We start from the raw sequence: 66635 nt of genomic DNA on the forward strand, positions 1-66635 counted from the left end.
GGGAGACCTTTCTTTTTTTGATGACTTTTGGTTTGAAAATCAATTTTGTTCGATATTAGACAAGCTGCTCAGCTTGATTCTTCAGACTATTTGCCTTTGAAGCTGTTTCAATATTTACTCCCTGAGAGATAATTACCTGTGTTTGTCTCTAAGGTGTGTTTCTGTGACAACAAAATGGGGATCTCATTACGTTTCAGTTTGTTAACCTGTGTCTTTTTTATTGGGAATTGATTCCATTGATGTTGAGAATGTGGGATAAGTGGTTGTTGCTTTCTGTTACCTTCTTGTTTGGAGGTAAGATTATGTTTTATTGATTGTCTTCTCTCTTTATTTTTGTTTGCCAAAATGATTTACTTTCTTACTTTTTCTAGGGTGTAGCTTGCTCCTTATTGTGTTGACTTTACCATTTATTATCCTTTGTAGGGCTGGTTGTGAAGATATTGTGTAAATTTGGTTTTGTAATAGAATATCTTGGTTTCTCCATCTATATTAATTGAGAGTTTTGCTGGCTACAGTATCTGGGCTGTATTTTGTGTTCTCTGTAGAGGTCTATATGGCAATCTGTCCCAGGGTGTTCTGGCTATCACAGTCTCTGGTGAGAAGTCTGGTGTAATTCTGATAGGTGTGCCTTTATATGTTGCCAATGACCTCCCTTAATGCTTTTAATATTCTTTATTTTGTGCATTTGGTGTTTTAACTATTATGTGACAGGAGGAGTTTCTTTTCTGGTCCAATCTATTTGGAGTTCTGTAGGCTTCTTGTATGTTTATGGGCATCTCTTTCTTTAGGTTAGGGAAGTTTTCTTCTGTGATTTTGTTGAAGATATTCCTGGTCCTTTGAGTCTGTGAGTCTTACCTCCTCTTCTTTCTATACCTATTATCCTCAGTTTGATCTTTCCTATTGTGTCCTGGATTTTCCTGTGTGTTTTGGGCCAGTAGCTTTTTCTCCATTTACATTATCTTTTGTGACAGTTAACGTGTTGAATGAGTCTCGATGAAATCTTTCTGCTCTGAGCTCTCTCTTCTATCCCTTTGTATTGTGTTAGTAGTGATGCTTGTATCTACGCTCCCTTGTCTCTTCCCTTTGGTTTCTCTACCCAGGGTTGTCTCCTGTGCTCTTCATGTCTTCTATTTCCATTTTCCAATACCTCACCTGTTTGGATTGTGTTTTCTCCTGGATTTCTACAGGGATGTTACTCCTCGCTGGCTGCTACTTGTTTACTTGTGTTTCTTCCTGTATTTCTCTAAGGGAGTTCTTTCGCTCTTTCTTGAAGTTCTCCATCATCATGATCAAATGTGATTTCAAATCTAGATCTTGCTTTTCTTGTGTGTTTGGATATTCAGTGTTTGCTTTGGTGGGAGGAGGTGGGCTCTGATGCTGCCATGTGGTCTTGGTTTCTAAGGTTGCTTGGGTTCTGTCTTGCCTCTCACAGTCCAGGTTGTCCTCTGGTGTTCCCTTCTTCTGCTATTTCTGACAGTGGTTTGACCGTCCTTTGAACCTGTGTGGAGTGCTGTGAACCATTTTCCTGTTTGCTTTCAATGATTATTGGAACAGAGTGTTCTGCTTTCGGAGGCAGGTAGTCGTTCTGTCTACTGTTTCTATTTGTTCATGTGGAGGTGTATTTTCTGAGTTACAGGCAGGTCACTAGAGCTTCGTGGTCCTCTGGTCTGGGGCCTGAAGTCGCTCCTCAAGAGCTGGTTCAGCTCTCCGTGGAGTCAACAACCGGACCTGCTCCGCCTGGGTCCTTTTTGCGTGAGGCCCTGAGTGGTGCTTGATGTTTTCCTCTAGAGTCAAGAAATATGGGCAGAAGTCTCCTCTGGTTTCCCTGTGTCTGCCCTCTGAAGTCGCTCTCCCTCCACGGTATTTGGGTGCAGGGGATATTTCCTGGGTCCGTTCAGATCTGGGTGCTGATCTGGACTGCAGAGCTCCCTGTAGCTTGACTATCTCTTTCTTCCTGTGCCCCAGAGGCCCTATACTGTTTCCCTCTTGGGCCAGGGTTTGAGCTGGTGGGCAGGAAGTGGCGGTCTCCACACCCCTCAGTCTCAGGTGCCCACTCTGGTGATGAGCTCTCTCTCTCACAGTTTGGGAGCAGGAGCTGTGGGTCCAGGATCCAGTGAAGTTCGGTCGCCAGCTAGGAAGCAAGACCTCCAGTCCCAGAGAATTGCGCTATTGTGTCCTAGGTCCACCAGGAGTATCACTTGGAGCAGAAAGTTGGTCTTACCTCTGGTCTCAGACCTGGGGAGTCCCTCTCCTTGGGCTGGTTCAGCTCTCGTGGGGCAGCAACCACGCTTTTTTAGCCTTCTTAGTTGGGTGGATTGTGTCCTGGGAATTTAATGCCTTTGCCCTAATGTCCACTTATTATTAGAGATGTATGTCCTTTTGCATCTAAGTTACCTCACTTAGGATTATATTTTCTAGTTCTATCCATTTGCAAGCAAAGCTCATGATATTCTTGTTCTCACTGGGTAAATGAACCACATTTTCTGTATCCATTCTACTGTTGTGGGTCATCTGGGTTGTTTCCAGCCTCAGGCTAACACAAACAAGGCTGCTATTAACATAGTGGAACATGTACTCCTGTGACATGGTGGGGCATCTTTCAGGTACATTTCCAAGAATGGTAAAGATGGGTCTTCAGGTAGATCTATTTCCAATTTCCTGAGGAACCTCCAGATTGATTTGATGGTTTACTAGTTTTAATCCCACCAACAATGAATGTTTCCTCTTTCCACATCCTCACCAACATGTGCTATGCATACAGATTTTGGATGTATTCTGATTGGTGTAAAATTAGCTTAGGGTTGTTTTGATTTGCATTTCCATGATGACTAAGGACTTTGAACATTTCTTTAATTACCTCTTAGCCTTGATTCCTCCTGTTGTGAATTTTCTGTTTGATTCCTTTTTAATTTGACTGGGTTGTTTGGTTTCTTGGTGATTAGCTTCTTGACTTCTTTTGCTATATATTTGGATATTAATATTCTATTGGATAGCAGACTGTAAATTTTAATCTCCATGATATTTCTCTGGAAATCACTACCAACTGTTCATTCTACATCCTTAGCCCTGAAAATTTTCCTTCAAATATTGGTCAATAACTTGTAACTGCTACCCTCATCATATGACCTTTTCAGTGCCCCCTTTCTTCCGCATCAATTGCCTGCCCCATTGTCTATTTTGATGTATAAAGATAACATGGTCACAACAATCTTGCTCATATGTGTTCCAGTCATCAATTGCCTCATGGCATATGTTAGGTGTACAATAAATGTTGTTAGATGAATGAAAGGTGGAGCATGCCAGAAATGTAGAAAACCAGTTTCAGTGTGGGCAGAAGCAAAATAAATTGGGTATGTCCCTGCTAGAAGACTGGATAGAGAGAAGACTTGCTTTGAATGGGGTGAGTGGAGCTGACTAATTGTAATGTGCTTGAGGGGGTTTGTGGAATGCACTGGCGTTAGGGCTGAGTATGGGGACTAGAATACCAGTGTGATTAATGCAATGTGACACAAGGCAATTAGAATTCTCACGAATGCAAGCATCTTAAAATGTGCTCCAGGCCCTGGATATCTTATTTTCAAATGCTCCTTTCAGGTACCTGAGGCTGAAGAGAACAGGGCAGCATTCACCTCTTGTGGTTGAGTTTAGACAATTTAAGGGTTGTTTACTTTTTGTGAACCTGTTCGAGATATGGTCAAATTCACCAGTTGTAGCCTTTGATTCCAAGTGTTCCTCTGTGGTTACAAACTTCTTCCACAGTGGTGCTGAAACATTTACTTTACATTCAAAGTCTGATACTCTTTGCCTATTTACTGTCTGTGCCAACCCATAGGTCCACATCACCCTCCCACATGCAGATAGGTTCCGCCAGGGGGCTGTCACATAGGTGAAATTGTTCAGTATGTACACAGCTTTGGTGTTTTGCCTTTCACCCAACAAAGTATTTTTTAAGATGATTTGATTCTCTATTTGTTTTCTTCCTATATTTTATTACAATTTGCATTATAAAGGTAACTAACATGTAACTTACAGAAATTGGCCTGATGATACAATTATAACAATTTATGGAAAAAGCTTTATGAACCTCTGTAGAAACAGTGACAATGTATTTATTTTTACAAAGTAATAATTTTCACCTTACCATTTTTTGTTGTATTCAGTCTTGACTTCACTCTATAAGCCCTTCATGTCCCCACCACTGTTCTGTTTCTCCCCATACACAGACTCTCTGCTCTCCTGTCATGTATGCATATATAGTTAGATATAGGTTACAATATAAATGAAATGTGACATTCTTCTTTCTCTATAACCATCTTTTATTCCTTCCTCTTTCCAAATGGCTCTCCCTCTGCTTTCTACTTCCCATATTCTGGAATTCTTTGGTGTCCAATGTGTCAACAGTCCACGTTTCTCACTGCTTTTTATGCTGAATGGTGTTCTGGTTTGGAAGCTTCCTTTAAGTTGTTACATTTCACCGGTTGTGAGCCTTTGGGTTTGTTCAGTTCAGGTCTATTATGAATAAAGTTACTGTGACTAGTTTAAGAAAGTAGTAGTGATGGTGTGTATTTGGCCCCTCAACCAGAGCAAGGTGCCTGGCAGGAGCAGCAGATGGTCCTGGGAGACTGTTGGACTAGAACACATCCAATTCCCTCTCTCTCCCCCATCACTTGGGGTTGTTTCATCAAGCACTGCTGATGTTGTTTCAGTCACAATTTGAAACGAAACATTTGATTTCTCACAGCTTTGAAGATTTTTTCTAGAAAGTGCAGGGGTGCCTGTACTCAATTGTATACCTCTCTCACCTGCCTATAATGTATTTTCCTCCTTAAATTTATTTTGATGTGTCTCCGTCTTCCTTTTTGTCCTATTGTTTATTTCTTTATTCCTCTCTCGCCTTTTCTTTTGCCCCATCCTTTCTGGTTCTCTACATTCTGCTTTCCTTTCATTTTTGTTATGTTCTAGCACGAAATTACATTTTACAAATGTTTAAATCAAAAGATAGCAAATTTGCATGAACTGTTACCAGCCTTTTTATCTGTGCAGTTAGTTGCTGCCTTTAACTTGGAGGGATACTAAGCATTTCAGCTACCTTTCTATTTCAAGATGACATGGGTCAATTACCTAATTTCCTAGTGATTCTAAAAATTTCAGCTGGGTGGGCTTTGCAATGTTTCTCTTTAAAGTGCACAGTTATTTGGTTTCTGGGCTGCCTGCTTAATCCTTCCCCCATTAAAACTCCCATGTTTGGACAAATTAAGTCATTAGTATTTCAGCCCCTGAAACATGTTCAATCATTCAGATGCTGGTGCTCTGTGTTCAAACTTTTGTTAATAAACTCCCTTTTTCTTTTCCTTGTTAAGTAGGAACCTGATATTTTAAACATCCTAGATTAGTGTTACAGGTGCGTAGTCCTTCCATAAGAACTTTGCTCAGACTCCCTGTCTAAAAGCCATTGAGCATTAAGGGTCTAGGAAGTTCATTTTCAAAAACTTTAGATTTTGCTTCTTTTGTGCCAGACCATTTCTCACCCAAGGCTTATGGATCTTTGCTGGATTTAATTCATATTTGTTTCCTTTCCCAGGGACCTGAAACGGCAATGTAAGTAAGGTGGGCATGTGTGGTAGGGTTGGGGGTGCATATGAGGGTGGGAGGGGTTTCTGGGAATCAGTCTTGTTGGCAACATGTGAAGAGGCACAAGAACAAGAGTGAAATGAAACGGGGTTGGGGAAGGTAATCATGGTGTTTAGGGCATGCAAGAAAATAATAGCAGCATAAAAAAGCCTAACTAGAATATCACTGTTTTGGGTCAATTGCTTTAGAGGAAGGAGTCCAAGGCAAGAGAAAATTCGGGGTTGCAGAAACAGATATGTTGTAGAGGATTGAACTTAAAAAACTTTCTGTTTTCTCCTACCTATTCTTTTTGTTTCAGGCTGACTCGTGGGTTTCTCAGCATGCTTCAGATGCATTGGCAACCTGCTGTTTCCCTTCTGGATGCATGGGTAGCTTGTGGCTGCTCCCCAGCTCCCCTCCCCCACACCATGCTGCTATTTCATGGACTGCTTCAAGTACAAGACTGCCAAGCGCAGAGCTGTGCTGTGCTATCGCTCCCTTGTTTCCGACTCTATATTTTTACTGATGCAGATGAAGATGGATTTAGTTTTCTGTGCAGCCACACAACACACAACTAGTAATATGGTTTTCCCAGTCCCCAAAAAAAGCATTAAATCTTTTTACTCTATTGCTGCCTAGCCTTATCTCATTTCTTGGACATCTGGTTGTTTTGACTCAAATGCCAGGATTTTCACATTCCTGCTCCATATTTATGAACATTAGACATGATTTTTTGGCTTATTAGGCTTATTTCTGGTGTTATTTCTTATTTGTGATGAAAACTGTCATAATTTACAGCAATCAAGTAAATATTAAATTTATTTGTTTTCCTACTGAAAAGAATTTGGCCGGTTTTTTTCTTCTTCTTAGAATGAAGGTGCAGATAATTTAAGCATTCAAGGGCATGTCACCATAATCCATCTTTTGAAATGTAAATGTTCCTCAAATCCAACCTGTTGACAAATTATGGATTGGAATTATTTGCTTTGCTGTCTGTGTTCACTTGTTGTGGAAAAACAATAGCATGTGCTTAAGCTCTCCTCAGCCTCATAAACTGGTACAGTGCTACAAAATTAGCCATAGTGTCTCAATACTGTCCACGGAACAACATCATAAATCAAACCTCTTCTTTTGCATCCACATATCTAACTTCAAATGTTGAAACAGTACCAAATAGCTATGATGTTGTTGTATTAATAGGTTACCTAAAGTACTGAAAATGTTTATGTTGTCTTTATGTTTATAGGCACTTTCTGTACTTTTAACATGGAAAATTTCAAATTATTTTGAGCCAAAATTAAAAATTATAATTAAATGAGACCAAGTCTAACATTATTACCTTGTAGAAAACACAAGTCTTTTGAAAAAAAATATCTATTGGTGGTTTTCCTTGGGTGATTATGACTGACATCAAGTTTACAAGGGAGATGGATTTAGTAGAATCTTGGAATACTCTTCTTATTTTTTAACCAAAAAACATAGACTGAGTGGCTTTTGTTTCTTTTCCCCAAACTCTATGGAAACACAAATTCAAACCAAACCAGTTACAGGATACATAAACGGTGAATCTATGGTTCTTTGCATTGTTTCCCTATGAGGTCCTTTTATAGGACTAAAATACTGTAATGGCATTGTTCAGACTTATTGTAAGTTGTTAAGTCTGTACACATTATCCTTAGCTATATTATATTTGGCTATCAAGAATACGGTACAAAGCCACCAATACCTCGGAACAGATTGTTTTTATGCAGTGAGGTGGATTAAAAAAATCAGAGAGAGAGAAGGAAAGAAGAAAAAAGAAAAGAAAGAAAGAAAGAAAGGGGGAAAAAAAGGAAAAAAAAAAAATCATCATAGTTTTTCATGAACTCGGGTTCTACTTTTATAGCATTGTGATGTGGCAAATGTAAGACTGCAACTAAGAATATTTTGATGGAAAAAAACAATTTACTATGGATGAAAGATTATAATAAAAAAATAATAACAAGTCATCAGATCTCGACCTAATGGAAATTGAACAGTGAGACTTCAAAAGCAATTTTTTTGAAAACCTCATAACTATCTTCCTTCTTTTTGGTTCCATGGCAATTTTCTGTTTTATAAAAAAGGCTCACCATTTTAGTTAATTCTCCCAAATGGTTCAACTTCTCTCTCCATGTCATTCTCCAAAGCCCCTATAGCTTTTTGATGACATGTTTGCAAAGCTGTCAAAGTCAACTTACCTATGACTTCATTACCTCAAGTAAAATGGAAAAATAACGTTGGAACTTGACCATTAAGATGTTACTAAGAGCCTACACAGAAATTAGCTCTCAGTATAACTTTGTGACAATACATAATCCTTGTGCAAACTAAAAATTATCAATCTTTTGATAAATTGGCAACCATAGGAAGAATGGAAAATCAATAAAAATAAATGTATAGAAAATAGAAAATTTTTGCAGTATAGACTATAATTATGTAACATAATATATGTATGTATAAATATATAATACACACACATTCATATACTCTACAAACTGATATTAATTTGTGAGATTTGCTTTACTAGTTGTTTTTTTTTTTTTTTTTTTTAATTTCAAATAAATTCATAAAAAAAATGCTGTAAATTATTATAAAATAAAATATTCCAAATAATTTTATCTTAAAACCTTAATGCTCAGTATCTCTTCTCTTACATATATGTCTGGGAGGGGGCATAACATTCTTTTCATGTTTTGAGAATTTTATGTCGTGAATATAATGTGTTCTGATTAAACCCACCCATTACTTCCCTTCCCTCTGACTCTTTTCATACCATATCACCACCTTTCTCTCCAAACTTCATGTCTTCACTTTTGAACCCACTGAATCTACTAAGTGTTAGCAGTATGCATGAGTGTAAGACCATCCACTGAAAATGGCCAGCCTATCAGGGCCAGGTCTGAAAAAAACGGCTTTCTTTCAAACAGCAGCTATCATCTAGCAATATCTCTCCCTAGAGATATATGTTTAAAGTCATTTAAAAGTAAATTGAAAATACACTAACTATCACCCATAAATACTAAAAAATAAATCAAATAAAAAAAAGTGTACTATAACAACAAATAATTCTGATTTTCATAATTCTTCCCTAAAAATATGGCCCACCTCAAAATTTCAATGTACATTCTTTGAAAATGTTCATATATTTAAATATGACCATCTTTTTTTTAACAGTGCTTTGTTAAACTAAATATTTTCTCAGAGTTCAGGAATAAGAGAGACGGTATCACTATTAGTACCATCTATAAAAAGAAACATGACCATTCTGTGGGATTTTTTGAAGTTTATTTCTAGGGACACCTTTCCAGCGATATTACCACCTCTTAAGATATTACAACATTTTTCAACTTAGGGCCCATAAAATGATTTTTTTAACATCAATTATGTAATCATTCAATTTTTTAAAATACATTTCTTGGGTTTGGACTTAAAATACAGTGACAGTTTTAGGTCCCTCATCTTGCACTTTTTCGTCTTGCTCTTTTCACCCTCCCAAATTTCTGATGTAGTGGTGTCTAACTCATCTGTTCCTCATTTCATATTTATTCATTTATTGACTTAAAGCAACAGATAACGAAACTGTGGAGAGGCTTGGAATTAGGAGGCCCAGAGTGACACCCCTTTCTCTGGCTGTGTTCAATTGGTCTTGGGCTTGAATTTGCTTACCTTCTGAACATTATCTTTACTCTCATGTACCAGGAAAAGAACAAGCGGATACTAACTTTGATCAATGGTCTTTTTACTTTTCCACTGCTGTGTGATGTGATACCATACCTAGGTAACTTAAAGGGCAGCTCCAGAAATTTGCTTCCATGACTATCATAGAGGGCGTTGCTGGCTGGGCGGGCTGAGGCTCATATCTCAGATGTGGGTTAAGCAGGGTGCTCACTGAGAATGTTTTAAAAACTCAGAAGGCACCCCCCAATGACATACCTCCTCAACAAGGTCATAGCTGCTCATCATTCTCAAGCAGTTCACCAACTGGGGACTAGAGGTATTTAAACATATGAGCCTATGGGGCCATTTCCATTCAAACAGTCAGTTTTCAAACTGCTTTACCACATAATATTATGAAGAGTGAACTGAAAATGTTTGTAAAATGCTTAACAATAAGGGTCTGGAAAATGTTAGCTTTTAGTAAAACTACCTTAGCACTATTTGTGTATTAGGGAAGAAAACACATAAATGGATCTCCTCCTTTTGGTTGTATTTACAGCTGCCATATAATGAAATATACTTGATCTCTGGGTCATAAGTAATATAAAACTTTCTATGATTCCCCTCATCTGGGAAGACGTTGTTTACTAAACTCCCATGGCCGGTTTACTTTACTTTTCTTATCAAATATTAGTACACTGTACTTTATGTTTTATTTGTTTAAATGCTTTTGACTCAGTTCCAATGTGCAGTGCCATTTATTAATCTTTTGTTTTTATCAATATGTTTCTTAGGGTGGGATTTATACTATTTAAGCTCCCTTTCTTGTGTTAGCTCTTGATTGCATTCCATTAAACATCTGAAGGTTTTCTTGTTTGGCTGGTGGCTCAATAAAAGTTTGATTAAATGAATGAGCAGCAGTCAAACAATTTAAATCCAATAAAGCACATATTATTAAGAATATCATATTTTTCAAAACAATAAAATTTAAACTCTATTTTAGTTGACTTACAATTCATCAGAATAAATACCCACTTCATTTGGAGCCTGTGCTAAGTTTCACTTGGTAACTTTTTTGGCGCCATCTTCCAGCTATTTCAAGTGGGATTCTTTCATGGTGTACATATTTTTAAAATATTGTCATGCTGTGCCCAGGATAGTTACAGAACTTCCACAGCAAGTGCTCCTTGTTGAAATCAGGGTTATTAATAATGACCAAGTCATTTGGATACTTTATTAGTGCCCCATTACTATTTTCCATTAGTTAATATGTATTTTTTAACATGCCTAAAGACAATCACAGTGTACATTCGTCTTTGCCACTACAACTTCTCCCCACTTGCTTGTGTCACGTAAGTTTTGGGGAACGTGTTTAAAAGTAACAAGGAAATTTTCTGTAGATAAAGGTCACATAGCAAAAATCAAAAGACAGTTTAATGCCTTGAATAAAAATTTTCTCTACTATTCTTAAAACATGTCGTTGGAAGTCCATGTTTCCCCCTTACATGTTTTCTTTCTTGTCTGGATTTGTAAGAAAGAATTCAAGAAAGGAATATATAGAGCCTCCCTGAAGTCTATTCAGAGTCATACATACCTTTTAAACAATTCTTGGTCATTTTTAAATCAGTTATAAACTCACCAAATTGGCATCAGTTACAGTAAGTTAGTTCTAATTTTTTATTAATGGAACGGAGGTATGTTTTATATATATATATTAAAACACTAGAGGATATATCTAACGAAAAATAAATAAATAAGTTCTGTTTGCTCCCAATATCTACAAGCAACAAACCGCTCCAAGCTCTGAAAACTATTTTAATTGTTTTGAATAGAGGTACCCAACACTTGTTCTAATTTTTATTACTCCATCAGGTAGGTGCCCAGACAAATTTTCCATAACAATTCTGAGTATTTCTGAGAATTCATATGAGAATTTGATGAAATCACCTTTTACATTTGCATTTACAGGAATTAAATTTGTTTTCCTTCTCCCTACACACTGTTTGCTCCTCTAAAGTGTGCTCCTAAACACCATGAAAAGTTATCGAAACTTTGGATACATTGCCACATTAGACCCTGACTTTTGAATTACCAGACCTCTGCAAAAGATGAGCATTTTCATTCATGCTCCATCTCCAGTTTTTGTTTGCCTTTGAAACAGAAACCTGAACTATGAGAGGCTTGAATTAGTGGGACAGGTGGACTGTCAGCTTAGAAAGTGGCCTCTGGGCCCTGTCCCTAAGGATCTGTGACAAGGATAGCATAACTAATGCCGGCACCAGTATTAGGAGCTAGAAGACATTTTGTCATGAAAAGAAACCTGCTCATGGTCTAGATTATGACCTGGCTATTCAATTTTGAATCTTAAAATTTTACTAAAAATGTTGCCTCCTTAATGGCTTAACCCTGTATCCCCAGTCTCTGTTTCAACCACTCTTTCATAACACATGCCACTATTGCACCAATGATGTAAATTACATGGTGATTGTCAGGGAGACATGAAGTGCATAAGGGAGATGTTTTAGAATAGGGAACTTATAGATGCCGTCCTCATGGCCAGTGATAGGAATGCTTGAGTCTGGGAGATTTTAATGAAGTGTCTTAAATGCAGCCAATCAGAATTAAATACTTTCTCCTTTCTGCTCTCAGTCTGTCCTGTCTGAACCTGTCAAAGCTTACCATGCTCTACATTCTATTATCCTTTGCAGTATCTCTGTGTACATGCTTTGTGACTTTTCTTCTGCTGTCCTGGATGACTGTATGAGGACCTCATACCTACTGACTACACATTGTTCCACTGAGCAACACCCCAGCCCTGGTATATAATTTTGAACATTGCATTTATTTCCTCATCTTTCTAAAATTTATGGGCATGATCAAGCTGAATAGTATGATTTTTTTTCTCATAAAGATCATACTCCTGTGGGTGTCCATTGAAGATCCATTCAAGTTTTGCCCTCCTCATCACTATTCTGACTATACCCTTCACCAAAAAATTCCACTATGAAGAGGTAGATAAGGCATGATTAGGTCGTAGCAAACAGAGTTATATATTCGGACTTAGCTCATAGTTATTGAATACTCATTTTACTGATGAGGAGATGGAGACTCAAATAACTTTCAGTAGCTTGCCAAATGTCACACGACTGCATAGTTAGTAAGCAGTTCTGCCAGGGTTGAAATTCAAATCCTCTGACACAAAGTCAAAATCCCTTTCAACAAATGCTGGAACATTTGGATGAGCTCTGCTCACTATAATTCTGATGCTCCTAGTTGTTTCATTGAAATATTCTGTGTCTTTTAGTCTGGCAAAAGCTGAATATTATGAATATATAAGACTCATTGCATGAGCATATTTGTTTCTATGTCTATTAATCTGTGTGCCTATATTATTTTCTATCTTACTGTATTTGTGCTTTCAGGTATTTTAGTGCATTTATATTTTGTGAGTGTGCTAATACTTTTTACTTGAATATTTATGTATTTTTTAATCTTCCATAGAGGGTTCTGAAGTTCTGACCCCTGATGCTATTTGAAGGATCATAGATGTTGATTATGTCTTAATTTTCTACAAGATTTCCTAGGGTGGTAGCTTAAAATGGGTCTTGCATTTCAATTGAAAACCCTCAACTCTTGAGCTCCTAGTGTGTTCTGAAGGCACAAATTGCTAAACTTCCACTTAATAAAAGCCTAAGCTACAATGGGGGAGGGGTGCAAGCAAACTAAATATAAAAGGGAGTGGAAGCACTTTTATGCTGAGATAGGACATTGGACCTCAGCGGGTTCTAGAGCCATGGCTTTCACAGAGAAGCATCAAACACAATTTAATTGAAGAGTCAGCATTTAGAAAACTGATACTTCTCACCCCAACAGGATGCAGCGGGCCAGTGGATATTCTCAAAAGCTAACAGGAAAGTCCATCAAATAAGACAGCAAGACACCGATGAATGGGAACATCATCAAAGTTACCCAAGAGAGGAAAATTGCCTCAAAGTAGCACAGATGAGACAACCGGTAGAAAGAGGACTAATTGAAGATCAGTTTAAACTGGGAATATTAAGGGAATTAATATTAAAACATTCCCAAACTGAACACAATCATTACTTATACATTTGAAACGAAAAGTCTAAGGCATTTGACTGCTCAATTATTAAACTTGAAACAAAAGAAAATTATCCAACTTAGGTGTGAAACCCCAAGTGAACCATCTAGCCAAGTGTTCAATTTGAAGATGCAAGAAATGTCTGAGACAGTCAAGATGACTTGAAGGCATTTTCCAGTAAAAATCCCAAGCCACTGGCTTTTCTGAAGGCAGCTCATACCCAAGGATAAGGTTCATCAGAAACTAAATTCACCTAGAAAGCACCATGTCTTAATAGAATTTTAGATATTGTTGCTATGGTAATTTACATCTTACTTCATCTTATTTAGGGTGATTGGGACATATAAAGTAAAATGTATGATTGCACTGATTGGCTATTATTTTGCATATGCACCTACCTTACATATGTGTATAGATATGCATAATTGTGTATAACATATACTGCATAGGGACAGGAAAAATTAAAAATGAAGGGATAGAAAATGAAAATGAAAAGGATGAGTTATAATATAGTAATATAATCCAGAGTGGGTGACATAAGACATTATAGATCAAAAATGAACAATTTTATCATGGGTTTAAATGAAATTCACAGATTCATTTTACAAAAAATATTTTCTTACATTCTGTCAAGGTAACATGAACATTTTAGAAAAGTTCTTCACTTTTGAGCCTCACACACAGTGACACACACATGTAATAGTAGCACTTGAGAAAGATCTTGAGTTCAAGACCAGGTTGAGGAACATAGTAAGGCCTGGGAGGGAAGAAAGGATGAAAAAAGAAGGAGGAAAGAGAAGGGGAGGAGGAGGGAAAGGAAGAAGAGAGAAATTGGTTGTATTTTTGAGAAGCAAACAAGAACTGAACATTGAATGGTTGCCTGTAAAGGGATATTTTCACAAACAGAATGTAAAAGGTAAGCCTTGTCTCAAAGGTGTATTTAGATTGTTAATTTCTGTTGCTCTTACAATTTAGACCTCTCCGTTTAACTTCAGTTATATAATTGGCTAATCATAGAATAAGTAGGATAAAAGAACCTAATTACCAACTTCTACACTTCCCTCTGGACAAGTGATTACAAGCAAATAGAGAAACACAGTTGCCCATTTCTCAGTGGCATCTCCTTCTCCTCTTTCACCCCACCTCCCCCCCCCACCCCCCCCCCAATTCCTGTAATCTTGATACACTGGAGGTAAGGCTGACTCTGGAGTAGCAAAGGGCTTCCCTGGCAACAGCACTTCCAAGCATCCTGCCTGCCTGTGTCAGACATAAACTTCTAGAATCCATTTTGTCTGACTGTTCACAGTGGGGTGGCCTCTTTGTCCTCTAAATCTAACTTCATCCAATTGAGGAAAGATGGCTATGAAAACACTTCCAGCCCCACTCTTAGAACTCTCCTGTATTTTATGTCTGTCTTTGCATCTATATGTTCCAGCACTGATGCACTCAGATGCTCATTGTTCCTCAACTGCATATAAAGGCATTGGATAATGCCAGAAGTTTACATTTTCAAGGAGTGGTAGCTGGATCAAGCAGAACCTGGTGACCTTGGGAGACTGGGGTATAATCAAATATCATTTGTTTCTATGTACCATTAACTCCTCAGTCAGTGTCACCCAGGCACTCATACCTTAATGCACTTACTTGGTATTAGCATGCACTACCCAGATATCCGATCACGCAAGTTTCTATCTAATACTATATGGCTTGCAATGATGTTTTGGGTTAAATAAATTTTAGTTTGGGGCCATTGCTTTTATTTTATTTATTCTAGAAGGTTTCCTGCACAGTCCTGGAAACACCCTCAGTTACATCTTCCTCTACTGACTTTTAATAATTGGACACAGTGAATATGCTGAAATATGAATTCTGTTAGTTTACCCCCAACACCCCTATGCAGCTCTCCCTCCACACCTACAAAGCCTAACTCAGTATCTGGTCTTAACTAATGGAGAGTACTCTTCCTGCTTAGGCATCCTTGCTCTTCCAAAATCCCCACCGGATGGGATGGCCTCATCTACATTACACTTTCTCTCCATAGCAGAAAATGATGGCAGTTCTATCTGAGGGGTCCAGAGCAGGATGGCTAAATATATCTTCATCCTTAAAATGTGAGTGAAATAGCATTGATCCTTACACGTTTCTTGGGTGGCTTACCATCACAATGAAGCACAACGCGAAGAGGAAAACACAATGTTCCTAACTCCTGGAAGTTTGTAAAAAAAACTACCAGTATTGGGGGTGGGGTGGAGGTGGAGGTGGGGAAGTTTTCTTGTTTGAAAGTGAAATTTCCTATCCTAAAATTATACCTGGAAGAGGCTGATTTTGTAATAAATATTTAGAAAGTGTTCACAGGGTGTAATGGGATGGGACAGGATGGGGTCTCTGATTTGCAAGAGTTGCAATTTCTGTGCTTAAAATCATCTGACCATGACACACTTAAAGTTATTGCTACCGGGCAACTCAGTACAGTGTGAAGATAAGATGTATACATTCGGTGTTCCTGTGCGTTGGCAAGCCTAAGTGTATCCCCAGGAAGTGATACTTTGTCCTGTGTGTCTCTCCTATTTGGGACAGGGCATGAAAGACCATTTGTTCAAATGAAACAAACAGCAACAAAAAAGACACCATCAGCTTATCAAAAACTTGATTATGTGTAATCCCTGCCAAGTCAGCCTATGATTCTTCATGACTATGTTTTTGCTCCTTAAAGCTCATCTAGAGTGTCTTGTCCACCCCTCAGTACTGCTGTAGGAAATAGTCTCTGTTCTTTGTCCTAGCCTGACGACCTTTGTAGCTCAGGAACTCTCAAATCAACCTCTGCACATTATACCCCTTACTTTAATATATTTAAAATGTGTTCAGTGCAGTCTTGTGTTTTGAAGATAACTTAGAATCTCTAGGAATCCCTAAGAGAGGACTCTGAAGAAATTTTTCAAATAAATTTATTATAATTCAAAATGATGCAAAAATACAAATGCTGTGTAATAACCAAGTGATATTTTCTTTTAAAAATAGTTACCTACATTACATTCTGACCACAGTTTTTACCTCACCTCCACCCAGTCTGCGCCCTACCTCCTCTCTACCCCAGATCTTCCTCATTTCCCCTCAGAAAAGGAATATCAATCCAACATAGCATAACAATTGGCCATAAGACAAGGAACAAACCCACATATCAAGGCTCAAAAACATGATCCAGCAGATGGAAAAGGGTCCCCAAAGCAGGCCAAGTGTCAGAGGTACTCCCTACTCCCACTATTACCAGATGCACAAGAGCACCAAGATGCATACAGACCTCTTCTCTAGACCCATTACTCAAGGTCTGGAATTGAGGAGTATGGGTCAAAAATACTTTTGATTTTCACTACTTTTGAGAAGACAGTAGGAGCTCTCATGCCAGCCTACCAGATCTATATAATACAAAAAGAAAAAAAAAAGTGCCTAGGCATTAGCCACAAGATTAGTTGTTCTCAAAATAAGGAACAAAGAGTTATTTAACAATTGCTAAATCTCAGAGTAACAGAGTAATAAATCAAGAGAAAAACCTCTGAGCTTCTTGGAGGAAAAAGAGACAGAGGGTGTGAGAGAGGGAAAGGAAAAAGTGTGTGTGTGTGTGTGTGTGTGTGTGTGTGTGTGTGTGTGTGTGTGTGTGTGTGTTTCACAGCCACAGATCCTGATGGAAGGGGACTAGCAGAATCAATATTCAGATAACTCCATCTCATTGGAGCTCTACCCTCCCACCCCTTAGACCCTGTTGGCTCCTCCTGATAGCTTTGTAATGCTTGGCCACGAGGTTTCTTCAAGGGGGAAGGGGGAGACTGCTAGAGAATGCTTCTCTTTCTGCAGGCTACAGGGCTCAAAACCTACTAGGTAGCCTAGAGACGGAGTTTCTGGCATCTCAATTGCAGCCATAGTCTGAATGAGGGGCTTCTATGAAGCCTGAATAATAAGCGTTTTCAAGACTTCGTAGTGTCCCAATGCAAAAAGGCTAGATTGAGTGGTATTTTCATCTATGCAGTTCTAGGACCTTCTCAGGCTTCCACAGCCAGATGGGGCAATACTGGGCTCTAGATTCAGGTCCAAGACTACAAGCTTCTACTCAGAAGCTTGCAGAGAGCTAGGGAACAACAAATTACTTTCTTCCCACATTATTAACAGTGCATCTGATTAGTGACTTTATAAGTTATTCAAAACTTTCCCATCTGTGTATTTTTTTAAAGTTCCAGTTTAGTTTCTTTTTGTCATTCTAATTATCCAATGCAAAGGTGACATAAAATGATGGAACTATAAGACCTTTGAGAATATGGGACGCTGTATACCATCTGCCTGCCTAGCTTTGATTCTAGCTTAGTTACTGAACTTTAGGCAGTTCACTTAATACCTGTGTTTTCAGTTTTCTAGTCTGTAAAATGGGGTCAGTAATGATGGATACTTCCTTATGTAACTATGAGGGTTAAATAAGTTAAAAGGTGACTACAGTGTCTGGTACTATCATAGCATTTGAAGAAACTGTATGGTAGAAGTAGGTGGGTTGGCCAAGGCTTTTAATTCCTGCATTTGAAAACAGAGGGGTGCAGATCACTATGAATTCCAAGCCAAAATAGTCTACACAGTGGGTTCCAAATCAGCCAATCATCATTGTCTCCAAAAAATATTGCTACAGCACTTCCAGTTTCACAGATTGTGATGTTCATTACCATGCTCCAAACACCTTACTTATCTAATTTTGTCTCTTCAACATGTTCAAAACTCTTGCTCTGTCTTTTCTGCAACCAGTCGCAACTTCGTCCCTAGTTGAGACACAGACTAACAGCAACCTGCTTGGATTCTCACAGCAGCACTGCCATGGTCTCTGATTCTCAACACTCCTCTGTCATTTCCTATTCATACCCTATCATGAGTTATGCTTAGACTACAGACTCTTGAAGAGCTTGAAGATCTCCCTGTATCTTCCGACTCCAGAATAATGTCTGCCACAAAGAGCTACTACTTAGCAAGCATTTGTAGAATTAAAGGCTCCTTGTTATGTCCCAGTCCCTCGGTAGTGGTTGACAGGGGCAATTTCTATTCCTTCCTACATAAAACTTTGTGCAAGTTCATTTATTATTTCCACCTTTCAAACAAGAAAAATGATGCCGAGAGGTTAAATAATTTGCCTAGAAATGCATGTTTATATGGCTAATTATTCCACAATAATTTGCAGCTTGAAATGCTGAGTAAGATCTAAGAATGTCAGAATTTTGCAACTGTTATCACGGGCTACATTAAGCTATGATATTACAATGCTTCATTAAAAGCATAGTGTCTGGTTTCCCATAGTTTCTTTTGTGAAGAAATTGGTTTTCATTAGATAATTCAAGATATCTTATGAAGGTAAAGCACACGTAAAGGAAACTTGAGCTATTTCTTATAAATTGTTCCATGAGCCCAGTGGATGTCATACTTTATTTCATCACATATTATATGTGCACTATAGTTGGTGTCTCACCCCAAAAGTATCATTTCAAAAAAAAAATCTTCATGAAACCAGAGGGCTGACTCTGTGGGGGCAGGGGAGTTCTTTTTTTGCATAAATCTCTTTAGTTGAGTTCAGTCCCCAGAAGCCAGGTTAAAAACTGTATGGGTGGTGTACATTTGTAATCCTATTACTTCTACAGTGTGATGGGGGACAGAGCTAGGAGAATCATCCAGAAGGTTGAAGATCAGCTGGCCTAGAATAAGCTGATGGCAACAAGAGAGGCCCTGCTTCAACACTTGGGAGGTTGCTAACTGACCCCTGAATGCCTCCCACCTCCACACACGTGCTGTGACACATGCCTCCACACATGTGCTGTGACACATGCCACGCCCTGGCTCCTCTCGAGCTCTGCTGCTCACACAATGAGCAAAATAAAACTTGAGAAATATTTTGTAGTCAGCAAAATTTTCAAAACATTGCTCTCTGTCGTCAAAAACATACTTCCCTAAGGCAGTTAAGGAGGGATTTACAGATTAACAACAGTACGTGGAAGCAGCAGTAGCTACAGATAGCTTTTGTTGAGAACTTAGAGTGTGTCAGGCCTGGGACACTTGGAGATTTACTCTTAGACGCTAAAGCTCTGCAAAGTAGGCTCTGCGATCTTATTTAAAAGCGGGCCTCAGAATTTTACTGACTTGCTAGGTAGGGGTCACACAGCTCTTAAACGTAGAACATAAACTGAAATCTAAAAGTCCATGTCTTTAAAACCGGGTCTTTTATCCCAAACTAGACTTTAAAGACTGTCCAAGTTCCTGACTGTCTGCCAAGTGTTGGTTTCCTCAACAGTAAAATCGAGAGAATGAACTGTTATCTTACAGGGTTACTCTGAAGGTTAGAAATGCCCAGTGCCAAAGTGCACACAGTAGGCATTTCAACTATTGTGTTGAAACACTGATGAATGCATGGGGGCATTTAATGAGCAGAAGAAGACCCGAGATCGCTTTAAAGGCATTGGGGAGCTAAAGAGGTGGATCTACATACAGCTTCAGCTGTCTTAGGAGCTGGCCCTTTCCCTTCCAGGATACAGTGACCGACTGAAGCTCTGAGCGACAGGCAGGGGGCAGGGGCCTGACTCCAGCTCGGGCAACCTCTGCAGGGAGTAGGGAGAGAGGCGGGGAACTGGGAGGGGCGTTCCAATCCTAGTCGACCGAGGACTGCAGGTGCTAGGCAGAGTTGGTGTAGGTGGGTTCCGGAGCCCAGCAAGGGAGGGGAGGAGGCTGGGGCGGGACGGGAGGCGGGTGGGGGAGAGAGGGAGGCGGGGCTCGGGGCCAGAGAGGCTGTCCTTAGACAGCTCTTCCCATGCCGGGCAGTTTGCTGCATCTGGAGGAGCTCTCTGGAGAATCTCCAACCTCAGAGCGGGCCTTCTTCTACCGTAAGTACCTACAAATGAGCGCATAGTCCAGTGGCTGAAGATTAATTACTGGCTACAAAATCCTAAACAAAACCCCGAAAGACCCCCCTGCTGTGATTAATCGCCGTAAATCAACTGCTCCCCAGTCTTTCCCCCCACCTCCTTCATCCCTGCCTCTCTCCTTCTTTCCCCCGATCCGAGCCCCGCCTCAATGAGAACCTCTGGGCAATGTGGATATCTCCTTTCCTTTCTCTCAGTCTTCCTCCAAACCCTAAGCAAACTTGTACCCAGCACCATTGGAGCCCTTACAGTTTGATTGCTGGAGCCCAAAGAAGCTACGAAAAGGGCTGGCCTTTAGATATTTTGTACATATCACTCTCGAAAGCACTGCGGCGCTGCCTAATAGTGGGGAAAGTGCTTGGGGTAGAGTACAAGGGGACCGTTAAAAAAAATAGCCTCAACTGCCTAAGTTGGGGGTGGGGTGAAAGGGCAAAATGGGCGTGGCCAGATTTGAACCTCAAAGGTTGTTTCCCAAGTTCCCTGAGCATAAAATTCATCATCTTGGCTGAAATGATATGGTACAATTCTGTTTTGTTTTGTTTTGTTTTAATAATTGAGGAGTGGTCAGCCATGCTGAGAAATTCAGCTTTTCTGACCCCACTCCAGTTACCAAGAAACAAGACCCAGATGTCCATGTGGTAAGGCTGGATCAGGCTGGATCAGACTGGATCCTCAGAGGGCATTCCCTGGGTACAATCCCAGGTTGAACTCTTTCCTTGGCAAAGAATCTAGCTTCCCCCAATAGATCCTGGCCCCGTGCCCCAAGGGGAAACAGAGCAACAGGGTGGTGTCCAAGCTTTGACCTGGCATTGAGAAAATTGGGGACAAGGGGTTCTAGGGATTGGGATGGGAAGAGTTTCATTATGGTCTTATGCCAAATTATAACCCTTTCTGAAAAATGAGACAAAATACACCTGTTTACAAGAAACGTACACAGCATGCCGGGCACTATACACTCATTTTCCATGATCGAAAATAATAACACCAGATACACATTAACAGATAAAGAAAAGTTCAGAGACTATAAATTAAGCACCCTTCAACACAAAAAACATGAAAATCAGGGCCCCAGCTCTTCTTGAATCTTCAGAGTGTCAACCTGTTGTTCTACCCCCAGGCGTTTGAAAAGCAAAGGAATCTTCCACTTCTCCATTTTGGGCTCACTGTTAGCCTGTTAGGGTTAGACCATGTTAGAGGCTGCTGGTCTGCGATAAGTTTAGAAAAAGTCATTCTCTTTTCCTCTTGTGGGAGCTGCATCTACCTCACCCTACTGAGGTAAGATCAAATAGCTGAAGGCAGACGGGATTTTGTACTATGAGTAGAGGTCTCGGGGAGGAGAATTCTCCCAAGTTTGTGCTGTGAGGATACACCTTCCCTAGGTGGAGAGGGGAGAGAAGAAAGACGATCCACCTCATGTATATGGAATACATATGGTTGGGAATTGCTTCTGGAAAAAATGGAAAAACCTCTCTGAAATCAAATATCTCTTCTCTGTTCCTTCAAATTCAAACAGTTCCATTTTCTCCAGTGGTAGTGAACAAAGCTGCTTAGAAGCTAAGGGCAAGTTCTAAGAGGGATCTAATTCATACTTTCATTAACTATGTGGAAGCAGCTGGATTAACTAACACATACTCCAGATAGGGTATTAAGCTTTGGAGGTAAGGGATAAGGGTGCATTGTAAGCACTCCGTACAAGGGAAAGTCTTTATGATGAAGTAGGAGGTGTGACAGGGAATGAGGAAGGGATCAGGAGAGATACTGGCTCTGGCCATTTGAGTGTCAGCCTTGGACAGAAAAAGAAACTTTAATTTTTATTTAGTATTTTCACTTTCAGCAAATTTTGTATCCTCCCTAAACGCCATTTGCCCCAGCAACAAAATGGCAGCAGTGGTAATGTGGTAATAATGTCTTTTTATTAAGCTGTTGGGTGCCTCAGATGCATGTGTGAGTGCATGCGTGCACATGCTGTGTGTGACTAGTGCACATATCTAATTAAAAATCTCAAAAGGTGCGTCCACTTCCCCCACTCAGTAGGATTTCTTTAGGCTCGTTTAAGGTCGCCTTCTGTGCCTTTGAAATCTCAGGGACAAATAAACATTTCAACAAAAATAATGTCTTGGATCCCAGGGAAAGATCTTGAGTAGAGAGCCTGGGAAGGGAAGAAAAGTGACAGACAAGTGGCCTTATTAACAAGCTAGTGGAATGTAAGGTTGTCATGAGTAATGCAGAGATCACACCGCAACTTGAAAGAGCAGAACTAGACCCTGGGCAAGAAAATGTCTTCTTTTAGATTCTACTACCTTTTAAGAAGAAGCAAAGCCTTCAAGACTTGAAATACACATCCTGCACCAGAGGGCCCATAGGCCGGGACAGGCTAGAGTGACAGCCATGATGCTTCGGACCTTCACTCTTTTGCTCCTTTGCATTTGTAAGTACAGGGAAGGGATGAGAAGCAACAACAATGATCCTCTTAGAGAGGCTCTTGTGAGCAGGCTCCTGGGGGACCTGGGGAGTTTGTTGAGGTTGGAGGGGGACAATGTTGAAAAGTAGACTTTCCCTTACCATTCTCTTTTCAGGGCTCAATCGGGGTATGACTTCAATGGGTAAGTGTCTTCCAGTCTGGGATTCTAAGGTACTGGCCTGTCTGTATAGCTTTGAGCTACCCAAGAAAAGCTACTTGGGAATCAAATCATCTTCCATTACGACTTGATTTCCTGAGAAATATGCAGAGCGTTCTCCCGCTTTAGAAGGAAGCCTATACCCCTGCTCAGTTGGATACCTGGGACAAATGCCCCTGGTACTCCTCTCCCAAACCCATCCAGGAACAGACACTCCCACTTCCACAAGAAGGCAGAAGTCAGCCTCTGGGCGGGTTAGAGTTAATTTTAAGGTGTGTTGTGGGGTGGAAAGGGTTGAGTGCTAATATCTTTCTGATTTTGGGGAAAAGCAGCAGTGGAATCTCAACCAGAGCTATGGATAGAGTCCAACTACCCCCAGGCCCCTTGGGAGAACATCACACTTTGGTGCAAAAGCCCCTCTCGGGTATCCAGCAAGTTCCTGCTGCTGAAGGATAACACACAGATGACCTGGATTCATCCTCCTTACAAGACCTTCCAAGTTTCATTCTTCATAGGTGCCCTTACTGAGTCCAATACAGGTCTTTATCGATGCTGCTACTGGAATGAGAAAGGCTGGTCGAAACCCAGTAAAATTCTAGAGCTAGAAGCACCAGGTGAGACAGCAAGACTAAATACTCAAGAATATTCTCCTACTCTTAGCACTTAAAATCACCATCCCAGGGAAGGTTTTGTTGAAGTGATTCATTTACCTCAAATGTATGCATGCATGTGCGTCACAGATAACACATAAGCGCCTACTCCTTAACAGACAATGCACGTAGAGGACGCAGCTCTGGAAGGGTGGGGCAAGGAAAAGTTGTTCAGGGAAGGCTCATTTAAGCCTATCTCACCTCTCCTGCTATCTAAGCAGCACCTCCCATTCTCTAACTCATATCAGTTCATTCTGTTTTATTTTCCAGGCCAACTCCCTAAACCTATCTTCTGGATCCAGGCAGAGACCCCCCCTTTTCCTGGATGCCATGTTAATATTCTCTGCCATGGATGGCTTCAGGATTTGGTATTTATGCTGTTTAAAGAGGGATACACAGAGCCCGTAGATTACCAAGTCCCAACTGGGACAATGGCCATCTTCTCCATTGACAACTTGGCACCTGAGAATGAAGGCATTTACATCTGCCGCACCCATATCCAGATGCTCCCCACTCTGTGGTCAGAGCCCAGCAACCCCCTAAAGTTGGTGGTAGCAGGTGGGTGTGCCCATGGCTGCTGGCATCTGACAATTGTTATCCCAGGGATCATGGCTGGTTGAGCAAAAGTTTGTCATATTACTTGCCTTAGCCAGTTTCTAGGCCCTGCAAAGTCAATGAGGTAGAGTTTTTTGACATTTTCCTGAGCTACAAATTAGAATCTTACATGCTTTAAAGCAGATAATCCTTTTGCTTGTTAGTGAGCCTCCCCAGCTGCTCAGCAACTTCATCTTGTCATGGTTTTACTGTCCTGTACTTGTTGATCACCATTCATTCATTCATCCCATATTTATTGAGCACCTAATATGTGCCAGGCATTGCCAGTACAGTCTTAAAATTGACTTATTAAAAGGTTAAGTGTATTTTCAATGGTTTATTTAAGAATGGGAAACAGACTGCATCACTGTGCCCATTGATGTAAAACAATCAAAAGAAATAAGAAAAAAGGCAACAGATTCCTTCACCCCATATCACTAGAGCCAGTAAAGGCAGCACCAAGCTCTAAACACAGAAGACAACTCCCCCAAAGGCCCAACTGCTAGAAAAACACACTCCAGCTTCAACTCCTCCATCCCATGCCCTGGATGATTCCAAACAAAGTTGTCTACATTTATGTAGTTTCTACTGCAAGCAAAATAGATCTAGGGAAATCGTGATGATGCTACAGAAAGTACCCCTGATTTCTAGTTCCACCCGTGACACTGCTTCCCTGTGTGATGTTGAGCAAGTCATGTCACTTCTCTGTACTTTTGTTTTCCCCATTCTAACACAGGATAACAGTACCTGTCCAATCTTTTGTACAATGTCACTCTGTGCTTCAATTTCATGATTTGAAAAATTGCTATGAGAGTAATGCCTACCTCACAGGGTTGTTGTGAGGATTTGCCTAAATAACATGTATAGTGCCTGGCACATAAGTTCTCAATAAATGGTAGTTAATAATTTTATTAGTATAGCTTTTTCTTGAGGATCAAAATACAGAGGACGGTTTACCCTGTGTATATGGATGCTTGTGGTACACACACCCTTTCACCATAGTTCCCCACTAACACACATTTCAGCAATTAACGTTAACCAGGGTTTCCACTTCTCTGTTAATTTTAGGATGGTAGGAATTTTATATTATTGACACTCAACAGAACTAGACTGCCATGTTTCGTGGCACATCCAAAAAGCTCCCATGAGTATAGGACAGAGCTGAGCCTTCCATAATAGATGAGCTGTATAGCTGGGATTTGAGTGGGGATAAAATGGAGTCATGTGAAGCTAAAGTTTAATAGTACAGCCATATTAGAAAAACAATCCATAGAAATAAGGGTGGACCCCATTACATTGGCTTACTCCCTATTGACCTCCTCCAACTTCATGCTGCAAATGTTGGAAGTAGGCTCCTAAAGCAAGACTAATGTGTTCATATGCTCTTATCAATATTTCAGTGAAAGTTATGCTCTACAAGATGGAATCAAAGTCATTTTTAGAGGTGTATATTTCCTAGCTGTGGGAGGAACTATATTTGTCATTTTAGAGACCTGAAGATACAGGGAATCGTGGATGTAGACAGTCCCCTGAGGCAAGCACCTATACCTGGATGAGCTCACAGTGGAGTTAGTAGAGTAGGATGGAGGGAAGGGCTATAAGAGAACTTACCCCTGATTCTATACATGAAGAGGCATAAATCTAAGGCAAGAGAAGGAAGGAAGCCTACATCCCAATCACTGTTTTTGTCCAAAGAAACTAGGAGAATAAACACAGATAGGAAAAACACTAGCCAAACTGTATCTTAAGGGTCTCTTCCCTTTCTAGGTCTCTACCCCAAACCAACTCTGACAGCCCATCCTGGGCCCATCCTGGCACCAGGAGAAAGCCTGAGTCTCAGGTGCCAAGGGCCAATTTATGGAATGACGTTTGCTTTAATGAGGTTGGAAGACTTGAAGAAACCGTATTACTACAAGAAGCCAATAAAAAATGAGGCATATTTCTACTTCCAGGCTCTGAAGACACAGGATACAGGGCACTACCTCTGTTTTTACTATGATGGGTCATACAGGGGCTCGCTGCTTAGTGATATCCTGAAAATCTGGGTGACTGGTAAGACATGGGTATGCTATGGAATAGGTTATAAAGCTGCTTCTGACTCCCTCCCCCATCCTTCACTCAATCACTCAGCCAGGGATAGTGGTGGTGATCAGGAACAGAATTTGTGGACCACACTGGGGGATTTGCAAAGTTCAAACTAGAAGACAGAGGAAGGAGCTAGCCCTAAGTATTAGAAGCAGTAGAGAGTTTTACCATTGGCTATTTGTATTTTGGGTTTCATCCTAGACACTTTTCCCAAGACCTGGCTACTTGTTCAGCCCAGCCCTGTGATCCAAATGGGTCAAAACGTGAGCCTGAGATGTGGAGGATTGATGGATGGAGTGGGTCTTGCACTCCATAAGAAGGGAGAAGAAAAGCCCCTTCAGTTTCTGGATGCCACCAGCAACACTGGCAACAATTCATTCTTCCTAAAGAACGTGACCTACAGGGATGCTGGCGTCTATAGCTGCCACTATTATCTTACCTGGAAGACTTCCATTAAGATGGCAACATACAACACTGTGGAGCTGATGGTTGTAGGCAAGTGATCCTAACTGGCTTTAATTTTACTGTTACATATTTGCTTTTATCGTTATTAGAGTGCTCTAACGAGGGAGGTTTTAGTGGCTCCTGCGCTTTCCTAGACGTACAAGCTAATGAGAAAACACTAGGAATATGGCGTAGGACTTTATTTCCTTCAGGAACCTTCTCTCGTGAGATTGACCTTAAGTCTTATCTCTCAGCATGACACAGCCCCACTGTGAGTCATGAAAAAATTAAAATTAATTTCCTTCAAGCCAGGGAGTGTTAACAGGTATGAGCTCTTCCAGATTGAAATTAAGAGGCAGTAGTCTTTAGAGAACCATGGAGAGGGGAAAAGAACTCTAAACACACAAAGTCTGAAGTCACTGACCAAATGTAAGTGAAAAGAGAGAATCCCAAATGGGGAGCTGTGAACCATTTGGCCTGGCAGAGGGTGCTGACTCAGTGTCATTGCTAACTGTGGTCTCTGGATTGGTTTCAGATAAGCCCCCCAAACCCTCCCTTTCAGCTTGGCCCAGTTCCGTGTTCAAAGTAGGAAAGACCATCACCCTTCAGTGCCGAGTATCTCATCCAGTTCTTGAATTTTCTTTGGAATGGGAAGAAACAACAACATTCCAAAAATTCTCAGTAGATGGAGACTTCATCATCACTAACATTGAAGGGCAAGGCACGGGTACCTACAGTTGCAGCTACCGTATTGAGTCACACGCTAACATCTGGTCACATCGCAGTGAGCCTCTCAAGTTGGTGGGGCCAGCAGGTGAGAAGATAACTTCCCATACGAGTATACTCGATATCCTGGGATTCCAAAACAATGACCAGAAATATATGGGAAAGGGAGTAAGGGGTTGGAAATCAGGACCTATGAACCTAGGCATGCTTTCCTTGGGTCTGCTACAATAACTCAAAGGAGTGGCCAGAATATTTTGAAGACTCCTTCCTATTCTCCAGGAACAGATGCTTGCTCTGTGACCGGCTCCCCTCCCCCACCATGACATTATCTGTCTGACCTCATCCCATCAAGGTTTCTGCTTCTGATCTCCTCTAGTCACAGGCTTCCTCCCCTGGAATTCCATTCTGAATGAAGCTGTCAGGGTGTCCTTAACGGTGCAGTTTCTTTCCTTGCTGTTGCTAGTGCTGTGGATGCAATTGGAAGTGTTACAGACTGAGACTCAGGTAATTGTCTTTTGCTCAGCTGTTGTTGCTTCAGGCTAGCTGACTGTATTGCAGAATGGGTCAGTCCCCAGTTATAGTAAGCATAAGGACACATTCTTAGGTTCCTCCTCAGCATCTAGACTTACAGGTCAAGGCATGCTCATTCCATCTGTTTCTCTTTCACCTCACAGAAGGGTCATTACCCAAGTGGAGTCATGTATAGGTTTCTGGGGCTAGAAGAATAATCAGAAGCATGTTCCCTAACCACTACACCTCCTACAGTGCCCTCATTTCCTCTTAAACAGCTTTGTCCACAAGACATTACAGATATCTTCCCTATTGATATGGTGTGAACATGCTTATAAGAAGCCGTGCTGTTTTATCTTCTGGCTTGTTAGCTATTCCAATCCTATTTTTTCAACATTACCCCTCACATTCAAGGGCTAGAGGGAATATTTTAGTCCATTCTAGGTTCCTTACAAACAAGTTTTTCTGTTACTCTTGATTCCTGCTGTCTGTGCAGAGCACCCTTAGGGTAGAGTTTTAAGCTAGATAGGCATTTGATAAGACAATAAATGGAGTCAGAGGATCAGATTGTTTCCTCTAGCCAGGAAATACAGCCCACACGATCCTACTGCCATTTCTTTACATTATCCTTTGGACCATTGATCTCTCTTCCTAATCCCCATGGTTTTCTAAGGTTATTCCAGTTGGCAATGAAAAGAGAAATGACCGTTCTTAATTGAGTAGAAATCTTACTTTGCCTACTTCCTTCCACCCCCAGCTTCTGGATGTACCTGTCTGTCACCTTTGTGTGTCTGGGAAAGATAATACACAATGAAAGATCACTGTGACTCCGTGTGTCTGTGTTTTCCAATAGGATCTGAGAGATAGTGTGCCAGGGCAACAAGTGGTTTCTGGGAGAAAAAAAACATCCTTGGAGTTTTCAAACAGTGTTCCAGGAGGTCAATTTTTTTTGCCCTTAGATCTGCCCTAAATTTCATATGCTTTAGGCTAAGCTCCTAGTGGGATTATCCTACTCCAAGAATCAAGCATCAAGGAATAAGACCAGAATCTAGATTTCATAGAAAGCAACTTGAAAGGTTGTTTTCCTGACCAGAAAAAGGCTGAGGATAGTCACTGTTTCCTAAGGCAAACAAAATTGTCAGTTGAATTTCGGCTTTATACCTCCTCATTGTCCAGGAGGCAGAGCCCAGCAACAGGGCTACAGATTTGTAGTCACAATCTATGTAGTGGAGGGATCACCCGCTCTCTGACAAGCTAGCTCAGGACTGACAGGCAGTCTTCTGGTAATTCATCAAGGCTACCTAGGCAACCCTTCCATAACAAAGGCAGGTGAGACAGGTCAGTCTGAAGACCAACACTACTACAGGGACAACTGCTTCCAAACTTAAACTTGATGACTGAGAAACACTCAAGGTTGCTCTTTCCACCCCCACACGCAACCGCCGGGAGCTGCTGAGCTTCAGGGGTTCTGAGAACTGGAGATACAAAAGCACTTTCCCACCTGACATCTCATTTGCAGCAGCAACCTCATCAAGAGCCATGGAAAGCTAATATATAATACAAACTGGGGGTGGGGGGCAGACATGAGGGGCACACAGTGCAAGGGGTTTGTAGGCAGCTAGGCCCTCAAGAAGAAGTCATCAGTGTCAGAAAAGATTATGTCCCATTATCCTGGTCATACCCAATCCCTATTGGGTAGAGAATAAGCCAATGACATAAATTGCCGCCCCCTTCTCTCCGCCCTCCCCCTAATCCCAGCAACTCCTCTCATCTTTTTTTTTTTCTGGTCTCACTAGAGAAGCCTGGTTGTTGGGAACAGCTCAAGGGGTTGCCATGCTCTCCATACTCATAGCTCTTCTTTGCTGTGGTGAGTACAAAGGTGGAACAGGGGTCTGGGCAGCAGGCTGGGGCGGGGGCAGTCTTGGTGAGGAGGGAGCCGAACCTGACAAGGGTTTCTTTTGCAGGGCTGTGCAATGGGGCATTGACAGAGGAGATTGGTGAGTTTTTTCCTGCTCCAGACTGGGACATTCCTCTCTGGAGATCCGAAATAACTACAGAGTGTCAGTGTCAGTGCCCAGGGAGTGACTGGTTGGGAGGGAAGGACAGCCAGGAAGGGGCACTTGTTAAAGCTACTGGCAACGTTCAGTCTCCAACTTTGTCTTTCTGCCTGTAAAAATTTCCTTCAGGCTCCTGTACTTTTGTGAGGCTCAGCTGAGACAGCAGCTCCCTTTCCCCAGAACGTAGAGAAAGAAGCAAGATAGGAAATAAAGGCTTCTGATTGAAGGGGAGGGGGCGTGTGATCGGGGTAGGGGCTTTAAGAGAAAGGAAAGGAGGGAGGAGGAATACCAAGAGAATGGCTTTATTAACTTTGCTGTTTCTAGAAATCATCATGCCAACCCCTAAACCTGAACTGTGGGCAGAGACGAACTTCCCTCAGGCCCCGTGGAAGAACTTAACCCTCTGGTGCAGAAGCCCTTCTGGCTCAACTAAGGAGTTTGTGCTACTAAAGGACGGGACTGGGTGGATTGCAACTCGCCCAGCCTCAGAGCAGGTCCGGGCTGCCTTCCCCCTTGGCGCCCTGACCCAAAGCCACACCGGGAGTTACCATTGCCATTCATGGGAGGAGATGGCTGTGTCGGAGCCCAGTGAAGCACTTGAACTAGTGGGGACAGGTAAGAGAAAGCTGAGGGTCCTCCCGGAGTGCCCCTGGAACTCCTGTGCTGCTGAGAGTAGATGGTGGGGGAGGGGGTGAGGAAAAAAGTAAGAGGAAACAGACTGAGGAACTCAGGGATACATTTCGGTTTGCTTGTAGAGAAAGTAACTGAGCGTCCCATCCTCGGCACTTCCAAACTTTTGATTCCCTAGCCATCACGTTTTGTTTTCTAGACATCCTTCCCAAACCTGTCATTTCGGCTTCCCTTCCAATCCGGGGCCAGGAACTGCAGATCCGATGTAAAGGATGGCTGGAAGGCTTGGGGTTTGCTCTGTATAAGATGGGAGAGCAGGAACCTGTCCAGCAACTCGGTGCTGTTGGGAGAGAAGCCTTCTTTACAATTCAAAGAATGGAGGATAAAGAGGAGGGCAACTACAGCTGCCGCACACATACTGAAAAGCAGCCCTTCAAGTGGTCTGAGCCCAGTGCTCCCCTGGAGCTTGTCATAAAAGGTAGAGCTGAAGAGAGTGTGTGGAGGAGGAGGGGCGGGAAAGTTCGTGATAGACACTCCTATGTCCACCACAAACTTTGCTGCTGGTACTAGGAGCCTGTGTCCAATCTTAGAGCCAGGCAGGCGTGGCTCTGGGAGTGCCAGGGCCTCTGGCTGCACGATATTAATAGCATAATTGTTATTAATAGCTTGAGTTTGTGGAGGGTGATTTAATTTTCTGATTATTTTCCCATCGATTATCTCCTTTAATTATAGAGGGAATCTTGAAGTGAGGTGAAGCAGCTACCATTTTCTTCTTTTACCCCGATGGGCAAATTAAGGCTCCAAACTATGAGTCACAAAGAAAGTTTAGTCTTTCAATATACTCCCTGCCTGGTCAGTGACAGTGAGGATTTCTCTGGAGGCAATGAGGGAGAGGGGTGAGGGATCCCTCTAAAAACAAACAAATGAACAAACAAAATCATCAATGCATATATGTCTGAATGAAACACGTCTATCAGACTGCCTCCTAAAACCATTGTTTGTTGTATTTGCTTCTTATTTTTTTGATTTGAGTTCGTAATGTTTTCTTTTTCTTTTCTAGAACTGTACCCCAAGCCTTTCTTCAAGACATGGGCTAGCCCCGTGGTCACTCCTGGTTCTAGAGTGACTTTCAATTGCTCCACCTCCCGGGAACACATGAGTTTTATTCTTTACAAGGATGGCAATGAAATTGCATCCAGTGACCCGGTCTGGGGGAACCCGGGAACCAGCACAGCACACTTTCTGATCATCTCAGTGGGCATTGGTGATGGAGGAAACTATAGCTGCCGCTATTCTGACTTTTCCATCTGGTCTGAGCCCAGCGACCCCGTGGAGCTTATTGTGACAGGTTAGGGAGGAAGTCTTCATGGGGGAATACTGACCCAAGAGAGTGGAAGGACTGCCAGTAAGAGGAAAGGACACTCTGAAGGACACTGAGAATGTTCTTAGGACAGTGTTTGGCATATGGCAATAAACTGTCCATGTAGGACAGCTGCTCATGTTACTATCGTCACAAGAAAAAAAAAAGGGAGTGGGGGAGGCCAGTAATTCACTTCTGAAGAAAGAGGTGAGGAAGATAGGGGTGTTCAATCCAAGAACAAAACTCAAGTTGCCTTTTGGAGCTAATCCTTTCAGGGTTGGCCTTGAGCTTTGGGTTGAATATCCGCCTTTTCCTGAGCTGTCAGGGATTGGTGGCTGGATAGCCCTCAGAGAATAGGAGAAAAACCTTGAAATGTCAGGTACATGTTATACAGCCATGACAAATGATCATATCAAAGGGTGTTTAATGTCATAGGAAAGGATTCACAATATAAACATATCAGACGATTTATCCCTTCATGCACTGGGGTCTCAATTACATAAATACCCTCAGCTCAGGGACATAGTCGTGTGTTAAAATATAAGAGGAAAACTAGGTAAGGAATAGTTATATTTGAGTTGGTAAAATTATGTTTTCTTCATTAGTTTTTTATTGCATTTTCTAATTTTCTGCAATAAACATATATCATCTCCTATAACAAAATTATAAAAGCTATTTGCAAAGTGTGGGGAGCAGTCTTCTCTTATATTATAATCTTTTTCATTTTAGAATTCTACCCCAAACCCACTCTCCTGGCACAGCCAGGCCTGTGGTGCTTCCTGGGAAGAATGTGACCCTGCGCTGTCAAGGAATTTTCCAGGGCATGAGGTTTGCCCTCTTACAGGAGGGTACTCATGCTCCCTTACAGTTCCAGAGTGCCTCGGGGACCTCCGTTGACTTCCTCCTCCACACTGTTGGAGCAGAGGACTTTGGGAACTACAGCTGTGTCTACTATGAGACAACCATGTCCAACAGGGGCTCATATCTTAGTACCCCCCTTATGATCTGGGTGACTGGTAAGGACAGACAAAACATGGGGCTGGGATATGGTCAATTGAGCAGGGCCTGTGGGGGTTAATGTCTCCTAAAACTGTAGGACAAATTATGGAGGGGGTTCAAAGCAAAGCACTTATCATGGTGGACAGCTAGCAAGGTTGTATACTCATATCTCACCCATCTTTGTTCTCTGTCTAGACACATTCCCCAGACCATGGTTGTCTGCTGAGCCTAGTTCTGTGGTCACCATGGGGCAGAATGTTACTCTATGGTGCCAAGGACCAGTCCATGGAGTTGGGTACATTCTGCACAAAGAAGGAGAAGCCACGTCAATGCAGCTTTGGGGTTCCACTAGCAATGAAGGGGCATTCCCTATCATCAATATATCTGGTGCTAGCATAGGACGTTATAGCTGCTGTTACCACCCTGACTGGATGAGCCCTATCAAGATACAGCCTAGCAACACTCTGGAACTCATAGTCACTGGTAAGGGGATGAAACCATGGAATGGGTGTTGTAGTGTACATATGATTAGATTCACTGGTTCATGGAAGATATTTTTTAAGAACTCATATAGAGGCAAACAGTAGTCTCGCCGCTTTATTTATGAGATAATAGGGGAGGTCATGGAGGAATAAACTTTAAAATGGCTGACCTCTGACCAGCAGTTAATTTCTTGTAGGTTTACTCCCTAAGCCCAGCCTGTTAGTCCAGCCTGGTCCCATGGTAGCCCCCGGAGAAAACATGACTTTTCAATGTCAAGGAGAACTGCCAGATTCGACATTTGTCCTGTTGAAGGAGGGGACACAACACCCCATAGAACAACAGAGGCCAAGTGGGTACAGAGCTGACTTCTGGATGCCAGTGGTGAGGGATCAAGATTCTGGTGTTTACAGCTGTGTTTATTATCTGGATTCTGCTCCCCTTGTGGCTTCTAATCACAGCAACTCTCTAGAGATCTGGGTGACCGGTAGGTTCTGAAACCCAAGAAAGCCTTTAGATTCTGTAGTTTTTAGGCCTTCTAGAGGTTACAAATAGTACAAGAATTGGTGGACTTTAAGGCCACTTCTTTTAACTCTGTATTCTCGGTTTGGTTACAGATAAGCCCCCTAAACCCTCTCTGTCAGCGTGGCCCAGCACTGTGTTCAAACTAGGAAAGGATATCACCCTTCAGTGAGGACCCCTGCCAGGAGTTGAATTTATGCTAGAACACGATGGAGAAGAGGCCCCCCAACAGTTCTCAGAGGATGGAGATTTTGTCATCGGCAACATGGAAGGGAAAGGCATTGGAAACTACAGTTGCAGCTACCGGCTGCAGGCTTACCCTGACATCTGGTCAGAGCCCAGCGACTCCCTGGAGCTGGTTGGAGCCGCAGGTGAGTGGGTAATGCTTCCAGGAACGTTCCTGTTTTCATGCTCCTGGGAGCTCAAGAACAGTCTCCACAGAGATAAAGCAAAATAGGAGACAGCAAGGGTGTGGAGTTGGAGCCCTCAGTATATCATACCTCTTATGAGGAGAAAAACCAGACGTCGTGTTCACTTAGAGGTACTGAGTGACCCAGCCTATTCCCCTTGCACCTTGACTGGTCATTTCTTCCACAGCTCAATGCATGGCTTGCATGCGGCTCTGGGGAGGCAAGAGCGAGAGGACAACCTAATATTTAGAGAAACACTGATGTGCGAAGCTACAATTCTGATTTTTTGATATACCACAGGGCCTGTTGCTCAAGAGTGCACTGTGGGTAACATTGTCCGAAGTACCCTGATTGTGGTGGTTGTGGTAGCCTTGGGGATAGTGCTAGCCATAGAGTGGAAGAAGTGGCCTCGACTTCGGACTAGGTAAATACTCACTCAGCTCAGCTCAGTTCCAGAAATGGAGTGCTGCTGGAAAAGCCATGATCCAGTTACTTTTCTGGCCTCTGAGTCCTGCTCTACGATTTGTTATCAAGACCCTTTCCCATTAGTTTTGTATCTTTTTCTTTGTACAGGGGATCTGAGACAGATGGGAGAGACCAGACCATAGTCCTTGAAGAGTGTAACCAAGATGGAGAACCCGGCACTACCACCAATTCTCCTTCATCTGCTTTGCAGGGTGTCTCAGTGGAACAAACAGTCCCAATATAATTACCCTCTCCTTTACAAGAGCTTTCCTCTTCTGTCTTTTACCTGCAGAGACCTGAGAATCCCACTTGTTTACCCTGGAATTCCGCAGCATTTACTGCTTCTTGACCTCTAACTGCCTGAGTTGGGTCAAGAGGGTTCTGGGAGTGACAAGCTCTACCAGGTCAAGCTGTTTCCTTTATCTCTCTAACTCCTCACCATACTGATTTACTGGTGCATGCGATTCTGTTTAAAATGTCTTCTTCTGAATAAAGAGACTATTCACTATTTAACTGCAAACCAGACCATGGTAGTGGTCTTTTATTTTTGTTTGTTCTATTTTGCACTACACTAGCAGAAATGAAAAAAGGAAGCTTAGTACAGAAAGCAGTTCAAGGATTGGGTGCAGGAGGAGGGCAGGAGGATTTCCAAATAGCAGTTCACCGTTTAGTTTAAGTTATGGACACTGAACATGATGCCCTTCTGCCCTTTCATCCTGTCCCTGAATGACAAGGTTCTGTTCAAGTTAAACATGAGGAGAACAAACATTGAAGACACACTATTTTTTTACTCTGTTACTTGTAGGCCCATATATATAAGAACTCTTATATAGAGGTCTGGCCCTATATAGAACTTTTAAACTGGCCAAGTATGTCTTGTGACACTTATCAGCAACCACAATAATAATTGTGAATAATTAATACAAATTGATATTTCATTCCCTGTAAAGAAAGTTCAGTCTCTCCAAAGGTCTGATCTCTAGTAGTGCAATTGCTGGAAGTAAGCAAGCAGTTATCAGGTTTGGTGTTTATCAGGGGATCTTTGAATGTCCATTCCTAGGACTCAAATTGGAATTGTCTCTTACTTTTAGTGGTTGATCCTTTTCCTGCATCAAAACCCACTTTGCTTCATGGATGGGAATTTAACATATATTAGACATGTTTGATGGGGTGGGGGATTACCTACTTCCTTGAACCTTGTTTAAGACCTCAGAAGAATTGAACTCTGGGTCCTACAGGAGGTTATGAGCCCTTCACACACGAAAAGAACCCTAAAGAAACCCTAAAGTTCCTTGCCTCCCAGTACTGTGAAATAACAAATACTGTTCCATAGAACAATATACAAGGGTTGAGCACACAGTGAATTATTTAACCTGGGGTACAATAAAGTTTATAAAGTAACTCTTATTTCCTTACATTAGGAAGCTTATCTATCCTAGAAGTTAATGAAAAAGAATGCATCCCATTTCCCTTAATCCTGAAGAATGAAACACGCTGTGTATTATAGGCTAATTTGTATTAAGCTCTGTGGAATGTAGAAGTACAAAGTCCCACTCTGATTTCCATTTGATGAGATTCTATTAGTTGCTTATACTAATTTCTTATAGTGTTTCTAAAAATTGCATTTGAAAAGTGCTTTTACATTTGAATCCAGCCAAACCTAATTGTTGCTTTGTGCTGAACATTACTCTCTGCCCTCAAACTCTACATCCTTAACCCTCAGTCTAGCGGTGCCTTTTGAACACTGGAAATAGGCCAGTCCTCAGTCCTTGGTTTTAGGATAAAAAAGTCCTTTGATGGTACCCAGTTATGTTTTCTGTTCTTTGGGTGTTTCAAAGTATTTGTTGTCAAGGTTAGTGACAGAGCTGTGCAAGTTATCAAGGGATCATTTGATTGTTCCAACTGTACAATCAAATGAGAGAGAGAGAGAGAGAGAGAGAGAGAGAGAGAGAGAGAGAGAGAGAGAGAGAGAGAGAGGGAGAGAGAGGGGAGGGGAGGGAGAGAGAGAGAGAGAGAGAGAGAGAGAGAGAGAGAGAAACAGAGAAACAGAGAAACAGAGGAAAATATTTGAGAGACCCAGGGACTGAAAGTTAGAATAGGCTCCACATTTGAAAAGCAGGACCTGAAAAAGACAAACATGCCAGACTCTTGTGAAATGTACACATTGAGCCTGGGGTCTCCTGTGTCACCAAGGTTCAAAGAGAGGTGCTCACGTGCCATCAGGAAAAAGTCTGAGAAACAAACTGTGAGAAATATTGTGACACTGGACTCTCAGTTGGCTTTCCTAAAACACTCATACACACTATTCTTTGACTCAGAGAACTCAGTTCTGCAAGTATTAGAAGGGAGAGAATACTTGTCAGTTAACTGTGAGATACTTAAAAGACAAAGATTCGCTCTGGAATTTAACTCTGCTACTCCCTGTCAAAGCTATGTCAATGAATTAAATATCTATTTATAATGCAGAAGGTGTAACAACTATCTCAATGAATTAAATATCTACTTATAATGGCAATGTAGCTTGTTTCTGACAATTCTCCTTGTGGTCTGTTTTCTTTTGTTATTTTTTTTTCAACCTGGTTGCCATGGGAATCAGTCCCTTTACCCCTGGCTGGCCTCTAATCATCACCAGCATCAGGTAATTTCTGGGAAGTGGAATCTCAATTAGGGAATGAACCTTTACAGGAGAATTTATCTTTCTAAAAAGAAAACCCAAATGCCTCTGCAGAGTTGGAGAAAATAGATGCAAATCCCTGTTGATCACTGAGTTCCTACACTTTTGTCTCCAGCATCCCAGAGGTATGAAGATAGGCTCATACAGGATCTCTTCTCTATAGCCACGCTGATGTGTAGACATGCAATCTATTCTAGCCCCACCCAAAGGGAGCTCATCCCAACATGAGACAGTTTGAGAATTTCCACTTGGTGCATGGACTTTCTGACTGTGTGTATCCCTTTCGTGCTTACTGGTCCTAACTCTGACTCAAGTCGTAACTCAGACTAAATCCACAAAACACTCCTTCAAAGTTTGGAAAATGGGAGAAGTCCAAGTCCAATCAATCTCCATCAACAGTGGTATCAGTGCTCAATCATCCATTCAGAAATATGTTTATGCTAGCAGTTCCCAATTATCTAGCCTCCAGATACGGCAGAGTTTTATGTCTATTTCAGTTCTGCCAGACTCAAGTAGAGCATCACTTTAAAACATTCGATTTATCTGTGTGTTCTACAAATACATATTGACTATTTTATATATGTATCACACTGTCATAGGCACTGGATACATTTTTGAGTGAAATATATATTCCTTGCCCATCTGGTATGGGAAGCAAATAGTAAGTATCATCAGTAGTAAGTTATATGAAATATTACATAGTAATCAGTTCTGTGTTGAAAAGCTAATCAACGAACAGAAACTTCAAGATTTATTGTCCTTGAAAATCACTGCAATGCTTGAAAGATGACTGAGAAGAACTCACTAAGAAGGTAATATGGTTATGGTTTAAAGAACACAAAATAACAGTAAGAAGAAATATCTAGGCAACATGTATTCCACTCAGTGGAAAACATGGGTGCAGTAGCTCCAAGATGGAAGTAATGCCTTGTTTTTTCAAGTTGTGAGTGAGCTCCTGTGGCTAGGGCAGAGTAAGGAGGAGCATAAAAGCAGATACTAGTCTGAGAGGCAATGAGAATGCAGCCAAGAAAGATGTTGGAGGTCTCTATAAGGACTTCGACTTGTACTCTGAGTGAAATATGAAGCCACTGGAGTTATATTTAAATGAGACCCTCCAGGCTTTTCTGGTGAGGGAACCAGGATGGAAACAAAGAGATCTCCAAGGAGGCTATTGTAGTGATCCAGAAAGAGGGGCAGCATTAAGCTAGGAAAGCAGCAGAGGAAGCAGTGAGAAATAGCCAGATTATTGATTTGTTCTGTGGAGAGGCCCAACAGGAGTTGCTGGTAAGCTGGGTGTAGGGTGTGTTCTGTAAACATTTCTTTTACAGGATAGATATGTTTCACATGCTGCCTCACAGTGCTTCTCTCCCTAGATCCTTTTTATCACATCCTCAAGAAAGACATTTCTGATCCTTCCAAACCAGAACACTGCTTTAGGACAGATTGTCTTTGTGTTTTTCATGGTCCATTCAGAAACACTGTCAATAGGGCATGGTCTCTTGTGTTTACTGCAGTCCAAGGAGCACAAGAGCCAGGGAACGCTGAAGTGATTATGTTCTGGGATCTCTCTTCTCATCATTACCAGCACCTAACATTACATTAACAACATGAGTAGGCAGAGCAAACTGTTAGCTCATACAAAATCTGTGGTCAACAAACTTCACATGGCTTATTTTTCACACAAGCTCTCGACAGCTCAGTTATTTCTTGTTCCTTACTCATGCACACGACATAGTTGGCAATTGAGTTTTAACTAAAATCTTAAGAGTTGATATTTACTCCTGTTACATTTTGATTTCTGAGTTCCAGCTTATGAAACACACATATTATCTCTTAGTGAGTCTCTTTCGAGAAATCTACAGATCGAAACTTACCTACCCATAACAGCTACTTAGTATAAAGCTACTTGCTATCATCTCTGGTCACATGTAACCATGAAGCAGAGCCACTAAGTTAAATATTTTAGCCAATCAGCTCTTAACCAAGAGCAGATCTGGAAATTGAATTCAATTTTGTCTTTGATGAGACCTGGGATTACCTAGGAAGAGCATCTCTGTTGACATGAGGCTGTTTTCAGTGACCGTTAACTGAGGAGTGAAAACTCACCCTGAATGTGGGTGACACCATCTCATGGGCTGTTCTTCCCAAATGAAATAAAAAGGATAAAAGGAAAAAGAGAGATGGACAGTGACATTCCTCTTTCTCTGTCTCTTGGTTTACTGAAGCTTTCAGAACTGAGGATATGTCTTACCATCACCATGGACACCACCATGCCTTCCCTCCCATGATGAACTGTACCCTAAAACCAGTCCTTCCTTCCTTGAGTTGCTTCTGGCCAGGTAGTTTGTCACATTCATGAGAAAGGTAAGCTAATACAACTGGTTTCCAAAACCAGACTCTTCTATCCTAACCTTCTTGGGACAGAATGAATGTACAGGTTTTAGTAGGTTGATCACCTTCCCACCAGGTTAGTTTATTTATTTTCTTGAATGACACATCCACTTAGCACAAAGGCCCTCATTCAGTATTTTCCATTAATTAAGCATTTTGATCCTTCAATAAATGCTGGAGGTCAGGCCTATCATTGTTCATATTTCTGAAAAGAAGGAAGCAGACGCACATTGGAGTTAAGCAAGCTAGTAGGTCGCTCAGCTAGCAAGTATTAAGAACAGAATTTGGAAGCAGGCAGCCTGGCTCCACACTTCATGTTTGTAATCACTGAGCTATGCTGTCTCAGGTTTCTGTGAGATCCTGACATTGCACTCTCAAGGGAAGAAAGGGCCTCCTCCCAATTCGCTGTCCACTGCCAATGCAAAACCTGCAGCCCTCCTGTGAGAATACACACCCCTTTCCTCCTCTTTCCCTTCTTTTTCAAGAGAGGTTAGACTTTAAGCTTTAAGGAGTAATCCTTCCAGATTACCAAATGTAGTCCTAATCTTTAACATTCCAGTCCAGGATTCCTTGCCTCTCTGCTCCAGTGCAAATGAAATTCTTCCAATTTTCCTCTCTAGGGGGATCAAATGGTGCTGCAATTGTAGATAGGCAACATGATGTGGCCCACTTTCTGAAAAAACACAGTAGGTGGTAAATAGGCTTGGGGAAGAAACATGTTCCCCAATGACCCTCCCTGCCGTCAACATGGGACTATGATCACCAGAATTATCATAGCCTGTGGTCAATGAACTAAGTCTATGGAATTCTGGCTCTAGTCATGTTTTCAACTGGTTTTGTGATCAGGATTTGTGGGGAAACTGAAATCACTCAGCCGACTTACTACCGGCCAATCACAGATTACGTTTGTTGTAAAGTCCACGTTGCCTTTAAAAAATTATACATTTTAAAATTAGCCCACAAAGTATTCAGTTTGATTGTGGTATTTTCAAACACAGGTTCTTCTTCTTCTTCTTCTTCTTCTTCTTCTTCTTCTTCTTCTTCTTCTTCTTCTTCTTCTTCTTCTTCTTCTTCTTCTTCTTCTTCTTCTTCTTCTTTCTTCTTCTTCTTCTTCTTCTTCTTCTTCTTCTTCTTCTTCTTCTTCTTCTTCTTCTTCTTCTTCTCCTCCTCCTCCTCCTCCTCCTCCTCCTCCTCCTCCTCCTCCTCTTCCTCCTCCTCTATTCTCTTCCATCCCCTTGTCCCACATTGTTCCCTTCAATTCCCAATAACCTAGTCCACTTTCATGTCACATGTGCTCTGTAGCCCTCTTTTCATCCTCAACAAATCCTTTGCCTCTCTCATGTTACCCTTTTAAGCTTTGTGACATGAACTTAGCTTAGGCTCATCCTAGACTCCTCATCCTCCTTAGACTCCAGAGAATGCCACCATGCCTAGCTCCAGTTGCTGCTTTGGAAAAGTTTCATGTACTGGTCAAATCACCTATACACTTGTTTTATGCCCGTGGTGGAAAATATTTCTTGCTTCTTCAGAAGATCATCTTCGTATCCAAATAAAGGTATAAGATGTGAAATGATTAGCTAACACAGAGCTTCCCAACCTTCCTAATGCTGCAACTCTTATTGCAGTTCCTCATGTTGTGGTAACTGACCCCAACCACAAATTATTTTCACTGCTTTTAATAAGTGTAAATTTGCTACTATTTTGAATCATACTGTAAACCTCTGATAAGCAAAATACTTGATATATAGCCCCCGTGAAAGTGTCATTAGACCCTCAAAGGGGTCACAACCCACAGGTTAAGACCCACTGCTCTAACAGCATGTTTAATAGGAGTCAGAATTCATTTTGAACTTGTGACAAACCTTGGAAGGGCTAGAAGATGCTAGTAAATGTGTCATAATTAACCAAATCTCTCTCAATTAGTAGCATCTCTGCTTGTGTTTTATTCTGTTTTGGTTCCAACGGTGGAAGTGAGCCTATTTATCTAGATACAGTCAGGTTTCTCATTGCTGTGACAAAATACTGGACAGAAAAATTTAAGGAAAAAGGGTCTGTTTTGCTCACAATTTCTCCATCATAGCAAAGAAGGAATGTTAGTAGGTAGAGCAGTCCTACACAACAGATATACTTTAGACATAGCTTATCTCTGACACTATCTTTTCTCCTAGGTACATTCCTTATAGCCAGGACCCATGGGGACTCACAGAAACCCATGAAGACCAGGTCTCTGCTGCTGAAACAAATAAGATCTGGGTGTGAAGCCTGTGGGTGGGTTAAGTTGACCAGAACAAGTCACTTCTTTATTACTTTCATTTTTACACTGGAAAGTGGGGATTGTCAGATATATGGCCCATGCTATCCAATTCTTTATGTTGTATTGTTTTGTTAAAGGCTTCTTACATATAGGTGAAGTGGCCTCTTCAGTTATCACCTACCTATAGGGGCAAGGAAATTCTTATAATGTCTCCAGATTCATACACATTGGCTCAAAGAACATGTGTAACATGAAATTCTTCCTTTGGTCATTCTTTTTCTAAGTAAAAGATGTAGGTTTACCTCAAATATAGCAACAAGAGGAGAACAATGATTAAATATGCTTTCAATCATTTAATTTATAATTTATTTTTTATTAATTTTTATCAAGTAGTCAACTCCAATAATGGACCTTATAATTCTATTAGTTTAGCCCTATGGTCTCAACAGCATGTTTAGTGATCACACTCTACTCACACAAAGTAGGATTAAATGAAATATCAAGGGCCTGGAGAGATGGCTCAGGGATAAAGAGCATTGGTTGCTCTTCCAGAGGTACTGAGTTCAATTCCCAGCAAGCACATGGTGGATCACAGCCATCTGTAATGGGGTCTGATGCCCTCTTCCGGTGTGTCTGAAAACAGCTATAGTGTATTCATATAAATAAAATAAATATTTTTAAAACAGTGGCTGGCTTTCTATGTAAAGAATATTCAAGATATACAAAAAATAAGTTTAAAAAAATAAGAAATGTCAAGTTCACTGGAAGTACTAGGCCTTTTGTGGAAGTCTTCCATTCCTTCTGAGATTGTGCAGTTAATTTCCAAGCTGAAATACACAACTTCATATGTTCCCCAACCACATTAGAATAGCAGCCATACTTCCTTTGTTATGTTTCTTCCTTTAGCTATCTGCCTATACATAGACTTAGCCTTGACCAACACTGTACTTTGATCCATATATCTTCCCTAATTTTGTGGTTCCCTAATCAAACATTTTGCATATGACCACTCAATACGTTGACCATCCAACTACCCAGATTATCAACTATGTCTGTTTTTTCCAACCTGCCCAAAAAAGGTATTGCAGAAGTGTTAGCAAAGTCCTTGGAAGTCCAGGTAAATGATTTTTGTGGTTTCCTCTTGGAGGCCCATCCAAAAGGAAATGAGCCCAGTCTGGCATGACTTGTTCTTAATGAACCCATGCTGCTCCCTGGTGATTAGAAAATCCCCTTCCAAGGGCTCAGAAACCATCCTCTTAATAATCTAGTCTAGAGTTTGCTGGAGATCTACATAACTGACCAGGTGAATGTTTGTAGGCTTCCCTTCCTTTATGAAAAAAATCATTACAGTATTTAGGCTGATGATATCTTTCTCGTAACCTAAAAGCCCTCAAAGAGCTTACAAGACAGACCAGAACAAAACAGCCAAACAATCAAACAAAAAACAATGCTAGATGGAATGCTATATATTACCTCTTCTTCATTTTTCTGAAGTGGGAGGATGCACCTTTGTTAGACCAATGTAGAAACCCTGTAACTAAGGTCGTAGACTTAAAGTAACATGTTTGAAAAAAAAATTCCAGATATTCAATTGGAACAGAATGGTTGCCTATACAAAGGTGTTTCCTCTGATGTGCACTTTAAAGAGCTTGGCCATACTCTAGCTCAGAGCCTCTTAACCTTTAATGTGCGTGTGCATTGCATTGATCCATAGGGCTCCAATTCACTGCATCTGAGACTACATCTGAAACTTTATGGTTCTCACAGATAATGTCTGTGTTGTTCCTGCACAGACAAGGGTTTCTGGAAAAACATTCTGGATTAGTGATTAGAGAACCTTGCTTACACACATAATTCCCACATGGGCTTTGAAATATTCCCATGAAAGACAACCCTGAGAGGAAATACATCAGTGTGAGACCTTGGCATCTTACAGTCTTTCAGATTAATTTTCATGCACAGCTAGGTTTGAGAATACTTGCCTAAAACTAGTCAGAGTTTTTTTCTTTGGCTACTGGCTTCTCTTTAGATAAGGTATGTGGAACATATCCCGTGTGCTGGGCTTGGTCTGAAACACTTGTAATTCCAGCACAGGGAATGTAGACTCAGGAGGATCAAAACTTCAAGGCCATCCTTGGCTATATTGAATCCAACCTGGGATAGATGAGACCCTGTCTCAAAAGCAAGAACAAAAGCAAACAAACAAAAAACCCCAGCTTGAGTAAGAAACTCACATTAGACTCAATGGATTACACAAAAGAAGACATGGGGAAGTGGTTTGTTGGGAACTAAAATTCATTATATAAATATATGAAATTGTCAAACAATATATTTCTAAAGCCATCAAAGCAGAGCAAATTCACCCTTTTTCTTTCAACTGCTGAGGTGCAGAGCCCCACTTGCAGCAAACCAACGTGTGGATATGCTTCCAGGCAAACTGACGTTAACTAAGCAAATTGGACGTGTTTTAAGATGCCCTATTTCAATGACGATGATTTTTAGGGTTAATGGCTTTCCTATTTCTGTGTGCTGCAGTAATTGGAAGGCTGGAAGGGTGGCATGTGTGGGAGGAAGGACAGAGAAGAAATAAACTCATATTTTCCCTGTGGGTCATTTTATATAATACAATCTCTTGTAGAACAAGTAAGAAAATTATGTAGAAATGATGAGGTTGTAGTTTGGTTCAGGACTCTAAACACCTCAATATCATTTTGTCTTTTGATCAGTATAAACATACACATCAAACAAAATACATTTCATTTCTTGGAATGAAGAAATGAAGGAGGGGGCAAGGACTGGAATAGTCACAGCAAGTGAAAGAATATGAGATGCCGAGTAGGAAACCTAAGACCCAAAGCAAATCATTCCAAAGTAGATTCACCCATGAAGGTCCCTTGTCACAAAGCTTAAAGTTCTGCAAAGGAGAGGAAGAGTCCTGTCACGGAGGGCAAGCATTGGATTGTATGGAACTCAGAATTGCTCAATTGAGCGATCCTGACAGAAACCTTCTGCCTGGTAGCCAAGCAAAGGGAGGAAGCATATCGGTGTGCAGGCAGTGTGTGAAGGGCAACAGTTTGGCTGGCACCCCAGGCAGGGGCATACCAGAGGGAGAGCAGCCAAGGAAGGCGAAGCTCAAAGAGGAACAAAGAGCAGACTGGATGGTGGCACGTCTCAAAAAAGTTCTAGGCAAGATTCCTCTCTGGGCAGCAATTCTTGCTGGCGCCAGACCTGACAGTCCTTTGGGACAGCATGGAAAAGGGCCACATTGAGGTCTACAGAGAGGGTCATCATTCTTATATTACTGACCATGCCACCACAGGAGAGAACTAACTTTCCGCGCTGGCTGCACATAAGAGGATTTAAAAATGGAAGATCTGGAAGAAAGTATATTAGTGGATCCTCAGTACTTTTCAGTAAATGCCCTGTCATTCACTCATCCCTTCTGGAGAATTTTGAAGACAAAAGAAAAATGAAACTTTTTTAGATTGCCCTGCTTTAAAATCCAACCTGGCCCCCTACTCAACTTGTTGGCCCCCAACACAGCTTGTGCCCATACACCTTACCCATTTCAGACCCCAGAAACAGTCACTCCTATGGGCATTTCATACTGTTAGCCTAGTGACCGCAGAAAGGGGAAAAAAGACTTGCACAAACATGTGACTACAGATGTCAACTATCAACTAAATACTGCATAGCTAAAAAGTGAAATCAAAACAAAAACAAATATTCAAAAACAGTAGAGATGAGAGGAATTTTTTCACCATAAATAGCTACAGAAGGAAATATTTGAGGAGGTAGATGCAACAGCACAAAACTCCCAATCTTCTTGAGTTACTTAGTAACTCTACTAAAGGGCTAAAAATAGTTCTGTCTATCAGCTACTTGTGATTCCCTTCCTTCTTCTGTGGGCCTTTGGAGTGTCCTGAGTTCTCTGTGAAGCTGCCCAATTTACTCTCTTCCCAAAGGTACACACACACACACACACACACACACACACACACACACACAAAACACACACACACAAACACACACACGTGTACATGTGGTAATATATATAGATTATCATGAATATATATGTGATATCATGGAGATATATATATGAAAAAAGTCAGTTTGTAGGAAGAGTTCCAGGTATGAATCATCTTCTTTGCCACTTATCAACACTATGATTGGGCAGCTCATTAAAATTCCTCCAAATGAAATCTTTATGTAAATTTATAGCAAATAATGATAGCACTCGTTTCTGATCTTCAGACTGGTTTTTGGGATTAACATCTATACACATCCAGTGCCTAGCATACAGTACACAATCAATTAATGATAGTATTATTTATCTATTCTATAGACCTCTTTATTAAAGACCATAAAGAAAAGAACAGATGACGTTGGATGTCATACAGTTACATCAAATTTAAAGGGAAAATGTAAGGAAAAAATATAACTATTACAATCTTCAATAATCACTGAAGCATGAATAGACGTAACCTTGAGCTGTATCTGCCTTAGGCTTGCTCAACTTCAAGGGTTTACTTTTAATTTATCTTTAGACTATAGCCTGGGGTAGAGATTAAAGTGTCTGGCCTAGAAGTCACATAAGACTGTGACCTTGTGCAAATCTCTCAGTTTCTCTCGTCTCAGTATCCTCATCTGTGGGAAGAGGACAATAGCAGCCTACTCATGTCGCAGTTAAAAGGCAGTGGAAAGGGAAAGCAGTGGAAAGGGAAAGCAGTGGAATGGGAAAGCAGTGGAAAGGGAAAGCAGTAGTCTTTGACTTTCTTGTGTTCATACTGTCTTAGGATTGCTGAGTTTGTGCTTTGTCGTGTCCACACACATTTAAGGAGGTCTTCTTCACACTTGGGTACTCCTATGCTTTCTGGGAAAAGTTGACCTGACTTATTTCCTTCCAGCCATTTAATTTATTTCAATCATCCCACCAGAAAAGAAAGGAGCAGAAGGAACACACCTCCAAATCTATAGGAGACCCCTGGGATTTAGTAAGCATAAGAGGGAGTGTAGGATGGGAGGAAGACACGGGAAAGTCTTATGCTTTGTTGTTGTTGTTGTTATTGTTGTTGTTGTTGCTGCTGTTGTCACTCTCTTGTATGTGCTATATAAGTCAGTAGGGCAGTTCCTGTAGAGAGAAAAGGTGTGTCAGCTCTGTTGCTCCTCCTAGTGGTAGGGCTAGGAGATAACCACTTAGAGACAGGAGGAGCAGAATTCTTAGAGGCCTGGTGGTGGTGGTGGTAACATGTGGCTACCAGTCACCTTAATAATTAATGACAATGATAACAATTTTCCACACATGTCTATCAGGTGAGAAAGAATAAGAATAAAAGAATAAGAATACTTAATGGGCTCTCCTAGGAAGAGAACCAAATTTACCAGAGGACTCATGGATAGGAATGGTTAAGGATAATTCCATCAATATACCTAAGGCTTACAAAACATTAGTGGGCTTATAAGAACAGGGAATAATCATGATTCTAAAAGCTTACATTTATTAACTGTTCTCTATGCATCATGCTCTGTGCTAAGCTCTTAATATGTATTTTTCTCAGAACCCTATAAGGGCCTTGCAGCTTAGCAAGATTAAGTAACTTGCCCTCAAGCACGGAACTAGCAAGTGGTGAAACCATTATGAAAACACAGTTCATCTGATTCCCAAATCTATGCATTTTCCCTTGCATTGTATGGCGACAATAGAGGAAAAGGAGCAGGCCTAGTTAGTGAGGATACCTGGTTGCCTCCTAGTCTCTCAGCAACAAATGCCTGCAGGATTCTGTATACAACAGATTGGTTACCACAAGCGCCACCTGCTCTCCCCAGCCTTTTATTATCAGACTTGGATCAGGGACTTCTGGAAAATAGAATTGTCCCTCACCTCCAGTAGGTAACAGGCTTCCTACTGAGTAGAACAGTCTGGTACCAAGACGACCAGGTGTGTCATCTTCTCAGAAATGTGTGAATTGAGAGACATGAGGGAAATTCCTCCTCCCTAATTACTAATGCTTGAAATTGGACCTTTGGAACATTCTGTCTTTTATTAAAATGCAAATACCTGTTTTGATTCATTTACACCACAGTGTGAATCTTTCAGTTGATCATTTTCAAGCAAACTATTCTCTGAGATTTTAGTCTAATGTAGCTAGCATTGCAAACAAACCACTGCATGCTCTCCGGCGCTTCTCTCCAGTCTTAACTTCAGCTATTTCCACTGCCCAACTGAAAATGCCCATCACTTCCCAACTCAAAAAGGTTCTTTTGTTTGTTTTTGCTTTGTGACAAGGTATCATTCTGTAGCTCAGGTTTATCCAGAATGCAGTATGTAGCTCAGGATGGTCGTGAAGTCACAGAAATCTTCCCTCCTCAGCCTTCTACATGCTTGCATTATAGGTATAAGCCATCATCCCTAGGTCTTAAATCAGTTCTTTAAAAAAGATTTATTTATTTTTACGGATATATTCCTGTGTGAATTTGTATGCACCGTGTGTGTGTGTAGGAATCTGTGGGGATCAGAAGAGGGCCTCAGAGCCCCTGGAACTAGAGCAGTTCTCTGTGTATTGCATTATACTTGCAATAAGATTAGTTCCACTCTTTTTTCACTTGATTCTTAGTTATTAGTCCACATCCCGTGCCCTTAATCATAGCAGCTTTATAGTTGGCGTAGGTGTCTATCCCTTGTGCTGTTAGTAAACCCTATGGTATTTCTCTGGTGTTCTATTTGTGTGGTAATGCATATACCCACTCTGTGTGGTCCAGGTGGTATGGATCCTATTTCACTTACTTGGGATCAGTAGCCATCAAGGCACGTGATTAAAATATTCAGACTGCATGAGATCGAGATGTAACAAGGAGAGGACATTAATGTCCCTCCCACTAGAGTTTTAATCTCAAAGGGACTACTAAGAGTTTATTTTTTTCCAGAGTTGTTTTGTATATGCTTAAAAACTCTGTGTATGTTTTGTTTTCACACAGGTAAGACGATGCTGTTCTGCCTCTTGTTTTATATTTCCATGTGTCTTGAAGGTTCTGCCTATATAATATCAATATATATGTATATATTTATTAAATTTGTTATATAATATACCTATGGAAGGTACATCCTGACTTCTTTACCTTTTTAGTCCACTATCTTCTTTCTTCCTTTTACCTTTCTTTCTTTCTTTCTTTCTTTCTTTCTTTCTTTCTTTCTTTCTTTCTTTCTCTCTCTCTCTCTTTCTTTCTTTCTTTCTTTCTGTTCTTCAAGTTTCCTGCTGCCTTTGGATTTCTCTGCTATTAGAAACCATGAATACTGTGTTACATCTTCATATTTTCCTGTTTATATAAATATGACTGTGATCAAGTCTTCAAGCTATGACAGCTGTTGAAGGATGTGGATAAATACAATTTTGATAAGTATGTCAAATTGTCCTCCCAAAAGTGGAGCTCAAATTTGCGTTCCAACCAACAGCACCTAAGAGTAATTCAGTAACTATGCTCTCATGAATAGTTTGCTTTTTCCTTTTCTTCTGTGACAGGTTTCTCTGTGCTGCCTTGCCTGTCCTGGAACTTGCTCTGTAGACCATGCAGGCCTCAAACTAACAGAGATCTCAGCCTCTGCCTCCTGAGTAATGGAATTAAAGTTGTGTGCCACTACTGCCCAAATCATTTAGGAAAAATTTTGACAGTAGTTTGATTTGTCTAAAACAATTATGTACAACCTGTGTAAAGTTTTTATATTCACTGGGCACTATTTCGTGTACTGATAAAATCCTTTATCCAATTTTCAATAGTTTGCCTCCCCTTTGTGACTTATAAATATTTTCTTTATAGTATCCTGCCAATGTCGAAGAATCACATCTCTCCCTTTTCACTTACCTTTTGATTTGCTCACTTTACTAGTGCCATAAAGGAATGAATAGATGAAGCTAAATGCACCATTCTTTCCCTTTATCCTATGAGAATTTCATGGAACACTGGCAAGAAGACTCACCTTCATATTAAATAAACAATCACTGCATTTGTATAAATATGAACAAATATGTAAACTTTTTAATCTGGTACCATAGGTCATAAAGGGATTTTGATACTACATTTAAATATCTATACATTTGTCCATTCACTTTGAGGTTTTTTGTTTTTGTTTTTGTTTTCTTTTTAAAAACATGTCCTTCTCTCACCTATTAGATTCTAAGATTCTACCAGAAAATAATCATACCTTATGAACTATTGTAACCTCATAGCTAGTATTATGCCTGGCACATAATGGTGCTTACAGAAGACATGTAGAATCAATGCCAGACAGTGGCTGTTTTCACTTCCTGTCTGTGAATAAGACCTGCTTAAAGGTAATTAATAGCCTAAGCCTACTGCTGACCCAGTGGGAGCCATTCTCATCAGCTACTGCCTGGTACCTATAAACTCTTATCCAAGCTACATGATTAAAAAGACCAGGTAGATGTGACGATTGTCTAATTAAATATTGCCCCACATGGATAAGTGAAACAGAATAAATCTACATCTGGCTAAGAATCCCCTTACTCCATAATTACTAGGGCCCGAGATTCTATCTTTAGGACTTTATGTCCTTTATTAAAATTCAAATATACTCTTGAACTAGACTTTTTTAATTCACTGACATCACAGTGCAGATCTTTGCTTTCTGATTCAATGTAACACACACACACACACACACACACACACACACACACACCAACCTCATCCCCCCACCATGACCACCAGCAACATCACCAGCACACACACACACACACATCCACAAAAACCAGCAATAGCACACACACACATACACATGCACACCCCACGCACCACCACCACTACCACCACCACCATCACCACCACCACCACCACCACTAGCAGCAGCAGCATGGCACACACAAACATTTGTATAGAAACAAGTTTTGAGAGGATGGTAGAAGTATGAAGAAGGCATCATCCAGAAGCAAAAGAAGATCATTGAGGACCATAGCAACAGGAGAGGTTCATGAAGAAGATCAATAACGACTCATGCTCTAACAATGGCATTTAATCTGCAAGTTACTTAATCACAAAAGCATCATCGCACTCACCTCTCCCTGAACCCCAGCAGTCTAACCTCTCAGGCTTATTGGACATATTTGTAGGAGACTATTCTGATTAGATAAGTTCACATGAGTCATCAAGGGCTAATTTCTTGTAAGTGTTTCTGAGAATTTTAGCTTAAAAGAATATTTAGATATCATAATTTTCCTTTGAAGAGCATAATAGCTTATTCCAGTGTCCAACATGTTTTCTCATTCCACATTGACCCCAAATTTGACATCTGCCTGGATAAAAGTAGTTTGAGGAAGAAAATAGTAAAAGAAAAAGTTGAGATGAACTTCCATATGATTTTGATTTGGGGATATGACATAAACTGTAAACTCCATGTCCCCCATTTTGGCCGGCTGGAAAAACAATGTTGAGGATCTTAAATTGGTGTTACAGGTAAACTTGAGAGTTTCTTTATTTTCATGGCTGGAGCACTTTGGGGCTTGCCATCACTGAGCAGTGGAGGTTAGGAAAGTCATTTTCTTGGTTTATTAGAATCTTTCTCTTTGGGTCCAGAACATTCTTCACATGGCCTGGTCACTTCAGACTGAGCTTCTTCCACCACAAACTGTTCTTCATTTCCTACTTTGTATGAAAAATTGACCATAAAACTCTGTGCATGGGCCTTTTCTTTATTGTTAATCTGTTCCCAGAGTTGGATGGAATAAAATAATGAATGGACTCTGAAATTAAGGGAATGAACTTATTAAAGGTGTAAATTCAATGGAAGGTGCCATATTTGAATTAAGTACCCATTCATAACTCACTGAGAGTTGGTGTGATAGTCCTACATACAGAACCTCAGAGAGCAGTGCACAAAAGCACAAAGAATAAATAGGACAGGAGAGAAAAGGAAATAGGTTATTGAATCCTTAGCTGTGCTGTTGGTTTTCATCCAGTCTAAAAACATCCTCAAACAAGAATGGGTAACACTATCAATATGTTCAGCTTTCCTTAAATTTATTTGAAATCTGGTCCCAGGATTTAGAACTTTGTAATCTGTGATTAACTCAAAAAGAGGGGGTGGGAGGAAAAGAAAGAGCAGCAGGGGGAAGAGAAATACTGGTATTAACAAATTGCATTTACTGAGCACTTATTTTGTGCACACTGTATGCACTCTAAGTCATTGAAACCTAGCTATTACCCTAATTAAGATCTAACTCTACTTTTAATTTGAAAGAGAAGGAATTTGAGGCCCAGCAAACAGTAGAACACCAAGGCTGAGCTAATAAAGCCTCTTCTGCACTATCATGTAAGTTAATAGCAAGTCTTAACTATTGCCTTTGGTCCATGCACATCTCATCCTTGGGCTTACTTCAGTTACAGTTGGCCTGTTTTGATTTCTCTGCTGCTCTCTGGGTCCTGCTCCTCTATATCCTTGGGGGTCAGTTCTGAATGTTATCTTACCACCTTCCTCCTCTGTTGAGTGATATAGAACAAAAGAAATAAGTTAAAAACACATCTCTTGCAAGTTAGGCACTTTCTTGGTTGTTTTTCTCCTTTAATCTACTGATCTCTGAGGGAAAAAAAACTTATTCCCATTTGACAGATTGGCAAAGCATGGCCAAGATAAGTTGAAAAATGTGTTTCAGAAGAGTCATAACTTGGAGGTCTGTCTGCTGACTCAGGAATTTGAAAGAGCATATGAAACATGAATAATTTACACTGATAGGAACATTCGCATGTTAAAAGGGGACTTCCACTTATGCAAAGGACAAATGACTAATACTGGAAGGCTTGTGTAAAAGAAAAAGGCATATGAGAAATATGCCTTGAGATAAGAAGCCTTGTCCAAGGTCCTTTTCATATTTATCCAAACTGGTCATTAGCCTTCTCCTTCCTAACATGAGCAAATATAGCACAAACAAGGCTAGTGTTGCCACTGAAGTGCTGATACCCTGGCTGGCATTATGCTGCAGATAATGGCAAAAATCCAAAAGATCAAGGTTAATTCTCTTTTTCTTTTCTGGCCCAGCTTTTTCCATAAGGTGGAGACTTCAACAAACATTTGAAGAGTCAAACAGAATAGCATGGAATTAGCAGCAAGATGTTTGGAAAGACCAGGTGAACACTGAAGAAACAATGGAGATTAATCCTGTTGTCCCCTTATCTAGCAATGGGCGCTACCATGGAATAATGTCCTCTCCTTTGTCACCCTAACACTGATGAGTCATTAAGCTCTTTATTTCTAATTTCAATAAATTAAAAGAAGGACTCAGGCTTTCTAATACAGAAAATTATATTTATCCAGTCACTTAATGAAAAATGCATCATTGAAGCTTTGCAGTACCTAAGCACTCTGAGCACTGTAGATTAATTTTATTAAGTTGTTTTGCCTTCAGGATACCAGGCATCTACTCTCCATTTTATTAGATGAGAACCCATCAGGCGTGCATGTTAATTTTGTACTGAATCTGAAATTTCCAGATGCAAATCACCTCTCCTATTTCTTTAATGAAGCCTCTCTGATTCTATAAAGCACTCTGTGCTCTGTCTTCACCCAACCCCCCTGACTAGTAGCACCTTCAATATGATCTTATTCCAGAAAAGAAAAGAACATTCTTTGCCTCCTTATTCTGAAGTCCAGGCTGGTCTTCATTATAAGATTTTGGATCTGTAGAAAGAACTGAAAATGGATGCCTATAATTTTAATTTTTAAAAATTCCTTATAAATAGAAGCTCCAACAATAGGCTGGTTTTTACAAATAATTTATTTTGTGAGATTACAATAAAATCACATCATCCTTCTCTTTTGTTTTTCCCTTCAAACCTTCTCATATCTCCCCTATACCCCTCCCTGCTCTCTTTCAAATTCATTGCCCCTTTTACACAATTAATTGTTTATATATATATATATATATATATATATATATGTGTGTGTGTGTGTGTGTGTGTGTGTGTGTGTGTGTGTGTATTTGTAGGTATGTCTATATCCATAAATGCATAAATATAACCTGTTCAGTTGGTATAATGTTACCTGTATGTATGTGTTCAGTGCTCAGCATTTAGTACTGGAAACTGATTAGTTTGTTCTTCCCTGCAGAAGACCACATCGCCCACTCTCAGCATTCCTTAGCTACATATGGTGCCTTATATGAAGTTAAGGTCTCTTGGGCTTTCTCTTGTCCAGGTTAGCAAGCCTGTGGGTGTTTCTGGTTCAGCTCAGGTTTAGGCAGTTGTTTCGGTAAGACCTTGTGGGTGTACCTTCTGATATCACTAGGAGACCCAGTCTAACAACAAACTCCTAATCCCTGGCTCTCGCAATCCTTCCATTCTCTGTTCTGCAAAGTTCCTTGAGTGCTCCTTAGGTAGAACAGCAGTGCTTTTTTAGATGTATCTCTTGTGATTGGGCTGCACAACTCTGCATTATGATTAGTTGTTATTTTTTCTTACAGTCTTCGTCTGCTGCAATAAATTTCCTTGATAAAGATATAAGGGCGCATACTTAGTGTGCAGTTAGAGATCATGCTGGTTTATTAAAGTTCAATATAAGTTTCTTAAATCCATTTTCTGTGAAGATAATCAGCATACAAATCTGTCTAATACTTGGTACATTCTTCACTGCATGCAGATGTATAGGACCACACCAAAAACCTTAAAGGTGACCCAAAGTGGCTGCTGGTCAATTTTCAGAGGTCTGTTAGAATCATCCCCTCTGATGCCCAGTTCATCCCTCATAATTATTCAACTCCAGATTATTAAATTTTGCAGTTTCATTGTTGATATGAATCTCTTCCTAGGAAGAGCTTTCTGAGTCTCAAGTGTTACACTAGTTATAAGATTGAAAGTATGACTACAGTGAACCTAATCCTATAGGATGTCACTAATGGTATAATAAGCTTCCATATCTGGTTTCTTTCCCACGACAGATTCCCATGAACACCAGAAAAATACAATTGAAATCAATAAATCCACACTAAAATGAAAATAAGTTTGCTTACATAGAATAAATCTTGAGTAGTCCTTTTGAGTCAAAAGGAGGAGAAGATGAGATTAAATGGAGAAAAGCAAAGCCTAAAGCATGTACAGCAGAGGCTGGATACAGAAGCCAGGTGTGACTTCAGAGGATTCCAAGCCTGAAACAAGGAAGGAAGTAAAATAAATAGGTCTTAGTGGGTAGGGGGAGCAATCATTTTTATGATGACACCCCATTTTGAGCAGTTGAGTGATTTTATGTCGTAATTCTCTACCTAATCTGTTAGGAAGGCAGCAGAGCATTTTCTTCTATTTTGTCCCCCCTTCCCCCACCATACTAGAGCAATTATTGTGAACGCTTGGACTAGAGAAGCAAGACAGGTAATAGCTGGCCATACCCAAGAAAAAGAGGAAGCATCGATGCTCAAGAGATAACTATTTAAACATTCCACTTAGCAGCATGTCATTCCTTTTTTCAAACTCTTGATGAGTGTGGGCTGTGACAAAAAGAAATGACATTTATAAGCAAAGTGGGGACCTGTCAATCCAAGGTGAACAATAAGCAAAAATCAGCAGACATTTAGGAGAAACCAGTACTGTCAATTAGAGACTCCAGATTCAAGAATCTGAACTAATGTCCTCAAAATAGATTAAATATGTTAAAGATGAACAAAGGAAAATGAAGGGATAATGCTGAAGAAAGACAAGCCTTTAAATAAAACCACACAGCAATTACCAAGGGAAAAAAACCCTTAATTTTCCTAACACAAAATAATGCTATATAATCTGAGGTGACAGATAAGAGAATTACTCTCAGCAATTGTTATATATTATATTTGTATTGGAATAACATTGTACCACACAAATATGTATAATGACAATGAGTATATTTAAACTATATACATATATACATATTTAAAAGAAGATCATATTTAGGGCATATCATGATGAAATTCTATGAAATAAAGTCTGTGAAAATCTCCAAAACAACAGGTAGGCTACCTGCATAGAAATAAGAAACCATCTAATACTGGGTTGTATATTGACAATATCCAGTATTAGCAAATAGTAATTGTTCTCAAATTCATGAGAAAACTAATTTATTTGAAAGGAAGAATGTTATAGTAAAAAAGACTAAAATTGAAGTATGATGGGAAGGCTGACTGCAGAAAGACATTTTTCAGACACACAAAGACAGTAATCTTATGAACTGCAATTTATTGTTGAGTGAATTACAGGGAGACTGTATTTTAGCAAACTGAAAAAAATCAATTCAAAGATCTAATTTAGATTAAAAGGAAGTATAGTCAGAAAAGAAACCAGTAAAAGGTAAAAGTAAAAATAAATAATTATTATTGTAAAAACAAGAAATTTGTTAGGACTCAGAATCATCAAGATGGAAAATTACATGACTTAGGAGAAAAGAATAAAAAGCAAGGAAACTGTCATTATAGTTATGATCCTTTTCCAGAATGAAGAACTAAAAAAATCATAACTCCTAAGAATATATGGGCAATAATTGGTAAGAATTTTTAATAAACTAAAATTATCTCTAGAATATGGGATAATTTTTGTCTAAAAATACTACAAAACAGAAAAGTAAAGAAAGAATACCACAATTTACACAGAAGAAAAAAATGAATCATGGCAGTAGTAAAGGTACAAGATGAGAAATAAATACTAATAACCAGATTACATCATAAAAGATTGAATCTACCAATAGAAAAAGATAATCTTAGACTGGACAAGTAAATAAGATCTAACCATGTCCTGTTTAATAAACACAAGTGAAAAACAGTGAACTGAGAAAAATGCATAAAAAATGTAGCCATTTAAATAAGGCAGATATAACAATTTTAATATCATGAATAATAAAACTGACAAAAATTATGAGAGGCCATGAGGAAGATTCCATATATGAATGCATTAGAGGAATATGTCAATCATTAAAGTATTCATAAAGTTTCAGCTTTGAGAAAATATGGGTAGGAAAACAAGAAGAAATCATCAATCAAAACCACCCGGAAGAAACTTCCTTGTTGTTCTCTCAAAAATCAAGTAAAAATTTAAGTAGTAAATAGAGACAAAGCTGAAGGTGATTTACATAAGACATTGTGTTTGCTACAATAAATGTAAAAGAATGTACTTAATAGAAATACATATGGAATATTCCAAGAATTGATTTTGTGCATAAGGTTCCAGAAACAAAACCTTAATATATACTTAGTAGTAGAAAAATTACTTCTATATACCATGGATGCATATCACTACATTTTCAATTAATGGTAAGTGTCAATACATTTAATTGACCTTTATGCACATTTAAAATGTGCTTCTTATGAATCTGGAGAAAAAGTATGAAAGCTGAAATAGAAAACTATTGGGAGAAGACCACAACTGGAATTGCTGTCCAGCAATATGTAGGAAACACAGACAAAAGAGCACTCAAAGGGAATGTAACTTAAAGAAATGAATGAAGAAATCCAAGATGTTAGAGAAAGAACTAGGTTGACACTGAGAATGAATATAACTTAAAAAGCATAACATGAAGGTATTTTTGACAAACATTAAATGAAAGGGAAGAATGAGTTCACCAAACCTGGAACAATTTATTTGGAAAGGCTACAAACACAAGCAAACTTTAGGGAAGTCTGTGAACAAAAATCAGATGTGAGTGCAAATAGACAATGAGTGTGGAAGTGTCTATGACTTTGCCTGTTCCTATGCCTAAACCTATGCCTATTCCTATGCCTATACCTATGCCTATGTCTATGTCTATGTCTATGTCTATGTCTATGCCTATGCCTATGCCTATGCCTATGCCTATATCTATGCCTATGCCTATGCCTATATCTATGCCTATGCCTATGCCTATGTCATGTCTATGCCTATGCCTATGCCTATGCCTATGCCTATGTCTATGTCTATGTCTATCCTTATGCCTATTCCTATGCCCTATCCCTATGTGTTATGCCCTATCCCTATCCCTATCCCTATCCCTATCCCTATCCCTATCCCTATCCCTATACCTATGTCTATCCCTATCCCTATGTGTCTGTGTGTGTGCCTGTATGCCTGTTCCTATGCCTATGTATATTAGGGGTCATATTAAATGTAGTTGTATACATTTTAAGACATTAAAAGAATTTACAGGTCAATAATTATGTTTTTCCAGACAGTGTTAATTGTCAAAATTGACCCAAGAGATAGAATATCTGACCTGTCCAATAATCAGCAAGTTGACATAGATTTATTCCTAAAAAAACACAGGACCCTTAGTTCAGAAAGACACATTCTATTACAACTTCAGGGAATAAACTATTTTCCTGCTCTAAGACATTTGGGAGAAACATCCTCAACTCACATTGTAAGTCTAACAAGATTTTATGCCAAAAATTAGACAAACATAAAAGGCAAAAGAAAATTATGTGGCCGATCTTACTTATGAAGATACATACAGAAGGCTAAATAGAATATTAGCAATTCAATTTCAGAACTATATTAAAGGAAATATACACCGTAAGTCATGACCACTAAGGAATTTCCTATAAAATAAATATGGCTTATATTAATAGACAGATACAAATTATATAACCACCTCAATAAATGCCAGAAATTATTTCACAAAATTTAATATTCTCAATATGACACTCTGCAGAACTTATTTTTAATATTAATGAAGCATTACTGTTTTCATTCAGGAGATTGAAATTGTAGTTGAAACCCATTATTTCTCAAGTTACATTCTTTCTTGTTGATTGCATTTCATCGACAACCTGAATCTGGTAGTTCCAATTAATTAGTTAGAGGCATCTTGACTATTCCCCTCTCTTCACTGCTCATTTTTTTAAATTTTGGATTCTAGTTAGTTCTTAGCGTATAGTTTATTTGATCTTTTATTAGCATTTTTCCTTGGTTCCTCGGGGACCTTAAATAAAAGGCAGGCAGGTTTACATTCTTAAACCTTTAAAGCTCTGGTTAAATTAACATTTCAATGTATATAGTAATGAATTTAGGACCATGCTGAAACAGTAGCTTCCTAAGCATAGTTCATATCAGTGTCAATACAATCACAACAACTGAAAGAAGCAAAACTGGATGAAGTGAAGCGCTGAAACGTGCTGCTCAGCTCAGTCTTTTGAGCTATGCGTGGCCTGTTAATGATGCCGTGATTAGTGCCCCTACTACAAAGAAAAATGTTCTAAGTAAATTCTGACAGAATCAAATACACTTAATCTGTGACAGGTATCTATAATAAACAAAGAGCGAACATCATATTTAATGATGGAACAAGAGAATTTACATAAGGGTAAGAAATAAAAGATGTCAATTATTATTGCTTTTGCTTGACATTGTACTCAAAGCCCCAAATAAACAAATAAACAAAGATAAAAGTAAGACAAATGAACAGTATAAAGGAATAGATAAAATTTTGCTATTTACCCTGAAAATTCAGAAGAAAGCAGTGAAAATTTACTGGATCAAATTAAAATTTGTTTAATTTTAATTTATAGGGCCAAAAATGTCAGAAACATGGGAATTAAATATTTGCTTCATGAAAATAAAATATGTAACCAATTTTTAAATGTTACAGGAAAAATATCTCATTCATAACAGGAAAAATACTTCAGAAGAAATACAATAAAAATTCTAACTCACATAACCCTTATAGGCCATATTAAAATATCTAAGACATTGTAAGCAAAGTACTAAAAGAATAATTAATAACTTAGGGTACATAATACCTATAATGGAATGAATCGTGCAATGTCATTTATAACTGAATTACTCTATAAATTAAATGTATTTATTATCAAACTACAGGTAGTAATGTTTGTAGAATTTAAAGTAGATCCTCAAATTGATCAGAATAGAAATTAGAGAAATAGCATGGCAAAAGACACAAAACAAAATTTATTGTATCAGATATCAAAATAGATCAGAAGGTCCTGTTATTGCAATAATTTTGTGCCAGTACAAGAATAGTTAAGAGATCAATAAAACAGAATATAAGGTCCCAGAGCTATGTGAATAAATGGAAATTTAGTATTTCAGAAAGTTACGTATGAAATCAGTTGGAAGAATATACATTTCTCAACACACACTGTTAGGAAACTTGAAACTTAGAAAAGAAGTATACGCATGCACATAAAAAGATATAAAGAGGGTTAGGTAGCCAGTAACAAACATAGAGATCATACTTTATAATAAAAACAACTAATTCCTAATAGGAAAAAATCTTTGCTAATAATACCAAACCAAGGACTGGAAAAACAGCTTAGAATTTAAGAGCACATACTGTGTTTGCAGACAACCAGAATTCAGTCTCAGAACCCACATAATGTGGCTTACAGATGACTGAAAATCAAGCTACAGGGCATGCAACATTCCTGACCTCAGCCTGAGCCTGTACTTATATGCACAGACACATATGTGTACACATAATTAATAGTCTTTCATAAAAATATTTTATAATACTTCATAAAAACATATAATCTTTTATTATAATATAATTTTTATAAAAAATGCAAAACCAATAACTTAGTAGAAGAAAACATATGGCAGAATGAACATAAGGAACAGAAGGGAAAAGTTTCTCAACTAAGAGATGAAACAAAAGCTAAAATAAAATTTAGACAAAATTGAAAGTGTTTTGCCTCCTGCACAAGATTCACAATGAAAGAAGAAAATGGGATTTGAGTATGTAATAATAATTACAATCAAGATATTGATTTGCATTTATTGGTATATGAATTTTATGTATATACTTTACATGGAATATAAAGAATTATTGGTACCAAAATATACATATAATTTATTGGACTCCAACAGGCAATGGATATGAATGAGCAATTTACCAACAAAAGTGAAAGAACTGAATAGCAAACAAGAGAAACTACTAAGCCATAAGAGTAACGAGAGAACTGTCTCACCCCTAAGTCTTGCAGCTGAAAGTATCTTACTTTCTCAAATGTTGATAATGTTGTAAAACCATTAATGAATGTGGAATTCACACTAGGAGTTTAGAGAGAAGTTTTATGGCCTTGTCTACAGAACTGAAATGTTAAAATGTAGAATGTCCAAATCAATTGATGGTATGTGCAGTTTAAAACAATGAGGTAGATTTAAATGTAACTTAATGGGCCAGTGAGACGGCTCAGCAGATAAAAAGTTATTGTCACCAAAACTGATCCTGGCATGAGCAAGTTAGGAAAGAAACACACACACACACACACACACACACACACGACACACACACACACACACACACAGGAGGAGAGAGAGAGAGAGAGGGGGGTGGGAGGAAGAGAACATGGGTGCAATAAAAATTAAAAACAAATTTTCAGAAAATTATTTGATTTAAAACATATAAACATAAAATAAATGCAAAAGCCATCGTATATTCATGTTCTAGATGCCCAACAATTATCTAGAACGTATATAGCATACTATATTTTTCTACTTTGGAATTAGAGTGAATTTGGAGGCTGAGGAGAGATTTGGGCATTTTTTTAACACTACTACAATGAGGAATGATTCACATCTTGTGAAAAATGAAAAAATACAGTGAAAAAGAACAATAACGAGAAGGGGACTAGAAGGGCTGAAAAGGACTGTTGTGGCACCAACATTTTATAAATGGGAAAACTGAGTTCAAGCGAAACTGTGTGTTTCAAGGTCACACAGTTAATTAGTGACAGAACTAGAATTGGAGTCCAGGCATCTGGTCTCCCAGGCCAGGGAGTGCCGGGTAGGAATGTCTTTCCATTATACTCAAAATCTCACTTGCTCTAGCCAACAATAGAAATCATTTAGTGATGTTACCAGGATTGTTATTTGAGGATTATTAGATCAGTGCCTCCTTTGTAAATGTTATATATGCCAAACAGAACCTTCTGGCCTCTGTAGAATGGAACATAACAAAACATCATTTTCTCCCCACACCTATTAACTTTAATAGAAATTACCTTGATAATCACAAACTGTGTATTTTCTCTGCAACTGTCATAGAGAAAATAATTCACAATACTCCTAATTCCTCATGGTATTGAATGATCAATTTTATTAAATATGTTTCTCATAGGTTTTACTGTTTATCTCCAATGTTCTCTTCTTAATTCTGAAATGATTTTCAATTATACTTTCTGAAAATTCCTTAGCTCCTGAAATGTTGTCTTTAATCACTGAAATTCTAGATTCTTCCTTGGATCAACACTTGTACTCTCTACAATAGTCTTCAAACAACCATTTCATTATTTTTTTTCTCCTACCACTCTTCAGTAATTCTTGCTTCTAGTAACACTGGACAGAGGTACTAATACCTTGGGAGAATGTGTTGTCCAGTCTTACCATTAAATAGGATATAATACTGGTAAATTTTGTGTTTCTTCATGGCTTAGAATGCTGTGCATTATTGATCCATCTACTTCCATTCAAAAGGACTGTTTAATGGGTAAGAGAAAAGCACAGCTCTTAGAACAAGATTTAGATTATTAAGATTAATTCTGTACCAGCAGTCGTGGTACACATCTTTAATCCCAGCAGTTGGGAGGCAGAAGCAGGCAGACCTCTGCGTTCAAGGCTAGCCTGGACCACAGCCAAGGCTATATAAAGCAACCCTGTCTTGGAAAAAATGGTTAATTCTGCTTAGACTTTTATATAATTTTATTCAACTGATTTAAGGAATTTCAACTTTTTCATCTTTGAAATGGCAATAACCTATCTTCTTCATCCAGAGGTTTTAAGAATAGAAGGACTTTTCCATGATGTCTACAAGATGGTAAGCCTTTATTATCATCATCCATCATTCAGCAAACCCCTTCCTACATCCACTTTATCCTCAAACATGTACAACAGCCCACATGGTCCTCTACACATATGTGCATATCGTATATGATATGTGAGTTTGCCTATTCACACACAGTAGGAAGCTGAGTAATTTCTTTGCTAACAACTAATCAGAATCAGGCCACTTGTTACCCAGAATATACTAATTATCTTCCCCACCATTATGTCAACGGGGTGGGGTACCTTCAATTCTCGGCCTCATCCTGAATGGTTTCAGCCTGTTTATACCAGCTTCAAAGAAATAAGATGCAATTAGAGACAAATATACCTCTAAAAGTTGAGAGAAACCACACAAGTCATATTGCATACATGTGACACAGTTGGAACTTTTCACTGAAAGCAAAAATCCCCTCGATTCTCAAATAATTACCAGAAGTCAAATTTATGAGACCTTATTTTTCCCATTTATACTGTAAGACTATAAGAATTATAATTGGGGACTCTGTGTTTCAGATTTTGAAAAGTAAATTGATTATGGGCGTAAAAGTTGTAAAGAGACTTAGGTCGCCAAATTGAGTGGTTTCTCTTTATTAAAATGCAAATATCTTATAAAGGGAGCAGCATTAAGTTGTTTTCATCCATTCATGTCACAATGTGAATTTCCACATCAAACCTGTTCTAAGAAAAACAACCACAGGAAACCAGCCTTTAGAAAAGGAGTTTAGAAGACAGGTCACCATAGTGCACATAAGTGTGTACCCTGGGGAGAGGGAACAGGAAGACGGCTATGTAGAGGACAGTACTTATTTATCATTTTCTGAGGCAGGGGCATTTATTTACAAAGGAGGTTAGTAAAATGTATCCACTTCCTTTTTTATATGCCTAGGCAATCTAAGGTCTCCAGATTTGTTAGATATGTTTATACGAGACTATTTCTGTTCAAGGGGATTACATTCATTGGTTGTGGACTAATTTCTTAGAATATTTCCCAGAATTTCAATTGGAAAGGACATTTGAGCATTATATTCTTCCCGAAAGACTCCAAATGATGATTTATATGATGAACATACCTTCCCGTCTTCTCCCTAAAACCACTCTTATTTTAAAAATAAAATTGTGACAGAGTATTTGCTACTCTGGAAGACAATGAATGGCACATGAAGAAGGAGCTTATACCAGAAGCCAGAATATGTAGAAATGTATATTCCTACAAAGATAAATTCCTTATAATGGACCTCATTCCTGATTCTTGTCAAAGTTTCCATGCTGTAAATCAGCTCTTTCCATCTTGTGTTTCATCATCTATTAAGGTATCTGAATCCTTCAATAGACTATAAGCCACAACAGTGTAGGGACTATGACTCCATCGTCAATGGATCTTGAACTTTGAATAGTTCCTACCCCCTAAGGGATACTCAATTTGAACAAACCAATGACTGACCAAATGAAAGCACAAAAATTAATCCATAATCATGAAGGCAGAGAGGAAAATCACATGGTTCAGGTTCTCCAAAACCTAGATTAAAAATGGAATGGTCTCCAGTAGAAAACAGAACAGAGTATCTGGTATTGTCTTTAGTGAAAATTGACTAAAAACTCCAAGGTAAAAGTCTACTGCAAAACTTGTGGGATTACAGCAATCAGAACGAATCTTCAAAGATACCTGTCATACTCTCCCACATCTACCAGAGGCTCAAACTAGCATATTGTCTCCAATGGCCAAGACCTTATACATGCCTATCAGAGTAGAGCAGAAACCAAAATGGATTTGGAACCAGGAGATTAGGATTCAAATCCTGATTCTCACATAAGAAGAACAATAATTTTATGGTACATAACCATGAATCTTGAGAGCTCCATTATCTGCAGGATGAAATGATTAAAACTAATCTACTGGGCTAGTTTAAAGAATTAGTGTGTCTGTGTTATAGAAGAGCAAATAATAGAGATTTAGAAAATGCTACAAGTCCCCCGCTCCCCATTTTTCTCCTTAGCACAGTTTGCACAAATTAGAAGCCTCATCGGGCCTCTGAGAATCCAAGGGTAGACAAAGAAGGCATTTCATCAAATGTGACATGTCAGATGGCAGCAAAGTCATTGGGAATATGTTTTGAAAGAAGAATGGAGAAGACAGGATACATGAAAATGTGTAAATTTCTAGGGAAAGTAAATAATCAAAACTTCATAGTATTCATGAATGGAGATAAATGAGAGGGGGAGGGAGGGAGGGAGGGAGGGAGAAAGGGAGGGAAAAGGAGAGGGAGGGAGGAGAGAGAGGGCAAGTGGAGACTATAGTTTAGTGGTAAAAGGAAGTTGGAAAAGTCCTCAGCGCAAGAAGTAAAGTACCAGTTGCTTGCAACCTGCACTCTTAGCCTCTGTGAGCTGTCACAGAACAGAGCTATAAACTCCCAGGAGGGAGAAAATACTGCTCTTACAAACAAAATGTGTAACCGGCTTCACCTCTCTCAGCAAAAGTCATGCCTCTCAAAGCTTCCCTCAGCATTATAGTGGGCTACTATGAATTGCTTTAAGAATTTTAAGAAAATAAGACATCTTGATGAGGAGAAAGAAAAGGTCTAAGAAGCATACTGAGTTCATCGCTATCCCCACCCCCAGCACACTATGGCCCTAACATGATTACCAGTGTTAACAGAGATCCTCCTGCTGTCGTTCAGTGTCTTATTCCTTCATACAGGTTAGAGGGAGAAAGGAGTATTCTAATGAAGAAATGGCCTTTATTACTTCTCAACAGTCTATACTAGCATCTCAGATCATAGAACAACTCTAGATCTATACTGGGCCAGCCTACTTCCGTTTCACACTTCATCATGTCCTTAGAACACAAAGAACCTAATGTGATATCTTCTCTTTGGGAGTTCATATTCCTTATCAAAGTTTCCCCTTCAGACTTCTCCTTCGGGTCTTTGATAGTCACATGGTTGCCATGGAAACCTGTACCCCATTTGTCTCTAATCACCTGTTCTGGAAAGATAAAGCTTCAACTCCCATTTCTATTAGATGAGATCACATTAATCAGCTGCACTAATTTCCTATAGTGTTTCTGAGAATTTCAGCTAGGAATAGCTTTAGTGTTTTGTCAAATTAAAGGTCATTTGTTGATCCGCAGATTATACCCTATCCCCACCCCTGTGAAGTCTGTTTTCATACTCTTGAGGCCAATCAGAGGGTGGCTATAAAATTTTAGCCCTCTCAAGTGTTTTTGATCCATTAGATGTCAAAGCTGAATAGAAACTGGAAAATCTAACTTCCTCAATTAAGAGTATAGGTGAGCTGTGAGCACAAAGTGTTGATGATGTCCTAGCCATGTACAGTTAGGCTAGAGCCCCTTTGTATGACATTACATGACATTAGATATGAGGGAGATTACATGTTCTTGATTTTCTGGATTCAGTATGAAAAGATGGGAAGTTCAGTCTTTCTTTTGCACTTTTCTCCCATTACTGAGAGTTGCCTTCACTAATGCCAGCAGAGTTGTTGTATCCAGAGATTTAGGCTGAGCCACAAATTGCGCTGATGGTGTCTCTCAGATCTCCAGTCAAGCTTACCTGGGCTCCAAGATAGAATGAATATGCACAGTACTTCTTACTGCTCTGTCCCCACTTACCCCTTCTGTTATTCTTATGCCAAACACCCGCCTGCATGGTGCAAAGCACT

The 66635-nt window shown here is 39.7% G+C and overlaps 3 protein-coding genes across 5 annotated transcripts; all 3 read left to right on the top strand.

Moving 5' to 3' along the window:
• Positions 1-20062: 20062 nt before the first annotated feature.
• On the top strand, positions 20063-25095 carry LOC116888870 (immunoglobulin superfamily member 1-like). 3 transcript variants are annotated; one of them, XM_032890132.1, is made up of 6 exons: positions 20063-20093; positions 20222-20283; positions 22613-22750; positions 22899-22925; positions 23270-23554; positions 23861-25095. In XM_032890132.1, exons 3-6 carry the CDS (start codon positions 22711-22713, stop codon positions 24208-24210), a joined length of 702 nt encoding a protein of 233 aa, XP_032746023.1. In that variant the 5' UTR covers positions 20063-20093; positions 20222-20283; positions 22613-22710; the 3' UTR covers positions 24211-25095. The 3 variants fall into 3 exon arrangements, with proteins under 3 accessions (XP_032746023.1, XP_032746022.1, XP_032746024.1); XM_032890131.1 differs by lacking the exon at positions 20063-20093 and having other exon boundaries at positions 20187-20283; XM_032890133.1 differs by lacking the exon at positions 20063-20093 and having other exon boundaries at positions 20205-20283; positions 23273-23554.
• Positions 24804-26772, top strand: LOC116888153 (immunoglobulin superfamily member 1-like). The gene is made up of 3 exons (XM_032889480.1): positions 24804-24891; positions 25952-26236; positions 26471-26772. Exons 1-3 carry the CDS (start codon positions 24804-24806, stop codon positions 26770-26772), a joined length of 675 nt encoding a protein of 224 aa, XP_032745371.1.
• Positions 26773-29727: 2955 nt separating this feature from the next.
• On the top strand, positions 29728-35395 carry LOC116888869 (immunoglobulin superfamily member 1-like). The gene is given in 12 exon segments (XM_032890130.1): positions 29728-29816; positions 29914-29946; positions 30331-30621; positions 30836-31114; positions 31697-31984; positions 32726-32758; positions 32761-33012; positions 33191-33478; positions 33675-33962; positions 34093-34368; positions 34708-34831; positions 34981-35395. Coding segments are annotated over 12 exon segments (2322 nt in total). The 5' UTR covers positions 29728-29782; the 3' UTR covers positions 35117-35395.
• The last annotated feature ends 31240 nt before the right edge of the window (positions 35396-66635 follow it).

This window comes from Rattus rattus, chromosome X (genome assembly GCF_011064425.1).
Source record: "Rattus rattus isolate New Zealand chromosome X, Rrattus_CSIRO_v1, whole genome shotgun sequence".
NCBI classification, from domain to species: Eukaryota; Metazoa; Chordata; class Mammalia; order Rodentia; family Muridae; genus Rattus; species Rattus rattus.

Bases quoted from the DNA above. Each gene is read 5' to 3' on its own strand.
- LOC116888870 (XM_032890132.1), top strand. From the start codon at position 22,711: ATGATGCTTCGGACCTTCACTCTTTTGCTCCTTTGCATTT. The intron at 22,926-23,269 runs GTAAGTGTCTTC...TTTGGGGAAAAG, and splicing joins TCGGGGTATGACTTCAATGG to CAGCAGTGGAATCTCAACCA. The intron at 23,555-23,860 runs GTGAGACAGCAA...TTTATTTTCCAG, and splicing joins TCTAGAGCTAGAAGCACCAG to GCCAACTCCCTAAACCTATC.
- LOC116888153 (XM_032889480.1), top strand. From the start codon at position 24,804: ATGATGCTACAGAAAGTACCCCTGATTTCTAGTTCCACCCGTGACACT. The intron at 24,892-25,951 runs GTACTTTTGTTT...TTCCCTTTCTAG, and splicing joins GCAAGTCATGTCACTTCTCT to GTCTCTACCCCAAACCAACT. The intron at 26,237-26,470 runs GTAAGACATGGG...GTTTCATCCTAG, and splicing joins CCTGAAAATCTGGGTGACTG to ACACTTTTCCCAAGACCTGG.